The sequence below is a fragment of the Cibotium barometz genome, chromosome 41 (assembly GCF_041138505.1).
Source record: "Cibotium barometz isolate CiBa-2024 chromosome 41, ASM4113850v1, whole genome shotgun sequence".
NCBI lineage: Eukaryota > Viridiplantae > Streptophyta > Polypodiopsida > Cyatheales > Cibotiaceae > Cibotium > Cibotium barometz.
This window is the reverse complement of record NC_141086.1, coordinates 13,806,727-13,878,815: the sequence shown is the minus strand read 5'-3', so window position 1 is coordinate 13,878,815 and position 72,089 is coordinate 13,806,727. Positions and strand designations below refer to the sequence as shown.

Sequence of the window (72,089 nt, the reverse complement as noted above, 5' to 3'; positions counted from 1 at the left end):
ACGTTGTCGTGAAGTGTGCGGAGTAGCCAGGAAAGTACGAAACTTCTAGCTGTGAGAGTTGGTGTCGAACTTAACAAGGAAACTCACATACAAGATTTCCCAAAGAGTATTGAACACCGCTATTTCCAAAGACAAATACATGTGTCAACTTGCCTCAATACATCCTTGAAATCATCCAGAAGATTGCACAGAATTGCATGAAATCCTTTGAACCATTCACTTGTGAGCATAGCAAGGCTTTCTAATTTTTCCAATATACATGTGGCCAGTTACATCCATTACATCCAGTGCCCTCAAAACCATTATTTCGAGATGTACTTTATCACCTGAAAACCTGCCTTATTGTCCTAACATCTCACAAGCAGAATATAGCATTTGGCATAGCTTTGACATACTCATAATTTCCAAAATCCATATGAGAAGAAAGTAAGGCAAATTACCCTCAACTTCAAAGTACTTTTCATAATTTATCCAAGCTCCAAACTCCTTAGCTTTTTTCCCAAAATTCTATCATGTTCACAAGCTTTTTCTCATATATTCCAATTTTTTTTTTAAAGGGCTTATATGTCATGCCCTTTTTCTAAGGTAATAAAGTAGCTTTAAGATTAAACTTATCTGAATGGTTCAGCGTGTGAGCGCTTCGATTCATTTAATTTTGGAAATCCATATGAGTCGCTTCAGCGCCGGTAACAAGATAATGAAAGAAATGGCGAAACAGTCGCCTCTGCGCCTACTGAAAATTCTGATTTTTCAAAAAGCACATCATTGTGAAGCCCTTGAATTTCTCTTCATTTCTAGCACCTAAAAGCTACGCACAGAAGGTAGAGTATTCCCATGAAATCCTCTGGTCGCCACGACGTTGTTCCTTTCACTCTGCATATATTTTTCTCTCACCGCTGCATTGACGTTTCTTTCCGGTCCTTTTCTCCCTTTTCCCGCGACCATCTCGGTAGCCCCCCCCATCGCATTCTGCCAGCTGTGCATGCCATAAGGAAAGGCTGCGCATTTTCATTTCCACGCTTTCTAGAAAATTCACCAAAGGCTTTGTTAACCTTAACACTAAGGTTACAAAGCATAACCTTAGCATTAAGGTTAAAGCCTTCAATGCACCTATTGTTTCCTTTTCTTCCATTGTTATGGAGTGTTGACCCTATATATATATATATATATATATATATAATCAACTCTTTTCCACCTTTATACCATAACCTTCCTAAAGGTTTTTCTCATGCTTTAGCTCCATTCAGCATCCTTATTGTGCATATGATTTTGCTATTTAAAGCATACGATCAAGATCCCGACTAATATGCACCATTAAGCTCTCTGCCTCAGTGCTAATGTCACAAGCAAAAGCCAGTCCTATCAAGGCACAATATATCTGCTAGCTCCAAAATTCTCCATAAGCATAAAAAAAAATCCTCCACAATTCACACCACACTGTCAAAGGCTCCAAAACCTGGCTCAGCCTCAGCTCATCTTATTGAACCTTATCTACAGTATGAACATATATACTCAAGCATCATATAATGATTCGTCATGGCACTTATCCCCATACATCTGGATGTGTATTTGACGGCCTCACATGCACGGTTTCACATCATAGACGTGCCATGGCACGACATCCACCCCCTCTAAACCTGCACATCCTCTGGTATGTGCCAAATCATCATCAAGGTCCACATATAACTGGATGTCATTTTCATCTTCTGCATTGTCAGGAAAATCATCCTCTTCCTCTTCAACCATATCCATACTACCACTGTCAAGCCTCTCATCCTGAATTTCTTGTGAATCAAAAGGATCACCATCATGCCTTCTTTTAAATATCTTGATTCTTTTGCCAGCCACATGATTCTTTACTTCTGTTCCATCAAGCTCACACAGAGTATATGTGGCATTTCCATGCACATGCCTGACAATGTAAGGGCCAAACCATCTTTTTGCAAATTTTCTTTGAACAGTGAATTGGTTGTCAAGGCTACTATCATACATTAGAACCCAATCACCTTCTTCAATAGGTTTTGGCCGGAGTCTGTGTCTACTATCAAATCTTTCTTTATTTTTCAGCCTTGCATCTTTCAGGCGAGCTTTAGCAAGCTCTACATCTTCAGGTCTCCTCTCCAACTGTCTTATTCTCAATGCAAGGAGGTCATCTCTGCTCAATCCTTCCATCCAGGGCAATACATTCCAAGTTAGAATTACTTCTTCAACTGGCATCACTGGCTTCTGACCATACATTAATTCAGCAGGCATGTATCCTGTCACTGAGCTATGAGTTGTACGGTCAGCCCACAAGGCATATGGTAGCAGCTTTGGCCACACTCTCATCCTTTCTCTGCATGCCTTAGCCAAAGCTTTAATGATTGGAGGATGTCCTCGCTCACTTTTTCCATTGCCCTCAGGATTGTAAGCACATGTTAGAGACAGTTTGATACCAATTCTAGAGAAGAATTCCCTTGCTTCTTCAACATCTAGCTCTCCCCTATCAGCTGTTATTTTCCCAACACAACCATATCGGCAGATCACATCTTCCAAGAGAAATTTGCATACTGTTTCCGTACTCTTTGTTCTAAGGGCACGCCCTTCTACCTGATTTGTTAAATCTTCTCTTGCAAGTGCTATATACCGCATCTGCCAAATTCCCAAAGGCATTGTAACTAGATCCACTACCCATTTGTAGTGCATGGCAGGTGGGTAGGTTGGTTGCAAGCCATCACGATGCCTCACATTTGAGTACATTTGGCATACTATGCATGTTTCCACATATTGGGAAATATCCTTGTACATTCCTCTCCACCAATATTTTTCCTTTATTTTGGTAAAAGTGGCCCACACACTTCTATGCCCAGCCCAGAGACTCTCATGGAATTCTTTCACAAGCTTCCCTTGAGTCTCTTTATCACATACGACTCTCTGTGGCATAGCATTCCTCTGTTTAGGATGTTTCCAGAGATACCCATCCTTTAGAAAGTAACCATATGCTTTTCTGCGGATCCTCTTAAATTCTGAGTCAGACCAATTCTCTTGCCTTGTCAGAGTGCTCAAATATTGACCAATAAGCAACCAATCTCCTTCATATATTTCCTCAATAAAAGACTCAAGTGCATTTGATAAGCAAATATGATCCCCCTTAGCATATGCTGTGGTATAGAACTTTGTACCCACATCATCAATATCACTAACCATCTCTTCCTCATCTTCATACCTGGCTCTTGATAGCATATCTGCAACTGGATTATCTTTTCCCGCAATATGCTCAAACTCAGGATTTAGTGACTTGATATAAGCAATCCACCTAAGCATAGCAATATCTGGAGTGGTACAACTTGCTATCATCCCAAGAAGTGGCAAGCAATCAGTCTCCACAAGTACAGATGCCCCAATAAGATATTCTTTTTCACATTTTAGAGCAGTGACTATCCCCCATAATTCTCTCTTGATCTGTGGATACTTTCGCTGTCGAAAGCTTAATACCTTTGCTCCAAATCTAATTACATACCTATGATCATCCTCATCATCTTGCCCTACTGCCCATCCAATCCCAGTAGGACTAGTATCAACTGTAACAATCACAGGCCTGCCACACTCATAATCTGCCTTTCTCAAAATGGGTGATGATTGGAGCAAATATTTCAGCTTCCGCATAGCTTTAATATGTACTGCACTCCACAAAAATTTTTGATTTTTCCTCAAAAGCTGATAAAGAGGATCTGCTACATGTGCATAGTGTGGAATCCAAATAACATAAAAGACGCATGCTCCAAGAAATCTCCTCAGCTCTGTAACATTAATGCATATTTCCTTCATTCTTTGTATTGCGTCTATCTTGGCTGGACAAGGACGGCGTCCACTAGTACTACAAAGATGTCCCACTATTAGCACTTCACCAACCCCAAACACTGATTTCTGCCCAGATAAAGTAAGATTCACTTCTTCAAGCCTGGATAGAATCATGTCACAATCCTTTATATGATCTGCTACAAACTTGCGGCACCCTTTTGAATCCAAATTCCCATCTTTGTCTTTCTCCTCACAGCCCTTTATTGGCACATCATCCAAAAATGGCATAGTTTTTTGTGGTATAAAGTCCCGTAAGACTTTATTCATTCCATTCATCATATGTGCCACTGAGTTAGTGGCTCCCTGTGGTAAGGTACACATCCTTACTAACCCCAAAGGAGTTCTCATTGTGGTCAAGTCCCTGCTTTGCATATCCAGCTGGAACTGATCATATCCCGAATACAGATCACCCATAGAGTATATAGCTTTCCCTGCAAATGCTTCTGCAAACTCATCCACAATTGGACCTGCTCCCACATTCCTGATTGTGACTTTGTTTACAGGTTGCATGTCTTGAATAAAGCGCAATGTCCCATTTTTCTTTGGTACAGTAAACCATCTGTTGGAATATGGGGCACATGAAGGCTCCAAGATTCCCATCCTGATCTTTTCCTTTAGCAATTCCATCAACTTTGGCAAGAGAGCCTTTGGTACTGGAATTGGCCGCAGGTTCCAGGGCACATGTGGAACAGTAAAGATCACCATTGGTGCTGCTACACTTGGATCAACACAACCAATCTCATGCGGCTGAAAGGCAAAAGCTTTCCCATGTTTTACAAGCATCTCCTCAAAGCATTCCCTTTCAACTGGCAACAGAAAATCCCTCTCACCAATCTTCAGCTCTTTCAGAGTTTCTTGAGTAAATTTATGCCCAATTTTCTTCGGATCTCTAAGATTTGGCTGCATAGAAGCTTCATCTATCTTCTCCTTGCTTCCTGGTGGCAAGGGCAAGGCAACTGGCTTCACCTTTTTTGCAACCGTTTTGTATTTTGTATCAACATGAGCATCCATCTCACAATTCATGTTTTTACATTCCACCCCCTCAAATTCCTGGATTATATCATACATCTCCACAGATGACACCTTTATCACTTCATTTCCACCCTGTAAGCATGCTCTTCTCATATCAAAAAGTACATCCATAGTATCTATAAATGACACCTCATCAAGCACCCCTGAAATAAACTCATTCTTCTCCAAAAAACCACACTGCTCAAAACTTTTTTGTTCATTTTGTATATGTTTTTGCATGCCACGCTTTAAATCCTTGCTTTTTACAAAAACCAGTGACCCATAGCTGGAGAATCCCTGAAAATTTGCTGAAAAACTATTTACATTGATTGAGTCCTGCGAGAACTCATTTCCCCTTGTACCATTGGAATCCCGCTTTACAATGGCACCTGGCCAAAATCCCTCATCTCCCTGTAATTCATAAACTCTCTGTTTATCTTTGGGAGTGACTGTGCCCTAAGAGATTCACGATTCCTTTCATGATTAATGCAAACTGTTAAAAACTGAACAGCTTTTTTGCCATCTTTACTCCTTATTCTTGCATAGGCTGAACCATCATCCAAAACCTTTGTTTCCATCCTTACAGCTGTAATGTAGGGTTGCCCAAGAATGAGGGGATACGATGACATCTCCTGAACAAAGAAATTCTGATCATCCTTCACATCCCCTATAGTTACCCTTACATTTGGACATGCTGCATAAAGCTCTCCAGATGAATTATTAGCTGCTTTAATCATCCACCCATGATCCACATCCATTGGCCACTTACATTTGTTGTAGAGATTTTTAGCCATAAGATTTATTTCAGACCCATGATCAATTAGAGCGACATATGGCTCTTCCAAATCACCTATCTTGACAAGGGTTTCAGTGGTGGCTCTTGCCCAATGGCTCCTGGAGTAATGACTCTTTGTAAGAACTTCTTTTTCATCATCCTCTTCCACAAAACGCACTTGTCGTGCCCCATCAGCAGAGTGATTACATTCCACCACATTTTCTCTCTCTTCCTTTTTCTGTACCTGTACACCATGAGTCTTGGAAGTGCTTGCTTCCCCTTGTGATGGAATAGATTCAATTATGGACTGCCTTTTTCTTCGTATAATATCAATTATCTCATCATGAAATTCTTTCTTTGCAATCCCCAAGACTTCCCCTAGTGTGAATTCCACCCTGCTGTTTAGAATTCTCTCTTCAAGCACCTTTTTGAGATCTGTTGCAACTTCAATATCAGATTGAAGCTTGTAGAGTGGACTTTTCCCTTTACCCTTCTCCTTCATTTTTGCTGGCACTTCTTCCATTGAAACATCATGTAGAGGTCTGCTTTGCTGTGGAGGCATATGTGATGGTCCAGGATCCTTCTTTTCACTTCCACGTGTAACTCTTTTTGATGGCCCTCCTTCCTCATTTTCCCTTTTACGTTTCTCCTCTACCTGTGCCTCATTATTTTGACATTTGGCAATATAGGCATGAATGGATAAAGAATCCACAGGCTCCTCCCAGCCAGTCTCAAGGCGTATACAATCACCTGCCTCATGCAAAGCTTGCTTTGACACTTTCTTTGATGCAATTAATTCCATTGTTGACGGCCAAAAATTCTCATTCTCATAATCCTCATCATTCTCAAATCCCTGCTTTTGTTGACCAACCTTTAATCCATAGGTTGCTGCCTCAACCATAGAAATGGCATGACTAGCAGCCATATCTTCTACCAGCTTTTTCATCCCTCCTTTCCCAAAGTTTGTACTCAATGGAAGTCCAGTTTCTGTAAGATGGATTTTCCCATCTTTGAAGAACACAAGTTGATTTTTAAGAGCTTCTTTATAGCTGGTACAATCCTTCTTTGCATGCTCTGGGTCGTCACACCATATGCATCTATATGTAAACCCTTCTCTGATTTGAGGCCTTTGCATAGAAGCCTGCCCCAATGGTAGACCTTTTTCTTCGATCCTGGACATCTTCAATTTTAAATCACGCATACCCTTGATAAGCTCATCCATCGGCCCATCTATCTTAGGAATTGTGGCAGCTGGCTTGGATAAACTCTCAGGGGTAACAGCAGCTATGGGGGTTGCAGAGCCCATCACCATTTTATCCCTCCTCCGCTGCCTCTTTGCTAACATAGTGACTGCATCCTCAACATCATTCCAGTCACTCTTTAATCCTTGCTCTGTATTTTTATCCTCAAGGAGGATTTCCAATGTCTCCTGGAGATCTTTCCCAGCTGCCTGCAAGAAGAGCTCTGTCTTTTCTCTGTCCAAAGTTGCACGCTCTATTCTTGACAACTGGGCATAACGCTTCTCAAACTCCCTTAACAATTCCGTGGCAGAAATTCCCATTTTAGGTTTTGTGACCCATTCCAAAAAAGTTCGTTTAGTCACTCGCTCAGAATCCTCCATGAAGTATTCATCTTTTAAGGCAAGCTTGAATTCTTCCCAATTTCTGCCACCCTGTGCTGTCTGCAATCCTTTTATGCGCTCTCTTATTTCAGGAATGCATACCAACTCGAAACTTCGAACCATATCCTCCTCGGTCACCCTATTTAGCTCCATCTCCTTTATATAATTGCGCAGATACTTTGTAATGTCCTTCCCATCAAATTGATCTACCTTTTTCACAATTGATTGTAAGGCTTTGGTCATAGAAATCTGTCCCCTCTCAGCAGCTTGTTGCTGTTGCATGTACATGGAAAACATTTGGAACATCTGCATAACTCCGGGGTCAAAATGAACCCCCTGGCCCTCAGAATTCTCAGCCATAGCTTCCCTGTATATTCCACCACACTCTCACCCCAGCAGTTTCACGTCGGGTTCACCAAAGATGTCGTGAAGTGTGCGGAGTAGCCAGGAAAGTACGAAACTTCTAGCTGTGAGAGTTGGTGTCGAACTTAACAAGGAAACTCACATACAAGATTTCCCAAAGAGTATTGAACACCGCTATTTCCAAAGACAAATACATGTGTCAACTTGCCTCAATACATCCTTGAAATCATCCAGAAGATTGCACAGAATTGCATGAAATCCTTTGAACCATTCACTTGTGAGCATAGCAAGGCTTTCTAATTTTTCCAATATACATGTGGCCAGTTACATCCATTACATCCAGTGCCCTCAAAACCATTATTTCGAGATGTACTTTATCACCTGAAAACCTGCCTTATTGTCCTAACATCTCACAAGCAGAATATAGCATTTGGCATAGCTTTGACATACTCATAATTTCCAAAATCCATATGAGAAGAAAGTAAGGCAAATTACCCTCAACTTCAAAGTACTTTTCATAATTTATCCAAGCTCCAAACTCCTTAGCTTTTTTCCCAAAATTCTATCATGTTCACAAGCTTTTTCTCATATATTCCAATTTTTTTTTTAAAGGGCTTATATGTCATGCCCTTTTTCTAAGGTAATAAAGTAGCTTTAAGATTAAACTTATCTGAATGGTTCAGCGTGTGAGCGCTTCGATTCATTTAATTTTGGAAATCCATATGAGTCGCTTCAGCGCCGGTAACAAGATAATGAAAGAAATGGCGAAACAGTCGCCTCTGCGCCTACTGAAAATTCTGATTTTTCAAAAAGCACATCATTGTGAAGCCCTTGAATTTCTCTTCATTTCTAGCACCTAAAAGCTACGCACAGAAGGTAGAGTATTCCCATGAAATCCTCTGGTCGCCACGACGCTGTTCCTTTCACTCTGCATATATTTTTCTCTCACCGCTGCATTGACGTTTCTTTCCGGTCCTTTTCTCCCTTTTCCCGCGACCATCTCGGTAGCCCCCCCCATCGCATTCTGCCAGCTGTGCATGCCATAAGGAAAGGCTGCGCATTTTCATTTCCACGCTTTCTAGAAAATTCACCAAAGGCTTTGTTAACCTTAACACTAAGGTTACAAAGCATAACCTTAGCATTAAGGTTAAAGCCTTCAATGCACCTATTGTTTCCTTTTCTTCCATTGTTATGGAGTGTTGACCCTATATATATATATATATATATATATATAATCAACTCTTTTCCACCTTTATACCATAACCTTCCTAAAGGTTTTTCTCATGCTTTAGCTCCATTCAGCATCCTTATTGTGCATATGATTTTGCTATTTAAAGCATACGATCAAGATCCCGACTAATATGCACCATTAAGCTCTCTGCCTCAGTGCTAATGTCACAAGCAAAAGCCAGTCCTATCAAGGCACAATATATCTGCTAGCTCCAAAATTCTCCATAAGCATAAAAAAAAATCCTCCACAATTCACACCACACTGTCAAAGGCTCCAAAACCTGGCTCAGCCTCAGCTCATCTTATTGAACCTTATCTACAGTATGAACATATATACTCAAGCATCATATAATGATTCGTCATGGCACTTATCCCCATACATCTGGATGTGTATTTGACGGCCTCACATGCACGGTTTCACATCATAGACGTGCCATGGCACGACAACGTTGACCATTACCTATCTATTCTTTTTGACCTATATTTAGAGGGCAGTGTCTTTAATACGTTGACCACCACCTATCTATTCTTGGTAGTCGTCTTACCTATTTTAGTACACTTTTTGAATGTTTTTTAAAAAACTTATTTAAAAATTCAAATTCATAATGTACTCCTCTCTTCCATAGACATAGCGTGAGTTTTTCTCCCTCCCCGCCATCTCTTACTTTCTCTTTGAATCTATATCATTTTTTGTTTAATAGTTCTTTCTTTTCTCTTGTTGCTACTATGGTGACTCAGGAGGTGGATCCTACCTCAAAGAAAAGGCACCATATAAACTTAGTGCTTGACAAAGACTATTGCACAAAGAAAAGTATTCATCAAATAAAGCTCTACGTGATGAGACTGAAGCTCAAAGACTACATGCAGAAGGGAAAAAGCATGTGGATTTGTGGCTTCAAGGAGTTCTATACTCTCTTGATCCATCAAATGGTAAGCCTCCATCATTTAACACTTTACATGATCTTGTTCAATTCATTGGGGATGGTAGAGAAGACTTATCTGGGTATTGCTCAAGATTGAACAATCAAGCTATCATTTCCTATTATTAACACAAATCCATGGCTGAAAGTATGCTCGGTGTATACAAACAATCTGTTAACGGGCTCGAAAACATTATGCTCTCACAAAATCAGCATGTAAATAAGTTAGAAAGACTACTTCAATCATCTTAAGTAGAGATGGCAGAGCTTAGACAAACTAACAAAAAATTGGAGGAACGTGCACTCCAAAAAACCCAACTAAAAAGCGTTCCTCTTGGGTTAAGGCAAGGTCTAGACAGTTTAAGAGTGTAACATGCATAGCAACACATGGGCGTGCTAAGAAGAAATTGATGAAGCTTGCTCAAAGTTACATGAATAGTGTCAGAGGATTTTACATGGATAACCTATGGACAGAACTATTTTCATCAAAAGTTTGCTATCAGAAACAATGAATTAATTTGAAATGCTCAAGCTTCTAGAGTGTGCATGGCTTCGAAGGATGGTAGTCAAGGAAGTTTCCAATCAGGTGGTAGAGACATGTGACAAGGTTTTAATAAGCAACCATATCAAAGCTATGGTACCTACTAGGGACAGTTACAGTGCCAATGGAGAGTCACGATACGCTCAAGTGGTTGTTTTATCACACAAAAATTTCAAGCATCATTAATACTCAAAATAAAGGTGAGAAGCAATCAGGTGCCACTAGTGATGTTGTGGTGGTAGATGAGTTAATGGCAGGAGCCTAATGGTAAATCTTTGCATGAGTGTTTGAAAAGAGCTAGACAATTTTATAAAAGTGCTATGTAAACAAACGGTTGACGGAGATTACGCAAATCAATTTAAAATAGCAATCGACACTCTTGTAAAAACAATACTGTCCGAGAGCAGAATCTTTTCCAAAACAAACCTACATATGCCTCCTCCTTGGCTAAGAAATCCATCATTATCTGCTATTTTCAGCTTGAAGAAAGGAAGCATACATAGATAACTTAATTAAACTCTTAACTCAAAGGATATCAATAGCATTCTTATGTGTACTTCTAAAAAATACCTTTTTGTTCTCATTTGCAATAAGTTGTTTGTCCTCCCATAGGTTTATTGATCCTTGTAAATTAATTTCTTCTGCTGCTGCCTCAATAACCTTTGGCATTGGATCCCTTCCCATATTAGTAATTCCCATGTCTCTTGAACAGCTCCAAATTCTTCTTCTGTGGGAAGAGTGCTCTCCTATTCTTCAGCTTTTTTAAGACACATTTCTAATGCCCTTGGTGCTTCAATGAAATTATTACTTGCTTCTAAATCAAGGAACTGAAGATATTCATTAATCTCATCTGGATGAATGAAGTCCAAAGCAGCTTCATAAGCATCTGCTATCAACCCAAGGCAATAGTCTTCTACTTTCTGCACTGCTTTGATTGTAAAAAGTCAAAAAGTCTTTCTTCATTTGTTTGTTCCAGGACTAGAATCTCTTCATCATCCATCATGTATACACTTATACAAAAAAATAGACATTAAAAATGTAAGACATCTTAAGAGTTTATATAAATATACCACATGGAAAGATGACACGATATGTGCAACATGTTATAATTGGATTCTTCATATCACGCCATCCTTCCATATAGTATATTTTGACATTAAAAAGGTAAAAATATAGGAGCATTTCCATAATGTACCACATGGAAAGACAACGTGATATGTGTAAAATGTTTAATATGGATTCTTCATATAATGCCATCCTTCTATGGCATACTAAAATATTTAAAACTGGAGAACTTTGTGTTGTTGAAATTGATTGGGAGAACTAGTGATATTGATTTTTGGGAGAAATGGCTTTTGTTGGGTTTTTGATCTTACTTGCATGATGTAAAGAACTTTGAAAAATATTGGGTTACCCTTTTTTATACTACTCTTGGCAAACGTACGAGTTTCACGTGGTAGTATGACTAGCGGATAGTGGACACATGGTAGTACCTCGACATGTGTAAGTCAGTACGTAAACACGTGGTAGTATAATTGACAAATGTAAGTTAGTACGTAGACACGTGGCAGTATAATTGACATATGTAAGTTAGTACGTATACACGTGGCAGCACGTTTACAGACCACACGTGAAAATTTCGACTATACATATGTTGAATAAGGCTCATATATTTTTGTGTACACCAAGCTCAAATATTTTCACACACATTAATGCCTACTTTACGTGATTACATCAATCTGGCATTGGTAATTTTCAATCACGTAGAGTAGTCTGCACTCGCAATTATCAAGCGTGTACAGCAGTTTGCACTTGCAATTATCAAGCGCCATGTAGCACACATCCAATCATGATCCGTAGGTAAAGTAATTACTAAATCAAACATCTTTATGGTACGATGCATGAGTTCTGTATTGATTCTTTGATTATTTTAACCTATGATCTAAAAACTATATTAGGTTAAGGTTTAAATGTCTTTGCACAAAAGGACTCGACATGATTCAGAGAAGAACTCTCCATCACCATGGCCACATCACCGTGTTCGATTTCCATCCTTCACGCAAACATCGAATTTGAGTTGGAATTTGCGTTGAATTCATCACATGTCGGAAAGCCCAAAATTGTAGTTGGACTCACAGTTGAAACTTCTTGTTGTGAATCATTGGAATCCTCCAACTTGGGAATTGTCCAAAAACATCTTGGCTCAGAGTCTTCTAGAGCTTCCACTGTTGAACACTCCGAATCTATATCAGACGTTAAAAATAGAAGATCCTTATTGAACACTGTCAAAACTAGAATAACCTAGTCGGACAACTGCATAGCATCGTTAGATACGTCAGACCATGTCCGACCATCATATTTTTGGAATGGATCCTCGAAATAGATGTCGACCCTCTGAATCATCAGACAGCACCACACGAGCATCAAGTACACTGCTAATGTCCATGGGAACTTGTTTACCCCCATTACTTCATCTTACTAGAACCCTTCATATGTTCATCAGAAATCACACCCTCATCATTCCAAGAATCTTAACCATCCTCCTTAAGAGCATAAGGTGCATCAATCTATTTGATCATGTGCATCATAAAAGTATATATGTCTAGATCATACCTAAAGCAATCATTAAAGAACTACCATGATATATCACATAAGAAAACACCACGAAATTGGCATTTAAATCATAAGTATGAGCATAATAAATCTCATCCGCCACCAGTGAAACATCGTGCCAAGCTAGATAATCAACAATTTCCAAAACATCCATTGAATCCTACTCATAAGCATATATATCAAACTACTAGAGCATGGTCATCACCACGAGCATATCATGTGAAATCTGAACATCATCATGGACAATCTGGTGTCGTTTGACAACCATACATCTCTCTTGCATATGCCTTATTGTTGGAGAAGCAAGTTCTAAACTACTTTTAGAGATTGCCAATTCAGATGTGGACACAACGTCAGCCTTCTAAAAGCTCTAAGTCTCTAGATAGAGTATGCTAGCTTCCATGTTTTCTATCTCATGACTTGAAACATGTTAGGAGGGCTTAACATCATGTGTTTGTGCAAGGGTACCTGCAACATTCAGAGCCTCATCACATAATTGACTGGACATCTTCCCCCCAATGTGGGAACATGTGACATAGCATCCTCGTAAAACAACCAGCAGCAACATCAGTGGCATTAAGCAATCATGGCCTCAACATGAAACCTTAAGGCATTACCATCCACATCATCAAGAATAGCATGCCCACCATACATCGATTTCCAGCCTTCCCACATATCATCGAGTCACCACCATAAGAACCCATATAAATAAAATCACGTCGTTGATGTGTTGGGGGAGTCTGCCTCTATAGCTCGTCCGGGACACCACCATAGGGAGGGCTCTATAAAATTACACCACAACACGAGCATAGCACAAATCCAGAGTACCAATCCACTCAGTTGATACCCTCAGTGCTTTAGCTGATGCAGTCGGACACATGAACTCTAAACTCCTCAAACTGATTCAGCTGACTCCACCAGCTATCCTTCCAAGTTAGTCCTGACCTCCCACAACTCTGATCTTTACTTCTAACACCTCAGTTGACCTTAGTTGACACCTAGCTAACCAAATTCCTAGCTGACTCTTGTTGATCAACTTCCAATTGTAAATTGAATCAGATAGCTGTTGTGCTAACCCCAGTCAAAAATATGTTCGCCAAGCTCCCAAATTGTCCTCCAGTATTAGTAAACTTCAAATACTTGCCTCAAAACTTCACTGATCATATCATCTCTCCCCTGCTGACTTCCAGTTGATGACTACCACCCGAAAATAGCCTCAAAATAGCTCACCCAACTAATTTAGTACTGAATTAGATCTCAACACTCCAGGGTCCACTGACACCTCCAATCCCTCAAATACCTCAGTTCCTACCAAGACTCAACTCCACAAACTTAAGGAGGCTGACAACAGCTGACTCTGGAAAACTTTCCTCTTCAATCCTACAAATCTGACTGCTGCTGCTAACTGACTAAAAATCTAATAGCCAGACAAAAACCCTATATCACTTCCTTTCAACCCAAAAAGACCAGATCTAACCTCGTATACCCTCAATTGACTTCTATTGATACTCAACTGACCCTAGTTGTGCTGACACCTTACTGACTTGAATCAGCCCTAATGTAAGGTTCCTCCCTCTAAAAATGGGAGAAACACTTAAGATAGTCCGCTAAGTCTTATCTTGGGAAAAAATTTCCTATTCATCGACACCTTGACCCTGTAGAGATTCAAGGATACGATTCATAGGTATGACCTAGCTCTATCCCACAGGGGAAGCGTGATTTTCTAAACATCAAATCACCCATAGGGCAATTGATCAAAAATTGGGCAACTACTAGACTTGATTTCTAGAGACAACGCTTTTTTCCTCATCTTATGGAGATCTTATGCAAGGCACAGCCGCTGACCTAGTCTTCTAGAATAGAGTTGCCCAAGAACCTAACTATCTAACGTAGGGCTTTCACTTAATCTGTTGGAAAGCTACCCGACTAATCGGGTCCACCCGTCCGTAGGATGGTGCCGTCAGGGCATTCCATCCTCCCACTTTCCACCCTACTCACGCATCAATTTGTTTTCTAATTAATACTACCACACTGTTTGACATAAATAAACATATTCCTTAATTAGGGCCCTTCTTCACAAGGTTCGTTAAAATAGCCTTCTTACACAATACAATCATACCAAAGACAAGATGCAATTATATAAAAAGTTTATACATGAATCCATTTCCATACAAGCCAATCCGGCTCTCTTATTCTTATTCTTATTCTTATTCTGCCGATGATCTAGAATTCGGCCTTCCAGCCTCTACATGCTGGGCAAAACCCTACGGGACCATACACCTCATCGTCGGCCGCTGGCGAGGACTCAAGCCGGCCTGTCGCCCTCTCAGGCTCCATCGCTCGATCCTCCCGCCCCTCAGAGGGATGTCTGCACACTAGGGTGGGCTTATTTACCGCACTAGCCTGGGCCCTCAGAACTAGGCAGCCTCATAATCTCTCGCCTCAATCGGCGATCCTTATTCTCCCAAAGGTATGAGGGATACCTTGGGCCATTCCCGGGCTTTGCTAATGACGCCGCCCGGCTACACAAGCACGGAACGGAGTTAGCGTTGAAGCCAAAAAAAATCTTGAATTCCAAAGATAACAACTTCAATGCAATTTTCTAAGTATAGCATTCACAATTCATGAAGATAGCAATTTCAACGCAATTTATCGAAAACAACATCACATAATTCGTAATTTCATATAATTTTTATGTCCTCATTTAAAAAAAAAAAGACACCATTCATTAATACTAATTTAAGGAAAAATCTCTTCTTTTGAAAATTAACCAAGCTAACTTGGCCACCGTTTCCTTGAGGGGCTTGAAAAGGGAGGACTGGAGCCGCATTGGGCGCATCTCCCTCCATCTCGTTGTTACGTGTCCCTCTTGAGGCGATATTTTGTCGTCTCCGAGATGAGGCCACCTTAGGCGTTGCCTTGTAGAGCTCGCTGCTGCGATCGAAACGCTTCAGTCGGATCTGAATTCCGAGCTCGTTTACTCACCGTATGAGCAAAAGAATATGGCGCACGAACCCTCGCTTGAGTCAAAAAACCCTTACTAAAGTCTACGCAAATGGGGGGGGATTGTGAGATGTCCTTAAGGCCAAAGGCAAAAACGTGGAGAGGGTTGGGAGGGGTGGCTGCAAGCCTCTCTGTAAGTCTATTCACACGGGAGGGGGGGGGGGAGAAGAGTTAAGGACACTGGCCTCTAGCAAGAAGGGGATGGAGGAAAATTGGCTTATCTGAAAAGAGCCAAATGAGGGGGTGTGAGAGGCGTTGCTGCAAGGGCGGCTGTACTTGCAGCAAGTACGCTACACAGGGACGGACAGCGGTACGGACGGCGGCACAACAGGGCATACGCTACACAGAAATGCGTGCCGACTGAGGAGCACCCCGAGGGTTTATATAGCTGAGGGGTGAGGGTGCGGGCGCTGCGCAAAGCAAGGACGAAAGGACGGTGTACCTTCAAAGGCTATGGATCAGTGGCCTGCATGGGTCTACGGGAAAGGTACGGTGTCGGTTGTCTGGGAAAGGAGTGGTACGCATGTACCTTATCTGGTCTGGGTGTCCACCTAAGGGTGCGCGTGGACCATACAGTGGGCGGCCGTCCTTTGGTTCTTGGGCGGCCATTGTACGGGCGTCCTAGTAAGTGTGTACGGACCAAATTTTGGGGCGGGGTACCCAAATTTGGGACGCCCGCCTCGATTTGCGTGCCGGACCGCCTCGGCGGGGGCGAATTTTTTTTTTGTCCGAGAGGTTCTCCTGGTCGCAGGGGTTCAGACCGTTCGTCAATCGGACGTGCGGTCGTGCATTTATTAAGGTTTAAAGGTCGCCGTTTTTTAACTAAAATGATTAAAATTAGCGTATAGGCTTGATCCGGTGTCCGTTTTGGATGCTGTAAAATCCTATATTAGGGTAAAATCGCGCGCAGATTCCAAATTTGGGCTAAAAATTTGAAGATTCTAAGTAGAAATGACTCAAATAATAAAATCATTGATATTTATACTATAAAAACTCATAATTACATGGACATTTCTTTATTAGTGAAGATGGGTACGTTACATCCTTCCCCCCCTTAAAGAAATCGAGATGTCCTCATCTCGTCATGAATTGGGGATAATCCTTTAAGAGTGTAGCTTCATCTTTCCAAGTTGCATCCTCTTCAGGGTAATCTTTCCACTGAACTAGATGTTCTACAAGAGTTCTATTTCGGAGTTGCCTTTCCCTAGAATCTATGATGCTTTTGGGCTGTAATTCAAGGACTCCTTGAGTAGGGATTACAACTTGTTCATCATCAAGAATATGATCGAGACTGGGGACATATGGTAATACATTATGGACTTTGATATGGGCTGGGAGTTGGAGTTTATAGCACTTTTACCTAGACACTTGGACCACAATACCTAGGGCTGAGCTTCTTATATTTCCCAAGTGATAGAGAACTTCATTTGGGTCGCACCCGTAGAAGAACTTTGTCTCCTTCCTTGAAGATCCTTTCAGACCTCTTGTTGTCAGCATAATGCTTTTGTCGATCTTGGGCAGCTTTAATATCCCTTTGGTGGATAGCTTTGGTTTGTTCCTCCATCTCTTCGAGCATTTTCCTGGATGCCTCAACTCTTATGGTTGGATCAGAGAAATTTAGAGGAGACAAGCATTCTTGCCCATAGAGTGCTTTGAATGGTGACATTCCTATGCTTTGATGATAAGATGCATTGTAGGCGAATTCTACCAGAGGAAGGTATTGAATCCACCTTCTGGGTTCTCGTCCACAGTATGCTCTGAGAATGTCTTCAATTACTTGATTGACTCTTTCAGTCTGGCCATTGATCTCTGGATGATAAGCTGTGCTAAAGCAAAGTTGAGTCCCCAGAGCTTGAAATAGAGACTGCCAGAATTTTGAGGTGAAGTCAGAAAAATCGATCACTTACTATCCTTTTTGGGAGACCATGAAGTTTGAGGACTTCCTTGATGAATATTCGAGCAACATCAGAAGCTTTGAAGGTCTTTTTTGCTGGTATAAGGTGAGCTACTTTGGTAAGTAAGTCCACTACTACTAGAATGGAGTCATATCCTCCTTGAACAGTGGGGAGACTTGTGACAAAATCCATACTAATGCACTCCCACTTCATTTGGGGAATATCTAAGGGTTGAAGCTTTCCAGGCATCTTGACCCTTTCAGCCTTGATCCTTTGGCATGAGAGACATTGTTTCAAGTACCGAAGCACATCATTTTTCAAGCCTGCCCAATGAAAGCTCCTTCTTACCACATTTAATGTTTTTGCATAACCTGGGTGTCCTGCAGCAGGGCTATCATGAGCTTCATGGAGGATTAGTTTCTTTAAAGCAGGATCCTTTGGGATACATAGCCTGTGATTGAAGTAGAGGCTTCCTTCATGAGTGGAGTATCCCTTGATTAGATTCTTCTCTTTCTCTGAATGTCCCCCTTCTTCTACTAACTTTATCATCCTTTCATAATGTGGGTCATGAGATGAGACTTCTTCCACCTTGACCAGTATGGGATTATTTGGCATTGAAATTGCATTCAAGAAAGATTTGCGGCTAAGTGCATCAGCTACCACATTATCTTTCCCAGGGCGGAATTTGATGTCGAAATCATATTCTTGTAGAATTTCAATCCATCTCCTTTGCCGCATGTTGAGGTTAGGCTGGGTGAAGATCCACTTTAGACTTTTGTGGTCAGTTACAAGCTGGAATTTGCCTCCCAAGAGATAATGTCTCCATAATTTGAGGCAATGAACAACTGCTAAGAGTTCCAAATCATAGGTGGCATAGTTTGCTTCATATTGCTTCAGCTTGTGGGAAGTATAAGCGACTGGTCTTCCTTCTTGGCCTAAGACACCACCAAGTGCTAGACTACTAACATCGGTAACCACTTCAAATTCCTTGGAGAAATCAGGAAGCTTTAAGACTGGGGCAGAAGTAATAATGACTTTCAGCTGATCAAAGTTGTTTTGATGGATTGGCAGCCACACTATTTTGCAATCCTTCTTAAGAAGATCTGTCAAGGGTGCAGCTACCAAGGCATAATCTTTGATAAAAATCCTATACCAACCCGTGATTCCCAAGAATCCACGAACTTCACGAACTGATTTAGGGGGTGGCCATTCTAGAATATCCTTGACCTTGGCGGGGTCTACTGAGATGCCATCCTTGGAGACGATGAATCCAAGATACTCAATTTGATGAGTAAAGAAGGTACATTTGCTCTTCTTGGCATAGAGTTTGTGTCTGCGCAGCAATTGCAGAACTCTACGCACATGCTCCTCATGCTCTTCCATTGATTTGGAGTAGATTAGGATGTCATCAAAGAAAACAAGCACAAACTCATCCAAGTACGGGCGGAATATATCTTGCATTAGGCGGTTGAAGGTTGCAGGAGCATTGGTTAACCCGAATGACATTACAGTAAACTCATAGTGGCCATAACGGGTATTGAAGGCTGTTTTGGGTATATCTGCTTCCTTGACTTTGATCTGATAGTAACCAGACCTCAAATCTATTTTTGAGAAGACTTTGGCCCCATGAAGCCTGTCAAGAAGTTCATCGATGCGAGGGATAGGATACTTATTCTTGACAGTGACTTGATTTAGCCCTCGATGCAGAGGCGGAGAGTCCCGTCCTTCTTTTTTTGGAAAAGAACAGGTGCTCCCCACGGAGAGCTACTGGGGCGTACAAATCCTTGTTCAATGAGTTGGGAAAGTTGCTCCTTAAGTTCAATGGCTTCAGGAAGGGACATTTTATAGGGAGTTTTTGAGACGGGTTGAGCTCCAGGGATCACCTCGATTTCATGATCGACTTCTCGAGGAGGCGGTAACCCTGTAAGCTCGTCAGGGAAGATGTCAGAGAATTCTTGGAGCCAAGAGGGTTCTGTCTCCATACTAGGTTCAATGACTTTGTTGAGTTTGACTAAGAAAACTTGCTGACCCTTACGTGTCCCCTTGAAAAGATGTTTTGCCTTGACTACCCTAGACTTAGGTTTTCCTGTGATTCCCTGAACAGATATTACTTGGCCATGCTCATTTTTAAAAGTGATACTCCCCTGGTTACAATGAATGCTAGCTTTGTTTGCAATTAACCAATCCATCCCAAGGATTCCATCATAAATTCCTAGTGGCAAGACTCTAAAGTGACCATGAGTTTGCTCATTACCCAGCTCAAAATCAAGGTTTCCTATAGAGTGGCGAGATACTACTTCTTTCCCACTGGCTAACTCTACAATCATTTTTCTAGCTGTTTTTTGACTCAAGTTTAATTTTTGCAAGCACCTAGGAGAAAGGAATGAATGGGTACTGCCACAATCAATCAAAAGCTGAAATGGCTTACCGTGATGAGTGGCAGGGGCTTGGATTACACCAAATTGTTTATTCGCACCTTGGTGTTCTACCGTCGCATGGACGGTGGCGCGCTCTTCTTCAGCCGTTTCCAAGGTCGGTTCTTCACTTATAACACAGGCAGTTCTAGCAACTGTTCCTCCGCGGCCTCTGCGCCACGGCCACTGCCTCTTGCACCTTGGTGGGTAGGGGTTCCACGGCCTTGATTTCCTCTGTTACCTTGGGGGAATGATGTTGCCATCTTGGGACAGTTGGCTCTAAAGTGTCCCGGCTCATTGCATTCAAAACACAGAGAGCCTTCTCTGGAAGAAGCAGCATACGAGCGGGGGGCAAAAGAGTTGCCTTGTCGCCCTCTGTTGTAGTAGGAAAAATTCTGTTGAGGTTTCTTGTAGGGTTGATCTCTAAGGTTTGCCTCAGGGTAAGATCTCTTTTGATTCTTCGGTTTGTTAGCCTTCATTTCTTTCACAAGGGGCTTAGCTCGTATGAGAGCATCCTGTAATGTGCTTGGCCTCATTGCTTCAAGGCGAGAATCTAGGGGTTCATTTAGCCCTTGGCAGAAACGAGCCACTTGCTGTGGGAAGTAGTCATAGCTGGGGCATACTTCCGAAGGGTAATGAATTTGGAATAGTGGTCCTCAAGAGTTAAGCTGCACTGTCTAAGACTAAAAAACTCATTCATCTTTATGGATTCATGGGATGGAGGAAGATATCTTTCCTTCACTGCCTGCTTGATGTCTTCCCACGTTTGAGAATGCTCGGTGACTTCCTTCACGGCACCACTGTTTCCACCAGAGTTTAGCATCTCCAGTGAGGCGAAACCGTGTGAGCATAGACTGATTTGCTACTCCAGTACCGGCAGCAGAGAAATAATCGTCCATCGCCTCAATCCAGACTTCAGCATCCTTCTCAACCTTTGAACCTTCTCCTTTAAAGGAGGGAGGTTGCATTTGCTTGAGCAGGAGCTTCTTCTCCTGGGTATCGGTATAAAGCGCATTGGGAAGTGGAGGGTGGTCGTCCTGGCCATCATCGTAAAAATAATTTTTAAGATTACAAGATTCATATTTGCACAACGCTTAATTTTTGGAGAGTAAAACCATTGAAATTATTTTATTTCCAAATATTTACAAGGACAAGTTTTATTACAAAGTTCTGAGACTATAATCAGTCTTATTTGCTATGAAGGGAAATTCCTAGGCTTGACTATGACATAAGGGTAGAGCGGTCCACATAGGTGAAATATGGGGGTTCCGCTGTAGTTTCTAAGACTCTAAAAACTGATGGTAAGGGTGGTAAACTCTGGATTGGGGTAGGTCCCATCACTGCTACTCTATCAGCAGGTAAAACCTGCATCACTTTGTCATACACCCAACGATCCTGAGGTATGCGAACCCCATCTATAGTCACCGAGGTGTCGGCCCTGGGGGTACCGACGAACCAAAATAAGCGGATCATCTTCAGCTTCTCATCCGCTTAAGGTCGGTGGTGAGGTTCCCAATCTGATCTGCTCGGATGATGAAGTATCTCGGCCCACGACTCCAGAAATCTCTACCCCATCCTCTCTGAATACGAGAGAAGTGAGGGAGGGATATCTTCTCTAATATCTGCACCATGGTGTCGCGAAACTCGAAATTCGAGGAGTGACTAGCAGTCTCGAAGATGCATTGGAAAACTAGAAATTTGGAGTAGGCATCTTCCTCTTCCTACAATCATTCAAACATCAATTTAACTTATTTGTTTAAGTAGGATATCTTTACTAATTAGCATTACGTTAGGTAAAACATTTATTACAAAACAGTCCTTAAACTGCAATTCCTAGGAGCCAAACTTACTATGATACCAATTGTAAGGTTCCTCCCTCTAAAAATGGGAGAAACACTTAAGATAGTCCGCTAAGTCTTATCTTGGGAAAAAATTTCCTATTCATCGACACCTTGACCCTGTAGAGACTCAAAGATACGATTCATAGGTATGACCTAGCTCTATCCCACAGGGGAAGCGTGATTTTCTAAACATCAAATCACCCATAGGGCAATTGATCAAAAATTGGGCAACTACTAGACTTGATTTCTAGAGACAACGCTTTTTTTCTCATCTTATGCAAGGCATAGCCGTTGACCTAGTCTTCCAGAATAGAGTTGCCCAAGAACCTAACTATCTAACGTAGGGCTTTCACTTAATCTGTTGGAAAGCTACCCGACTAATCGGGTCCACCCGTCCGTAGGATGGTGCCGTCAGGGCATTCCATCCTCCCACTTTCCACCCTACTCACGCATCAATTTGTTTTCTAATTAATACTACCACACTGTTTGACATAAATAAACATATTCCTTAATTAGGGCCCTTCTTCACAAGGTTCGTTAAAATAGCCTTCTTACACAATACAATCATACTAAAGACAAGATGCAATTATATAAAAAGTTTATACATGAATCCATTTCCATACAAGCCAATCCGGCTCTCTTATTCTTATTCTTATTCTTATTCTTATTCTTATCCATTTCCATACAAGCCAATCCGGCTCTCTTATTCTTATTCTTATTCTTATTCTGTCGATGATCTAGAATTCGGCCTTCCAGCCTCTACATGCTAGGCAAAACCCTACGGGACCATACACCTCATCGTCGGCCGCTGGCGAGGACTCAAGCCGGCCTGTCGCCCTCTCAGGCTCCATCGCTCGATCCTCCCGTCCCTCAGAGGGATGTCTGCACACTAGGGTGGGCTTATTATTTACCGCACTAGCCTGGGCCCTCAGAACTAGGCAGCCTCATAATCTCTCGCCTCAATCGGCGATCCTTATTCTCCCAAAGGTATGAGGGATACCTTGGGCCATTCCCGGGCTTTGCTAATGACGCCGCCCGGCTACACAAGCACGGAACGGAGTTAGCGTTGAAGCCAAAAAAAATCTTGAATTCCAAAGATAACAACTTCAATGCAATTTTCTAAGTATAGCATTCACAATTCATGAAGATAGCAATTTCAATGGAATTTATCGAAAACAACATCACATAATTCGTAATTTCATATAATTTTTATGTCCTCATTTTAAAAGAAAAAGACACCATTCTTTAACACTAATTTAGGGAAAAATCTCTTCTTTTGAAAATTAACCAAGCTAACCTGGACACCGTTTCCTTGAGGGGCTTGAAAAGGGAGGACTGGAGCCGCATTGGGCGCATCTCCCTCCATCTCGTTGTTACGTGCCCCTCTTGAGGTGATATTTTGTCGTCTCCGAGATGAGGCCACCTTAGGCGTCGCCTTGTAGAGCTCGCTGCTGCGATCGAAACGCTTCAGTCGGATCTGAATTCCGAGCTCGTTTACTCACCGTATGAGCAAAAGAATATGGCGCACGAACCCTCGCTTGAGTCAAAAAACCCTTACTAAAGTCTACGCAAATGGGGGGGGGGATTGTGAGATGTCCTTAAGGCCAAAGGCAAAAACGTGGAGAGGGCTGGGAGGGGTGGCTGCAAGACTCTCTGTAAGTCTATTCACACGGGGGGGGGAGAAGAGTTAAGGACACTGGCCTCTAGCAAGAAAGGGATGGAGGAAAATTGGCTTATCTGAAAAGAGCCAAATGAGGGGGTGTGAGAGGGGTGGCTGCAAGGGCGGCTGTACTTGCAGCAAGTACGCTACACAGGGACGGACAGCAGTACGGACGGCGGCACAACAGGGCATACGCTACACAGAAATGCGTGCCGACTGAGGAGCACCCCGGGGGTTTATATAGCTGAGGGGTGAGGGTACGGGCGCTGCGCAAAGCAAGGATGAAAGGACGGTGTACCTTCAAAGGCTATGGATCAGTGGCCTGCATGGGTCTACGGGAAAGGTACGGTGTCGGTTGTCTGGGAAAGGAGTGGTACGCATGTACCTTATCTGGTCTGGGTGTCCACCTAAGGGTGCGCGTGGACCATACAATGGGCGGCCGTCCTTTGGTTCTTGGGCGGCCATTGTACGGGTGTCCTAGTAAGTGTGTACGGACCAAATTTTGGGGCGCGGTACCCAAATTTGGGACGCCCGCCTCGATTTGCCTGCCGAACCGCCTCGGGGGGCAAAAATTTTTTTTGTCCGGGAGGTTCTCCTGGTCGCAGGGGTTCAGACCGTTCGTCAATCGGACGTGCGGTCGTGCATTTATTAAGGTTTAAAGGTCGTCGTTTTTAACTAAAATGATTAAAATTAGCGTATAGGCTTGATCCGGTGTCCGTTTTGGATGCTGTAAAATCCTATATTAGGGTAAAATCGCGCGCAGATTCCAAATTTGGGCTCAGAATTTGAAGATTCTAAGTAGAAATGACTCAAATAATAAAATCATTGATATTTATACTATAAAAACTCATAATTACATGGACATTTCTTTATTAGTGAAGATGGGTACGTTACATCCTTCCCCCCCTTAAAGAAATCGAGATGTCCTCATCTCGTCATGAATTGGGGATAATCCTTTAAGAGTGTAGCTTCATCTTCCCAAGTTGCATCCTCTTCAGGGTAATCTTTCCACTGAACTAGATGTTCTACAAGAGTTCTATTTCGGAGTTGCCTTTCCCTAGAATCTATGATGCTACTGGGCTGTAATTCAAGGACTCCTTGAGTAGGGATTACAACTTGTTCATCATCAAGAATATGATCGAGATTGGGGACATATGGTAATACATTATGGACTTTGATATGGGCTGGGAGTTGGAGTTTATAGCACTTTTACCTAGACACTTGGACCACAATACCTAGGGCTGAGCTTCTTATATTTCCCAAGTGATAGAGAACTTCATTTGGGTCGCACCCGTAGAAGAACTTTGTCTCCTTCCTTGAAGATCCTTTCAGACCTCTTGTTGTCAGCATAATGCTTTTGTTGATCTTGGGCAGCTTTAATATCCCTTTGGTGGATAGCTTTGGTTTGTTCCTCCATCTCTTCGAGCATTTTCCTGGATGCCTCAACTCTTATGGTTGGATCAGAGAAATTTAGAGGAGACAAGCATTCTTGCCCATAGAGTGCTTTGAATGGTGACATTCCTATGCTTTGATGATAAGACGCATTGTAGGCGAATTCTACCAGAGGAAGGTATTGAATCCACCTTCTGGGTTCCCGTCCACAGTATGCTCTGAGAATGTCTTCAATTACTTGATTGACTCTTTCAGTCTGGCCATCGGTCTCTGGATGATAAGCTGTGCTAAAGCAAAGTTGAGTCCCCAGAGCTTGAAATAGAGACTGCCAGAATTTTGAGGTGAAGTCAGAAAAATCGATCACTTACTATCCTTTTTGGGAGACCATGAAGTTTGAGGACTTCCTTGATGAATATTCGAGCAACATCAGAAGCTTTGAAGGTCTTTTTTGCTGGTATAAGGTGAGCTACTTTGGTAAGTAAGTCCACTACTACTAGAATGGAGTCATATCCTCCTTGAACAGTGGGGAGACTTGTGACAAAATCCATACTAATGCACTCCCACTTCATTTGGGGAATATCTAAGGGTTGAAGCTTTCCAGGCATCTTGACTCTTTCAGCCTTGATCCTTTGGCATGAGAGACATTGTTTCAAGTACCGAAGCACATCATTTTTCAAGCCTGCCCAATGAAAGCTCCTTCTTACCGCATTTAATGTTTTTGCATAACCTGGGTGTCCTGCAGCAGGGCTATCATGAGCTTCATGGAGGATTAGTTTCTTTAAAGCAGGATCCTTTGGGATACATAGCCTGTGATTGAAGTAGAGGCTTCCTTCATGAGTGGAGTATCCCTTGATTAGATTCTTCTCTTTCTCTGAATGTCCCCCTTCTTCTACTAACTTTATCATCCTTTGATAATCTGGGTCATGAGATGAGACTTCTTCCACCTTGACCAGTATGGGATTATTTGGCATTGAAATTGCATTCAAGAAAGATTTGCGGCTAAGTGCATCAGCTACCACATTATCTTTCCCAGGGCGGAATTTGATGTCGAAATCATATTCTTGTAGAATTTCAATCCATCTCCTTTGCCGCATGTTGAGGTGAAGATCCACTTTAGACTTTTGTGGTCAGTTGCAAGCTGGAATTTGCCTCCCAAGAGATAATGTCTCCATAATTTGAGGCAATGAACAACTGCTAAGAGTTCCAAATCATGGGTGGCATAGTTTGCTTCATATTGCTTCAGCTTGCGGGAAGTATAAGCGACTGGTCTTCCTTCTTGGCCTAAGACACCACCAAGTGCTAGACTACTAGCATCGGTAACCACTTCAAATTCCTTGGAGAAATCAGGAAGCTTTAAGACTGGGGCAGAAGTAATAATGACTTTCAGCTGATCAAAGCTGTTTTGATGGATTGGCAGCCACACTATTTTGCAATCCTTCTTAAGAAGATCTGTCAAGGGTGCAGCTACCAAGGCATAATCTTTGATAAAAATCCTATACCAACCCGTGATTCCCAAGAATCCACGAACTTCACGAACTGATTTAGGGGTGGCCATTCTAGAATATCCTTGACCTTGGCGGGGTCTACTGAGATGCCATCCTTGGAGATGATGAATCCAAGATACTCAATTTGATGAGTAAAGAAGGTACATTTGCTCTTCTTGGCATAGAGTTTGTGTCTGCGCAGCAATTGCAGAACTCTACGCACATGCTCCTCATGCTCTTCCATTGATTTGGAGTAGATTAGGATGTCATCAAAGAAAACAAGCACAAACTCATCCAAGTACGGGCGGAATATATCTTGCATTAGGCGGTTGAAGGTTGCAGGAGCATTGGTTAACCCGAATGACATTACAGTAAACTCATAGTGGCCATAACGGGTATTGAAGGCTGTTTTGGGTATATCTGCTTCCTTGACTTTGATCTGATAGTAACCAGACCTCAAATCTATTTTTGAGAAGACTTTGGCCCCATGAAGCCTGTCAAGAAGTTCATCGATGCGAGGGATAGGATACTTATTCTTGACAGTGACTTGATTTAGCCCTCGATGCAGAGGCGGAGAGTCCCGTCCTTCTTTTTTTGGAAAAGAACAGGTGCTCCCCACGGAGAGCTACTGGGGCGTACAAATCCTTGTTCAATGAGTTGGGAAAGTTGCTCCTTAAGTTCAATGGCTTCAGGAAGGGACATTTTATAGGGAGTTTTTGAGACGGGTTGAGCTCCAGGGATCACCTCGATTTCATGATCGACTTCTCGAGGAGGCGGTAAACCTGTAAGCTCGTCAGGGAAGATGTCAGAGAATTCTTGGAGCCAAGAGGGTTCTGTCTCCATACTAGGTCCAATGACTTTGTTGAGTTTGACTAAGAAAACTTGCTGACCCTTACGTGTCCCCTTGAAAAGATGTTTTGCCTTGACTACCCTAGACTTAGGTTTTCCTGTGATTCCCTGAACAGATATTACTTGGCCATGCTCATTTTAAAAGTGATACTCCCCTGGTTACAATGAATGCTAGCTTTGTTTGCAATTAACCAATCCATCCCAAGGATTCCATCATAAATTCCTAGTGGCAAGACTCTAAAGTGACCATGAGTTTGCTCATTACCCAGCTCAAAATCAAGGTTTCCTATAGAGTGGCGAGATACTACTTCTTTCCCACTGGCTAACTCTACAATCATTTTTCTAGCTGTTTTTTGACTCAAGTTTAATTTTTGCAAGCACCTAGGAGAAAGGAATGAATGGGTACTGCTACAATCAATCAAAAGCTGAAATGGCTTACCGTGATGAGTGGCAGGGGCTTGGATTACACCAAATTGTTTATTCGCATCTTGGTGTTCTACCGTCGCATGGACGGTGGCGCGCTCTTCTTCAGCCGTTTCCAAGGTCGGTTCTTCACTTATAACACAGGCAGTTCTAGCAACTGTTCCTCCGTGGCCTCTGCCCCCACGGCCACTGCCTCTTGCACCTTGGTGGGTAGGGGTTCCACGGCCTTGATTTCCTCTGTTACCTTGGGGGAATGATGTTGCCATCTTGGGACACTTGGCTCTAAAGTGTCCCGGCTCATTGCATTCAAAACACAGAGGGCCTTCTCTGGAAGAAGCAGCATACGAGCGGGGGGCAAAAGAGTTGCCTTGTCGCCCTCTGTTGTAGTAGGGAAAATTCTGTTGAGATTTCTTGTAGGGTTGATCTCTAAGGTTTGCCTCAGGGTAAGATCTCTTTTGATTCTTCGGTTTGTTAGCCTTCATTTCTTTCACAAGGGGCTTAGCTCGTATGAGAGCATCCTGTAATGTGCTTGGCCTCATTGCTTCAAGGCGGGAATCTAGGGGTTCATTTAGCCCTTGGCAGAAACGAGCCACTTGCTGGGAAGTAGTCATAGCTGGGGCATACTTCCGAAGGGTAATGAATTTGGAATAGTAGTCCTCAGAGTTAAGCTGCACTGTCTAAGACTAAACAACTCATTCATCTTTATGGATTCATGGGATGGAGGAAGATATCTTTCCTTCACTACCTGCTTGATGTCTTCCCACGTTTGAGAATGCTCGGTGACTTCCTTGTCACGGCACCACTGTTTCCACCAGAGTTTAGCATCTCCAGTGAGGCGAAACCGTGCGAGCATAGACTGATTTGCTACTCCAGCACCGGCAGCAGAGAAATAATCGTCCATCGCCTCAATCCAGACTTCAGCATCCTTCTCAACCTTTGAACCTTCTCCTTTAAAGGAGGGAGGTTGCATTTGCTTGAGCAGGAGCTTCTTCTCTTGGGTATCGGTATAAAGCGCATTGGGAAGTGGAGGGTGGTCGTCCTGGCCATCATCGTAAAAACAATTTTTAAGATTACAAGATTCATATTTGCACAACGCTTAATTTTTGGAGAGTAAAACCATTGAAATTATTTTATTTCCAAATATTTACAAGGACAACTTTTATTACAAAGTTCTGAGACTATAATCAGTCTTATTTGCTATGAAGGGAAATTCCTAGGCTTGACTATGACATAAGGGTAGAGCGGTCCACATAGGTGAAATATGGGGGTTCCGCTGTAGTTTCTAAGACTCTAAAAACTGATGGTAAGGGTGGTAAACTCTGGATTGGGGTAGGTCCCAACACTGCTACTCTATCAGCAGGTAAGACCTGCATCACTTTGTCATACACCCAACGATCCTGAGGTATGCGAACCCCATCTATAGTCACCGAGGTGTCGGCCCTGGGGGTACCGACGAACCAAAATAAGCGGATCATCTTCAGCTTCTCAATCCAACGAATCCGCTTAAGGTCGGTGGTGAGGTTCCCAATCTGATCTGCTCGGATGATGAAGTATCTCGGCCCACGACTCCAGAAATCTCTACCCCATCCTCTCTGAATACGAGAGAAGTGAGGGAGGGATATCTTCTCTAATATCTGCACCATGGTGTCGCGAAACTCGAAATTCGAGGAGTGACTAGCAGTCTCGAAGATGCATTGGAAAACTAGAAATTTGGAGTAGGCATCTTCCTCTTCCTACAATCATTCAAACATCAATTTAACTTATTTGTTTAAGTAGGATATCTTTACTAATTAGCATTACGTTAGGTAAAACATTTATTACAAAACAGTCCTTAAACTGCAATTCCTAGGAGCCAAACTTGCTCTGATACCAATTGTAAGGTTCCTCTCTCTAAAAATGGGAGAAACACTTAAGATAGTCCGCTAAGTCTTATCTTGGGAAAAAATTTCCTATTCATTGACATCTTGACCCTGTAGAGATTCAAGGATACGATTCATAGGTATGACCTAGCTCTATCCCACAGGGGAAGCGTGATTTTCTAAACATCAAATCACCCATAGGGCAATTGATCAAAAATTGGGCAACTACTAGACTTGATTTCTAGAGACAACGCTTTTTTCCTCATCTTATGCAAGGCACAGCCGCTGACCTAGTCTTCTAGAATAGAGTTGTCCAAGAACCTAACTATCTAACGTAGGGCTTTCACTTAATCTGTTGGAAAGCTACCCGACTAATCGGGTCCACCCGTCCGTAGGATGGTGCCGTCAGGGCATTCCATCCTCCCACTTTCCACCCTACTCACGCATCAATTTGTTTTCTAATTAATACTACCACACTGTTTGACATAAATAAACATATTCCTTAATTAGGGCCCTTCTTCACAAGGTTCGTTAAAATAGCCTTCTTACACAATAAAATCATACCAAAGACAAGATGCAATTATATAAAAAGTTTATACATGAATCCATTTCCATACAAGCCAATCCGGCTCTCTTATTCTTATTCTTATTCTTATTCTGCCGATGATCTAGAATTCGGCCTTCCAGTCTCTACATGCTGGGCAAAACCCTACGGGACCATACACCTCATCGTCGGCCGCTGGCGAGGACTCAAGCCGGCCTGTCGCCCTCTCAGGCTCCATCGCTCGATCCTCCCGCCCCTCAGAGGGATGTCTGCACACTAGGGTGGGCTTATTATTTACCGCACTAGCCTGGGCCCTCAGAACTAGGCAGCCTCATAATCTCTCGCCTCAATCGGCGATCCTTATTCTCCCAAAGGTATGAGGGATACCTTGGGCCATTCCCGAGCTTTGCTAATGACGCCGCCCGGCTACACAAGCACGGAACGGAGTTAGCGTTGAAGCCAAAAAAAATCTTGAATTCCAAAGATAACAACTTCAATGCAATTTTCTAAGTATAGCATTCACAATTCATGAAGATAGCAATTTCAACGCAATTTATCAAAAACAACATCACATAATTCGTAATTTCATATAATTTTTATGTCCTCCTTTTAAAAGAAAAAGACACCATTCATTAATACTAATTTAAGGAAAAATCTCTTCTTTTGAAAATTAACCAAGCTAACCTGGCCACCGTTTCCTTGAGGGGCTTGAAAAGGGAGGACTGGAGCCGCATTGGGCGCATCTCCCTCCATCTCGTTGTTACGTGCCCCTCTTGAGACGATATTTTGTCGTCTCCGAGATGAGGCCACCTTAGGCGTCGCCTTGTAGAGCTCGCTGCTGCGATCAAAACGCTTCAGTCGGATCTGAATTCCAAGCTCGTTTACTCACCGTATGAGCAAAAGAATATGGCGTACGAACCCTCGCTTGAGTCAAAAAACCCTTACTAAAGTCTACGCAAATGGGGAGGGGGGGGATTGTGAGATGTCCTTAAGGCCAAAGGCAAAAACGTGGAGAGGGCTGGGAGGGGTGGCTGCAAGCCTCTTTGTAAGTCTATTCACACGGGGGGGGGGGGGGGGGCGGGGGGGGGGGGGGGAGAAGAGTTAAGGACACTGGCCTCTAGCAAGAAGGGGATGGAGGAAAATTGGCTTATCTGAAAAGAGCCAAATGAGGGGGTGTGAGAGGGGTGGCTACAAGGGCGGCTGTACGTGCAGCAAGTACGCTACACAGGGACGGACAGCGGTACGGACGGCGGCACAACAGGGCATACGCTACACAGAAATGCGTGCCGACTGAGGAGCACCCTGGGGGGTTTATATAGCTGAGGGGTGAGGGTACGGGCGCTGCGCAAAGCGAGGATGAAAGGACGGTGTACCTTCAAAGGCTATGGATCAGTGGCCTGCATGGGTCTACGGGAAAGGTACGGTGTCGATTGTCTGGGAAAGGAGTGGTACGCGTGTCCACCTAAGGGTGCGCGTGGACCATACAGTGGGCGGCCGTCCTTTGGTTCTTGGGCGGCCATTGTACGAGCGCCCTAGTAAGTGTGTACGGACCAAATTTTGGGGCGGGGTACCCAAATTTAGGGCGCCCGCCTCGATTTGCGTGCCGGACCGCCCCGGGGGGCGAAAATTTTTTTTGTCCGGGAGGTTCTCCTGGTCGCAGGGGTTCAGACCGTTCGTCAATCGGACGTGCGGTCGTGCATTTATTAAGGTTTAAAGGTCGCCGTTTTTTAACTAAAATGATTAAAATTAGCGTATAGGCTTGATCCGGTGTCCGTTTTGGATGCTGTAAAATCTTACATTTGGGTAAAATCGCGCGCAGATTCCAAATTTGGGCTCAGAATTTGAAGATTCTAAGTAGAAATGACTCAAATAATAAAATCATTGATATTTATACCATAAAAACTCATAATTACATGGACATTTCTTTATTAGTGAAGATGGGTACGTTACACCTAAGCTGACCTAGACCACTATCCAGCCCACAACCTATTCGTTTGACTTTCGATAATTCTTTGATTGTCAGAACAGACTTTAGAGGCTTCCAACAAGACAAAATCTGTACTTCTATAGCATCACCTAACCAATCCAAATACACATCTGACTCTGTCAGACCCTGCTGAGTCAAAATTAGAGCTTTCTAACTTAGACTTGATTCAGCAAACTTCAAGTCTTCATTCACACAAGTATTCTCTTAATAATCTCAGAACAAACAACATATACCAGAGCATAAACAACTCATCAATCAAAACACATAGGGTGCAGCACTCACTAAGGTGGAGTTGTTTTCGGCCCTTATTGGTAGAAGATGCAATGTGCCTGCATGAGGGACAGATGTTTTTGGTGTCACTTTTTAATGGCTGAAACATAGCACCTCGACCTATTGTGGAAATTTTTGTTGTGGGCTTCAAATTTTGTACTGAAAAGATTATATACAAAGACTTGTTTCAAATTTTTTTGTAGTTTACATCTTCATGTTATACAGACACATATATATGGTGGTGGGTCAAAGAAAAGTTAATCAAACTAATTCTGGCGAATCGTGTAGACCTTCCCCCTGATCCAGATTCACCACACACCCACTACCACCACAGAAGAAGACAAAAAAGATATTGAAAAAGAAGGGTTTGCCCACAATGTCTCCATTGAAATTTGGGACATCCACAAAGAAGAAAACATCAAAAAGTGCCAAAGAAGAAAGGAAAGGCTCAAGTGAAGCCTGTTAAAGAGGAGTCCACGTCAGCTAAAGAATCCACAAAGACCAACGAGTCACAGCCAGAGCCTAAGAAGTAGAAAAATATTGAGAATCAGAGATTTTCTTCTCACTCTTTATATCTAGTTAGCTTTGTATAGATACCCTTGATATATACATACATATATATATATATATATATATATATATATATATATATATATATATATATATATATATATATATATATCAGATTACTGTATATTGAGTTTTGTTTTTTGTTTAACATTCATCATGTTTTCTTATATCTTAAATATAAGGTGGAATAACTGTTGAGTTCAGTTTCTTGTCTAACATTGATCACCTTGTCTTGTATCTTAAATATAACAATATTAAATCTTGAAGACAAGAGTATCTGAAATTGTCTTGTATTAAGAACTAAACTTCAAGTTTACTGGACAAACAAACATTTCATATAACTGAAAGTATTTTCAGATCTTCTTCCCAATGTAATACCATCTACCTTAAATTTGAAGCTTGATGGTATGCTATCTAATAGAAATTCCAAGGATATTTATATATGTGCATGTGTACACACACATACACATGTGTTTATATATATGTATCCATGTACACACACACACGTATGTATGTATTTATCTATATATCTATCTATGTGCATGGGATTATGTGCGAAATCCATTTTGATTCTCGGAATGAAATTCCTTCTGACATAGTTTCAGAGTGGTCTAAAACGTTTAGTGTATTCAATTTGTGTGTGTGTGTTTTTATATCTATATCTATATATGACATGCATACATATATACATGTATATATGTATGTATGTATACACACACACACACACATATAGACATAGATATATATACATATGTATATACATACATATATATATATATCTATGTCTATGTATACCTAGGGGTTACCTTCTCTGCACAGCAGCCACGCGCTTCACCATGGGTTCAGCAGCCAGAGCTAGATTGACATGGGGATATGCAGCATTGGCTATGCTACAGAGACAGTGCCACCAGGCGCATTTTTAGGAGCCTCGAACGAAGGGTTGACACATTAGTCACACCAGCACTGATGTATGGAGCAGCGGTATGGGCGCCAGGCCTTGCTACCCATTGGTGGACACAGGCCCTCATGATGGCATGCATGATACGCAGCAAACCGTCAGTACCTCATGACATTATCCGAGCACAGTTTGTTGTGCCTCCTATGATGGTAGAGGCCATACCTGCTAGATAGATTCAGAGAGATGCCACAGGACAAATTGTCATACAGAGCTTTTGAGGCATCTAGACAACTGGCTGAGGCAAGAGAGAGGATCATGGTATGCACAGGTCACACACTGCATGGCCTAGACATGGATCATCTACCACCATTCTAGTATGACAGGGATGCACCACATATCCATCTCTCTGATAGTGAGAGGAACATAGTATTGAGACAGGACTTATGGCAACTCTATACACGAGAGACGTGGATATCGCCTACATAGCCTCTTCCACCGAAGATGCTATACTACAGAGATCACTTCATGAGTATCACTGATGATGGATTTATAGAGAGTCCTAGATACATGGAGGGCTTTTTACCATACAGCTCCCAAGTAGCTATTGGTCAGCTTAGAGTCTCATCACATCGATTGGAGATCGAGACTAGCAGAGTAGCACGGATCCCCCGAGAGGAGAGGGTATGCAGATTGTGCAGAGAGGAGGTGGAGAGTGAGGAGCATTATGTATGCAGATGCAGAGCATATACAGTCATCAGAGAGAGATATCCCATTTTATTCAGAGAGCCACATTCCCTACGCCATATCTTTGAGGTAGCAGACCAGCACATACTGGGGAGATTCATTCTAGACATACAGTGTCACAGAGAGACATCATTACAGTGTCACAGAGAGACATCATTACACGCTCAGACAGCTCCAGAGGGGGGACGACAGACACAGATTACTACATTTTTTCAGAGATCCACCCACTCCCAGCCCCTACACAGCAGGGAATTACTCTCCAGAGAGCAGAGACACTCAGAGCCCGCAAGAGAGACAAAGGACACCTGGATTTCGGACATCACGCCTATACCAGAGAGAGATGACAGAGATCAGAGCTCAGTTTCACAGAGAGGGTGCGGAGTGACTGGCTCGCTTTAGAGCAGACCTAGGCATGTTCTTCAGGGAGCTTGTATACCATTTTATACCCCCAGTATGGTACAGGATGGAGCTAGCTAGGTTGCATATCATAATTGTATACTCCATGCATATAGCTTTGCATTCTCCTAGTAGTAGAGCTCCATCCCCTCCCCCACTCATTGTACTTATTGCTGCACACCCAGATTCAGCTTTTTAGTTCAGTACTTTTTCATTTTGTTGGGATGACAGAGAATACCCCACACAGGTACACTGATTTGTCTCATAGGCCGAGTTCGGTCTTTTGGAAGACGTTAATAAAATCTTTCTTTCTTTCTTTCTTTCTATACACGCACACGCACACGCACACGCACACACACACACACACAAACACATATAGATATACATATATCTACATATATATATATATATGTATACACACACATACATCTCTCTCTCTCTCTCTCTCTCTCTCTCTCTCACACACACACACACACACACACACACACACACACACAAACTCTTGAAGTTAACAAGAAATGTATATTTACACTCGGCTTGTGTATACAACTAAAATTTGTACAAGGGTGCACGTCCACCGTAGTCAACGAGAATTGAGACCAGAACCTCTGTGATAACACTCATCCTCTTCTACCAATCAAACTACCATTGTGGTTACAATACACACACACACACACATACACATACATGTGTGTGTGTGTGTGTGTAGAACCCAAGACCTATGAGACAACACTCTACCTCTTCTACCAACAACTGACCTACTATTGTGATTGTAAAATACACACACACACACACACACACACACATGTATATGTATATCTATCTATCTATCTAGTATATATGTGTGTGTATATATATACACACATACATGATAGTCACACATCTTGGATATCCCTGCTAGCCTAAGATGCATGGTGGACTTAATATTCTCAATATCCATTATCATGTTCTCGCGAGGAACATGATGATTCTACCTGATTTTGTGGCGCACACAAAGCCATGGGCTCGCATGTTGAGCAACATGCATACAGAAGCATATGGACTTTGGGTCACCCGTTATGATGATATAGTTTTTGGACACTTTAATGGCAAAATCACATGTTCACCCTATGCTACTGCTCTCATTCAAGACTGGGCCGCTTTTTACAGGACCTACATTGGTTGCGCCAGCCCCCAAACCAAGAGATAGTAAGCAATCTTGTGTGCATGCATGTGTGTTGCCCCATATCATCTTGGAGGGTTATCCAAATCCTGCAGGTGCCTCTTAAGTGTGTGTGTGTGAGTGAGAGAGAGAGAGAGATATATATATATATATATATATATATATATATATATATTAAGCATCTACTAAAGACCCAATGGGCCTATGAGACCAAAGTGGTACAATAATGTCCATGGCATATCTGATCATGGAATGGAAAATAAAATAGAATGAAAACATAAATATAGCTATCTCACTGGGGTGATACAAAACTGTCCATGGAAACTCGTTCATGGAATACTAAGAACATAAAAACATCAGCTTCCAGTAGATGGTATACCACTCTCCAAAATGTCAAGCATGGGGTTGACGAGTATGGCCAAGAGATCTCCCTCAGCTATGTCACGTGGAAAGGTAGCTCGATGGCAGTGGAGCATGTCCTAGATCTGGAGCTGATGAGGTGATCGTGGCCAACGGGGAGGTCGAGGGCGTCGGGCATGCTGGAGTGCAGAGGCTTGGTCCAAGGTAACTCCTCTCACACGAGGCAGGTCCACAGCAGCTCGTGGAGGGTCCACAAGATCCACTATGTCGGTGTCCTCCACCTCCTGGGTCCGGAAGAAACTAGTGATGGCTGGCTGCCGAGGGAGGGGGCGGGGTGGCTGGGGCTTGTGTCTCAAGAAGGTGTCCCTGTGTCTACGAAGCTCAAGTAGGAAGAGGCCCAGGCAACGTTGGTCCTGGAAATCAATGATCCTGGAGAGTGGACCTAATCCCTCACGAAATAGATAGTGAAACCTCCCGTGGATCTCATAGTATACTGGGCAGTGGCATATGTAATGCTCCTCCATCTCAACCTTTGTGTGGCATAGTTGGCAGATCCTCTCCTCTCTGGGTGTCCGTACAAGCTTCCCGGCTCTATAGATGCGCTCAGCTCTACCTGTCTCCACTCTGGGGGGTGGGAAGAAACCCGTATCTGGCCAATCGCAATTGCAACACTCAAGTAGCCCGGCTACTGGATGAATCCATCCTCAGTGAGTGTGAGGAGGTGGTCTCTGTAAAAGTGCATCTTTGTGGGGAGCTCCGGGGGTGTGATCCATGTGCAATCTGTGTAGAGGCTAAGAAGATCTGACTCGATAACTCGGTTGTATCCGCGTGAGACAGCCTAAAAAAAGGGGAGTCCAAACTGTACTGAATTGCGATAGGCAGTCCATGCAAAGCCCATATACTGAGAACCAAGTGGAAACTAGTGCATACCATACTCCAGAGTGCCCCTCAAGTGCTAGCTGTCTGGAGGACTTCAGGGAAAGCCTCGGGTACCTGTGGGGATCCATGTGACTGATGTGATGAAGGTATGTGACTGTCTGGAAGAGTGCCTCCACTACCATCGGGGTTGCAACAAACTCTGCCTCGATAATTTGGTGTCGGACTGGTGGTTTGCTGCGGATCATACAAGAGAACATCATGACTTGGGGCCTACCTGGAGCCTCTCAACTCATTGCCAATCCTCATCGGGTAAATCTGGCCCCCAGAAAGCTACTCCATACATCAAGGCTAGTGTGACGAGGGTGTCAAAAAGCTAGCCCTTTGTCCTAGGCTCCTAGAAATATGCTTGGAAGCACTGCCGCTCAAGTAAGCTCAAGGCTACATATCCCCGCGTCACTCTGGCATGTGCTGTGGGAAGCATGGTAAAGCGTCGGCCACTAAAAGTGACACCAAGGTAGACATAGGATGAGACAATCTCCACAAGATCTCCTCTATATGTGAAGCTCAATCTAGATGTGACAGGGCGAGAGGTATTGAAGACCATTACCTTGGTTTTACCAAGCTTAACAGAGAGGTCCCGCTAAGTGCAAAAGTCATGTAAGGCATCCAACTGTCTCTGAAGCCCTTCGGCTAAGTCTGAGAGGAGGACGATGTCATCTGCATAAAGTAGTATGGGATCAATATGCCTGCCAGTGTGGGACCAGGCTCGCCTAATCCATCAATGAAGCTCGAGATCTCATCAATGTAGAGGCCGAGAAGAGTGGGTGATAGAGGGCAGCCCTGTTTCACCCTAATGGTGCTGGAAATCTCCTGTGATGTCCTCCTGGGGCTCTCACTCGTCCGATGACGGACTCATAGAGGGCAATGATGCTCCAAACCATGTCAGTTGGGACTCCGATCTCCTATAGACGGTGTAAGAGGTGGGCTCGGGGTACAGTATCAAAAGCTGTGCGAAAATCCACAAAGCAACAGTAAATCCTCTGGTGTCGTGCTCTACCCTCCTCGATGATGGCATGAAGGGTGAAGATGTGGTCAAGGGTAGAGTAGCTCCTCCAAAAGCCAGCCTGTCCTGAGGCTCTTCATCCCTGGCTCTTTGCAAATGAACTGAGCTCTACCTCTAGCACTGATCCATAGAGTTTGGCCAATGTGTGGCCAATCATGATCATCCTGTAGTTATTAGGATCAAGTGGATCTCCAGCTTTGAGGATGGGGGTGATGGTGTTGGTGGACCAAGAGGGTGGAAATCCTTCACAAAGGGCTCTATTGAACATGTAGGCTAGTAGGGGCGCTAGGGTATCATGGACATGCATGAGATGTACTCGGCTGTGAGTCCCTCATGATCTTGGGCTCGCCCATTGCGTAGTCTACAAATGGCCTTGAGGACCATGCCCTTTGTGAAGAAGGTGGTGGTGGGGCGGGGGTAGGGGTAGGGGTGGCTGATGGGGGATATGATAGAGGGAGCGTGCATAGGAGTGCCATGTGTCTGGGTAGGTGATAGGTGTGGGAGGGCGATGTTCTCGGAGTTTCCTCCATGCCTCTGCAGTTTGGCCCTAAGATAAGTCAGTATAACTCATCCTCTTTCCGAGCATAAAACTCTTGTTTCTTGCGTTGGGTGAGCCGTTGATAAATCCGTTGCGCTTAGCGCTTCATGATTTGCCCAATCTGTACCTCATGCTTAGGACGGGAGCGTGTGGCCCAACATTCGTCATCATACCATCAGTTATGGGGCATGGCACCGCAAGGTGGCTTGGGAGTAGACCGCCGCGTGTAGATGAAAGAAGCTATGGTAGATGTGTGGAGTATGGTGGTGAGTTGTGTTGTGACGGTGGATAGGGGGACAGTAGGTTCCACATCTTGGAGTTGGCGGTAGATGTGGTTGGAGTAAACAAGGTCAAGCTCATGATCAAAGAGGACCTAAGTGTAATGTGAGATGGGGGGGGGGTGGAGGGACAGGTGGTGTGCAAGTAAGAGTGAAAGAGAGGTAGGCATGGTCAGCTTCAAAAGGGAGTGGCGGAATGGAGAAGTTAGGGATAAGGTGTGTGAAAGCCAGAGATCTCATAAGGTAGTCCACAGTGCTAGTACCTCTTGAGTGAGGGAAGGAGGTGAGGGCGCCGTAGGAGGGCCATTCGGACATCCCATTTTATAGATAACGAGACCATGTGCAGCTCTCACCTCTAAGAAATATCTCTCGGACACTGTGACCTCCTCACGGTCCTGTGATGATCACTGCAGCCCTGTGTCAGTGATGTCCAGCTCCTGTAGTCTGATAGGGTCATCTAGTTTGAGTAGTGGGACTTGCTGACTTCCCGTCGTGGCATTGAAATCCCCGAGTAGGAGGACTTCCCCCAACTATGAGAACTCCATGATATCCTCATATAATGGTAAGTACGGTGACTGGCCATGTTGTGTGGCGTAAGGGGAGTGGCGTGGTGCAAAATAACACACAGCAATGTGGATGACTCTGTCACACTGCTAAGCTATAGCCGCACCCAAAGATATCATGCATCCTCGTCCTTCCGGACGATGATGCGGAGATGGGATCTAAAAAGGACAGATACCCCCCCAGAGCCACGAACTCCTCTTGATGTGCGGGTCTCGCCTCGAAAAGCTGACTCCCACTCATACCCGGCTATGTATGGTAAGCCCCTCTTAGGGCTCTGATGAGTCTCTGTATAAAAAATGACATCCCTGCCTGTGAGAATCTTGCTCAAGCCTCTTGGATTCGACCACAGCATGCCATTGCAGTTCCATACTGCCAACCCCAAGTGTTTGGTCTCATAGACCCCACATCCCTATTTGGGACGGCACTCAGTGGTAATGACTCTACCATCTCTGTAGATAGCCCACTTGCTTGCTCTGCGGGCCTCATGAACAGTCACCATCACTTCACACCGATGTGCCACCTGTGCTGGAGAGTGAGATCATCTCCCATGTACACCTATGTGCTCTTGAGGGTAGCCCGCTTGTCTAAGAAGGCTTGTCTGCTGGTGGCATCAAGGAATCTAATGATGAGGGGTTGCACTCGTGTCATATCCTTTCCTGCCCTCCATGTGTGCGAAGGGGGGGCGATCCCGTCCACTCCTAGCATCTAGCAAAGTGTCATGGAATCCTCCTTTGGGGAAGCTCCCGCCTATAGCCCCCTTACTCGCACATGGAGGGCCCTATCCTTCCTGCGTTTCTTCTCCTCGAGAGTCTCATGTATGATACTCTGTGGGGGTTTGTGCTTCTTCACCACCTCCACCCAATCTTTCTTAGTGGTCTGCAGTTCTTCCCGCAGCTTACCACTCGCAGCTCTCAACTGCTCCAAGTCGGTCCTTAAACTCTCCTGAATATTCAGTTCCCCTTCCTCCACTGTATGGTCCTTGACCGTAGCCTTTGGGGTCTGCCCAGAGTTCCCCTATCATTGGGGCAGCTTCTAGCATTCGTGTTTGTTTTGCAGCTGGGTCTCTTTCAACATCTGAATCTCCTCTTCCTGGTGGTTCACTTGGGCTATCAGTTCTTCAATCTTGTTGTTCTTTCCCTATATCTCCTTATGGAGGCCTTCCAACTGTTTTTCATGTTGGTTCAGAACCCTGTCCAGCACCTTCTTTTGTTCGCCCAGTAATTTCTTGGTGTTGTCCTCCACAATCTTGATGTATGCCTCCAGCTCCTGTAGGTTCATTGTGCTATTTCCCCCTAGTTTCTACCTTGGGGGCCTGAGCAAGGGCGGGTGGGAAAAGGGAAGGTGAAAACGCAGTGTACGAACAGGCGTAGCCTTACGAGCACAAAGCAGTGGAGGCAGAGGGGAAGCGTACCTGTGTACAGCATGGAAGCAAGGGCGCAAGGCGGACACGTAGTGTACGAACAGGCGTGCAGAGCAAGGGAGGCAAAGGGGAAGCACTCTTGTGTATAGTACAAAAGCAAAGGGCACCTGTGCACTGGAAACTGGGAGGCGGAAGCAGGGCGAGAAAGGCGCAGTGTAGCAAAAAGCAGCAACCAGGGCCACCAGTGCACAACGCGAATAGAGGAGGGCGGGGGCCTGCGCAGCTTCACGCCATGAGAGAGAGAGAGAGAGAGAGAGAGAGAGAGAGAGAGAGAGAGAGAGATGAAATGATATATTAACGTTCTCAAAAGGCCAAAATGACCTATGAGACCAAAAAGGTTACAACAATTGGTGGATCTGATACAATGTCTATGTAAGAAAAGCTAAAACAACTAAACAACTAACTGAAACTGAAACAACAACTATGAGGAAAAGTAAGGTACTAGGAGCTCCTAATGGATAACATCTGGGAAGGAAAACTCCAGCAACAAAGGTAAGCATCCTATACATTACTATCCAAATATGTCTCTCATCGGTCGATGGCGGATATCCTCAATGTCCTCCATGGTGAGTACTCTGACTGCACGTCTCCCATGCCATGCCAGTATGGTCATGATCCTCTGTTGTAGTCTTCGAAGGTGTCGAGATGGGCCTCTTATCTTGGGGTGCCTGGACCGCCCCAGCTCTATAGCCCGATCAATCATCAGTGTACCTCTGGTGCGGCTATACTCTGGGGCGGCTAGCTGCAATGCTTGCTGGCCTGGCTGCTCAATCTCTGGTCAAAAGAAGTTTGTAATCTGCCTCTGTAGAGGTGTCTCTTCCTCTCTGATCCCCTCCCTCTCATCAAGAGACCCTCTCTATGTCTACGCAGCTCCAGCAAGTATAATCCGAGGCATCTCTGATCCTGGTATCTCATGACTTTGGAAAGTGGTCTGAAACCCTCTCTGAACAGGCAGTGAAAACAGCCTCGTATCTCATAATATACTGGATAGTGACATATGTAATGTAACTTTGTCTCTAGCTGCATCTAGCACAACTCACAAATCCTGGCCTCAGCTAGTACTCCTTTGAATCTGCCAGTCTCAATCTCTAGCTGGTGTGAGGATGTGCACATCTAACCAATAGCACACCGTACCCCATGAGAAAGATGAGTATCCATGTAGCTAGGTCTAATCACAAACCCATCCTTCATGAGCTAGAGAAGATGATCTCTATAGAAAGCCATCATCATACCAAGCTCGTGTGTCGGCTATATCCATGTCCTCCTAGTGTCCAGCTAAGTCAAGTCCTGCCTGATAAGTCTGGTAATCTCTGCTCGTGTGAGAGAGAGGGAGGGTGCATCCAGGAAGTACTGAAATGGAGGTAGCGTGTCCATACTAAAGCCATGCAGTTGGAACCAAGCTGTCATCTCTGCATACCAACATGATCCGTCTCCCTGTGATGCCAACTGTCATGAAGACTCTAGGGCTAAGCGAGCATATCTATCTCTAGGGAGAGCCCAAGTGCTATGTATAAAGGAGACTGATCGAGTGAGTGCCTCTACTACCAATGGGGGGGCAGCCATCTCTGCACGGATAACATCATGTGGTACGGAGGCCTTAGCCCTAATCATCCGGGAAATCATAGAAACCAAGGGCCTCTCCATACATCTCCATCCATCAGTGCTACTAGCTCGGCTGTGGTGATCCACTGAGGGTCCCCATATCTCCACTCCATACAACATGGTGGTTGAAGTGACCAAAGTGTCAAAGAGCCAGAGCTTTGTTCGAGGTTCCCAGAACTGAACCTGCGAACACATCCTCTCTAGTCTCCCCAATGCTGCATAAGCTCTAGTCAATCTGGTCTCCGCTGCTCTCCTCAAGGAAAATAGTGGGCTACTAAAAACCACACCAAGGTAAGTATATGCATCTGTATACTCCACTGTCTCCTGACCATATGTAAAGGTGGATAGTGACCTCCTAACTCATTGTGCTATGGTGTTAAACACCATCACCTTGGTTTTACCAAGGTTAATAGACAATCCACTGTCCTGTGCAAACGTGTGCAATGCATCCAAATGACGCTGCATCCCCTCTCGAGAATCTAAGATCAACACAATATCATCAGCATACAATAACAGCGGAATCCATGTCCCTGCTAGCTGTGCTCCTCTGTCACCCTCCCGCTCTACATAGTCCGAAACCTCATCCACATACATCCCAAATAAGGTGGGAGAAAGGGGGCAGCCCTGTTTCACCCCAATAGTGGAGTGAACCATCTCAGATATACCGTGAGTAGTACGTACCTGCCCCACAACTGTCCTATATAAAGCCATGATTCCCCAAATCAGCTGTGTGGGCACTCCCATCTCCTGTAATCTGCGCATCAGTTTGGCTCTCGGTACTGTGTCAAAAGCTTTGCGGAAATCCACAAAGCAACAATAAATCCTCCTGCCATATAATCTGCCCTCCTCAATAATAACTCTGAGTGTCAAGATATGGTCAAGAGTGGAAAAACCTCTCCTAAACCTTGCCTGCCCTGATGCACGTATGCCCTCTCTCTCTGCCCATCTACTCAACTCTTGCTCAAGAATAGATGCATATAATCTAGCCAATGTGTGACCAATCATGATGGTACGATAATTCCCAGGAAGCATGGGATCCCTTGACTTGAAGATAGGCACAATCGTGGACATATTCCAAGTCTCAGGAAAATCCTCACACATGGCTCGGTTAAACATCATAGCAATAAGCTCTACAAGCATATCTCTGAATAAAGTGCTCTGCTACCAAACCATCATGATCATAAGCTCTCCCAGTCCTTATCTTGTCAATAGCTTTCCTTACCATCTCAGCAGTAAAGAAAGCACATGTCTCTGGGCATGATGGGTTTGGCAAGGGCGGCTGTCTTGGTGCTATGTACAGGGATGCTGCATACTCACCCCAAATCTCTGTGGAGGTAATGGCTGGTGATGGTGAATGCTCATGGAATATTCTCCATGCCTCGTCTGAGTCCTGACTCATAATTAATTGATACGAATCCCTCTCTAACTGAGCAAGATAAGCCCTCTTCTTCCATCGCACTAGGCACCGGAAGGTAATCCGTGACTGTCTGTGAGTGGTAACACCCATGAGCACCTCTCTCTGTAATTTGATCCTCATCTCTCTGCACTCCTCATCGTACCAGCTGTTTTGGGGCATGTTCCCAGATCGTCTCCATGTAGGCTGACTATGGGGATATGCCTCTGATGCTGCACCATGAAGCGTCTCTATCAATATCTGAGTGAGCTCATCTAATGGCCGTCCCGGTTCCTCGGCATATAAGCGTCTGTATATCTCATCCGTGTACACGGTGTCAGTCTCCCTCGTAAAGGTATAACGAGTGTGTGTGGAGACCTGTCCCAATGGAGCTGTGTTGAACTGAAATGTGAGAGTGAAGGACAAGATAGCATGATCCACTGCTACTCCAACCGGCCTAGTGCTTACCATAAAATCCTGAAAAGAGGGAATGAGATTGGGCTGAACCATAACATAGTCCACTGTACTAGCACCATGCCGATGTGGAAAGCTAGCGAAACCGCCCGCTCTCGGGAATCTCTGTAGGCCATTCAGGATGGCCAACAATCCATGTGCAGTCCCCATGTCTATCAAATACCGCCCATACACAGTATGTTCCTCATCCTGTGAGAGTTTAGATAGACCCATATCCCTAACATCAAGCTCCCTCAACATCTCCTATGAGGTATCATAAAATCCTGTCTGGTTATGGGCGGTCCTGGCATTGAAGTCCCCCAAAAGAATGATGTCACCATCCCTGGAGAACTCCCAAATGTCATCATCCAAAATAGAAAAGGGAGACTGCCAGCTAGGTGATGCATACACTGATATACTAGGAGCAAAATAGCATATAGCAATGTAGAGATATCTGCCCGTCTCTGCCCTCAATCTAACCCACATGTACCTAGTCTACTCATCTCTGCAGACTATATGTATCAGTGGCTGCAGCTCCTCTCTAAACAATATTGCCACTCCTCTTGAGCCCCGTCCTCTATGCTCTGAACGAGTCTCCTGTCTACAAGTTGTCTCCCATCGGTATCCACTAACATGTGGCATGGACTGTCCAAGAGCCTGATGCATCTCACAGTAGAAGATGATGTCCCTCCGAATGAAACTATCCTCAAAAGCCCCTGCATCAAGGCGTAGAGATCCATTACAATTACAAGTAGCAACTTTGAGTGTAGTCCCATAGGGCTCGCGCCGTCATGAAGAGCGCCTCTCCATAATCACCACTCTACCATCTCTATAGAAGGCCACTTTCCCTTTCTCTTGGGCTGCCCTTATCTCGGGCATAACTTCTTTCATGTGGGCAAGTTGCGAGAGTGTGAGGTCATCTCCAAGAAATATTCCCGTCTTCTTGAGTGTAGGACGTCTCTTCAAGAAGTCCTTCTTGGCTTCCATGGAGGGGAAACGAATGATAAGTGCTCTCTCCTTAGAAGATTCACCACTACCTTCTCTCTTCTTTCCCACTCTCCATGCCTTTGTGTGCGTGGCTTCAATGCCCATCATAGAGAAGAGCTCCTTGGTTTCCCCTTCCGCATCATCACGGTCTTTTAGGCCGGACACTCATACATGTAAGGCCTGGGTCTTCCTCCTTTACTCCTCTTCAAGGGTCATGTTGATGATGGTGGGAGTGGGGATGGGTGGCGATTCTTTACCTTTCCCTTTCTTGGTGACCTCGATCCATTTCTCTTCCTCGTCCATCTTCTTTTGTGTCTGTGTGATCACCTCCACCCATGAAGATGTCTTCTCTTTATGTTGCTCCTCCTCCTCTCAAATGATCCTCATTTGTTCCTTGATGGTATTCAGCTCTTCAATAAAGGAGGGCTGAAATTTTCCATCCTCAAGCTTGCCTTGTGAAGTGGCTTCTAACTCCTTTTTGAGGGCTGAGATTTCAGCCGCTTGACTTTTAGCATGCAATTTGGCCTCCACTAGTTCCTCCTTGAAGGCTGAAATCTCAGCCTCTTGCCTGGATGTTCTCTCTTCGAGCTCTTGGATTTTGTCAAATCCCTTCTCGAGTTTAGAGAAGCGGTTTATGATTGCGGTAACGGAAGAGTCGACCATATTCTTGTTTTCTTTGATAATTGTGCTGAGAGAGAGATGTGACAAAGCCCAAGAGAGAGAGGATTAACAGCTAACGTCTTGAACCAGTCCCTAAGCAATTATTACACACCACGAAGGCCTACCTTTTTACAAAGGAGTACATGACTAGGATAATCAAGTGAATTGTGAACCCAATAGAGATGCCTCTCTCTCCACCTTGTGCCTCTCTCACATAGTCAGTGGACACAACACAAGCTCAATCACATACTTGCCACACTGTGAGAAGATAGCTTAACCTGTCTTTTGCGTGTCCTCTTACGGGTGGTTTGTGGATTCCCATTTTATTTACTATCTATCTTACCTTGATTGTTGTAAGAGGCTCAAACACGAGAATGTTGGCAATTGTGGAAATCAAAGAGAACGCCAACAAGCACACGATCTGAGTCTTCTCTGTGTGATTGAAGATGATTTCCATGGATGCAGCATGCCAAAACCCAACAAACGAATTAGGGCGAGACAATACTGAAGTAGGCTGGGAACATTTTTGACTGCAGGTTACCAAACTGATGGCGGGGAAGATGTCTGTCGTCCAAATTCACAACACAGATTATAAGCCCAGTCACTTCATAGGAGACGCCAAACATTAAAATAAATCTGACTGCACTAGCTTGCTTTATAAAACCTGCAAAGACTCTTCCTCATTGAATCAAGCATCCCAAGATGACACCGCATACTTCCCTACGCATATAGAACCTCTACGATTGTTTTCCTTAAGAATATTCACAAATTTAAAGCAATCAAATACCACCTTTTGGTAAAGGTAGGCTTTCCTTTAATAGCTCCGTTTTAATCTTGGGATTTGAACCCTCACCAATAGATTTGCACTCTTTACCACTAATTTATGTTAGCTTGTGATTGACTCTTGCATAATATAACTACACAACCTTTGTCTGTGTTTTGTTTTTAATCAAGCGCGGCTTAAATAGCATAGACAGCTTTTTAATAAAACACCACAACATTGCATTGCATTACCTAACATTCTTGATTATTACTTTTGGAATACACGAATAAAATCGTTAAAGAGGGCATTATCATCTAGAGAAATTTCTTTGAGCCTTCTCTCTACTCTATTTATTAACCTCAAGGTGCCATATTTCTTACATAGGCCTATCTGTCACATTTAACAGAATGGGAGACTTACGCACAGATACTTCTAGTACTGCATTCTATGACTATTATGAGCAACGCTCTATTTAACAAGCATACCAGTCTCGATCAAGGCTGAAATGAATTACGAGCTTGCCACTCTATCCAGGACAATCCTCGTCACACCTAGAGCTACCGACTTAAGGTGGAACCCTCAGTAAAGAGGAAGAGGAAATCTTGCTGCTTATTTGGGCTTCATTAAGGCACCTCTAACTGCAATAGCAGGTTTGGGTGTTGTGGGCTCCAAACACAAGAATGAAGAAGTCTGGGGGATGCAGGATGGCAGCCCATTGTATAGGCAACAATGGCCCCTAAGCTGGCTGACCAGCCCAACCAGGTCATAAGCTGGATATTGAACCCCTAGATCCATGGGACTGATTTATTTCACAAAGAGCTCATGGAGTGACATCCTGACCCATGTCTATATTTATTATCGAGGTTTGCATGGCAACCATGGGTATGAGTGACCATACAGATGACAGTTGATGTGCATCGTACATGAATTGACATTCATGCGTGACCCTGTTTTCTGGTGTGGACATTGCCTAGTTTTATTGCCTCGGAATTTCCACCAGACCAGCTGATGAAGATGCAACCATGGATTTGCACCCTCACCAATAGATTTGATACTCATAAGTGAACCTGTTTTCTGTTATGAGCAACACTCTATTTACAAGGATACCAATCTGAATCAAGGTTGAATTAGGAGCCTGCCACTCTATCCAGGACAATCCTCGTCACACCAAGCGCTGCCAACTTAAGGTGGAACCCTGAATGAAGAGGAAGAGGAAATCTTGCTGCTTATTTGGGCTTCATTAAGGCACCTCTAGCACGTCATAAACGGCAATAGCAGGTTTGGATGTTGTGGGCTCTAAACATAAGAATGAAGAAGGCTAGGGGATGCACGATGGCAGCCCATTGTATAGGCAACAATGGCCCCTAAGCTAGCTGACCAGCCCAACCAGGTCACCAACTGGATATTATACCCCTAGATCCATGATTTATTTCACAGAGAGCTCATGGAGTGATATCCTAACCCATGTCTATATTTATTATCATGGTTTGCATGGCAACCATGGGTATGGATGACCATATAGATGCCATGGTGTGAACATTTGGTGAACAGACTCCTGCGAAGGAACAAAGAGGTTTCATACTAGTGCCTTGATCCATGATGTTCTGGTGTACAAGTTTGAACAACAGTCCATAGTGCATTGTGCATAAATTGACATTCATACGTGAACCTGTTTTCTGGTGTGGACATTGCCTAGTTTTATTGCCTCTGAATTTCCACCAAACCAGGAACAACTGGGAACCCCCGTGGACCCGTGGACGGGCAACCATGGCCTTGCGCTTCATGCTTCTAATTGTGTGAAAATATGCCCAAAAATGGTATTCATCCAGCCCAAAAACGGGTTTTATTTGGTATTTTTTGTCTTGCTTCTGGCCGACAGCCCTCTCTGGGCTGACCAGCAGCCCAACCCCATATATAAGCATCCCTTCATAAAATCAGCAAAAACACACAACATATAAACAACATTCACCAACTGCTGCTGCCAGACTACCTCTGCAATAGCCTGGATCGACATCATTTATCTGCATCTGCCGTCGGCTCCTTCCTCTATACGCAGCAGCACTAGCTCGCGTCTTCTGCCCATAGCTATCTATTGTCGGCTCTACCCCCCCGCAGCAGCCGCCCGGCAAACCTTATACGTTGTACCTGCTGTCTGCAGCTACTGTACGTGTAGCCGCAGCACACCTCAGGACAGCAGCCCATTCTCTGCTCATTTGACATCAACTTGGGACAGCAGCCCTCTCTGCTCATCACCACCTACCTTGTGACAGCAGCACATCATCTGCCTGGGACAACAGCCCTCTCTCTCAAGCTCTCTCTCTCTCTCAAGGCTCTATCTATCTCCCAAGCTCTCTCTCTCTCTCTCAAGCTCTCTCAAGCTCAAGCTCTCTCTCTCTCTCTCTCTCTCTCTCTCTCTCTCTCTCTCTCCACTAGCCCTTCCGCCTCGCTACCCTACTGACTGTTCGCCGCTTCTCGCTTCGCTGCCGCCCACTAGCCCTTTCGCCTCGCTGCCCTGCCTGACTGTTCGCCGATTACGCCTCGCTGATTCGTTCGCCACCTGCCGCCTGCTATGCTGGCCCGCCTTCCTCTCCGGTAGGCCCTGTGATTCCGCCTCGCTGATTCGTTTCACTGTTCACCGCCGCTCACTATGCTGGCCCGCCTCCCTCTCCGCTAGGCCCGGTGGGCCTCTTTCCCCACCCAGCGTTGCTCAGGCCCCCAAGGCAGCAACATAACTCTCTCTCTCTCTCTCCTCCCTGCCTGTGGGAAGGACTGTAGAGTAATCTGGAGGAATGGCCCGGAGTCTCCAAGAGAAACTTGAGGCCCTCGAGACGGAAATGAAGGCACTAATCAAGGAGAACAAGAAGACATCCGATTCCAACCTCAATGAGGTGGAGAACAAACTACACCGGCACATCATGACCCTCGAAGCATGGGTCACGGACCTTGAACAAGAGAACACAGTACTCAAGGACAGTACTCAAGGAGGAGGTGAGTGCATTGAAAGTGGAACTGGTAGCCGTCAAGAACACCGAGAAGGAAGAAGGGGAGATCAATGACAACACTCTCATGGCCATCAAAGAAGAGATCTCCAAGGAGATCACAAAGGACATGGAGGGAAAACTCGAAGCCAAGCAGTTAGGATGGGTTGAGATGGTGAAGAAGAACATCCGTAAAGAAGTGAGGGAGGAGACTCAAAGGGAAGAAGATCAAATCATTCACACCACCATTGAGGAGGAGAAGATGAGGCATTCCCGCCGCCTCAACATTCGAGTCACAAGTATAGCCGAGACACCCAATTCCACTCCCGAGAAAGATGGACAGCTTGTATGCATGAAGCTAGGCTACACCCTCTCCCCTTTACCAAAGCATGGAGAGTTGGGAAAGACTCAACATGCAAGCGAGCCCTCATCCTACAGTTTGCAAGAGAGATGGAGAGGGTCACCTTCATGAGGAAGAGGGTCATACTACGAGGCTTAGAGGGAGCTCCTATTTTCTTGGATGATGATCTCATGAGGATGCAGCTTGAGCATAGGAGAGCTTGCATGCCACGAGTCTTACACGCGAGGAGAGAAGGCAAGAAGGCCTTCTATCGAGATGGTCGGGTCATCATTGATGGCCGACCCATGGATTAGCGGTTTGGGGCCTATGGGACACAGACCAGGCCACTCACAGAGATACACATGGCAGTATGGAACTGTAATGGTTCACTATGGGTGCAGCCTGGACGACTGGAGCATGTTATGGTAGGGAGAGACATCATACTTCTGACAAAGACACATCAGAGCCCAAAGAGAGGGCTACCTGGAGTAGAGGGATTCCAGTGGGAGTCAGCATACAGAAGGACCACACGCCAGGGTACCTCGAGAGGGTCGGGGGGAGTAGCAGTTCTATTCAGACGCAACAGGGGAGACTGAGAGTAGTAGCACAGGATTCAGAGGCCAGATACATGTGGATCAGCTTGGATTAGCTTACAGCTCTCATAGGACAGGGTTATATACATAGCCCTATGTTACTTTCCTCCATCAGGATCCTCCTATGTCATTACAGAGGACATGCCACAGGAGGAGGAGATAGGAGCCTCACCATACACTTGTTTGTCAAAGGAGATTATGCATTATTCTACACTAGGGGAAGTACTTCTTACGAGCGACTTCAATGCCCACACACAGAGCAGACAGTGTGAGGTGTATGACTATGATGACATGGAGATCCTCCACCCTGTGGATCTAGAGGGAGAGATAGGGGTAAGTCGGGCATCAGAGGACACTGGACCAGACAGAGGACATTATGGGGACCACTTACTAGAGTTGGGAGCGAGGCATCGTCTCGTTATTTATAACGGGATGCTACAGTGGCCGAGATCAGGAGGGCTGACATGCTTCCCACATGGGGGTCATACATGGACCAGAGGCACGGTGGTAGACTACATTATGGGGTATTTGGAGGCATCACAGCTTGTCACCTCATTCTCCATTCCACATCGTCCTATGGGGCAGATCATACATACTTGGCATTTTCACTAGCCGGATCACCAGTATCACTGGTCCCCCACATAACGATGCCACACACTACCATCTACTTCACACATGACATGGCAGACATATACACTGGCAGCAGAGTAGAGATGGGCTCCTACTCATGGACCCCCTAGCACCTATGGATACCATTACAGCCCAGCTGGCATCACTCCTACACACGGCTGCATTACAGAGCTTCCCACATCGTGTAAACTCAGGAGAGCCTGCGAGATTTGGGACTATGCCCCAGAGAACAGATGGTATGATGAGGAGTGCAGAGACCTATACTCACGGCTCCGCATACAAAGAGCCTTGGGAGCCATCACACAGCAGGAGTCGAGGAGAGAGATGAGGAGACTTACTCGGCAAAAGGGCTTCACAGAGATACAAGAGCTAGAGATCTTTCATTTCTTCATGAGTAGAGATAGCCCTATCTCATGGCGGCACTTCAGAGAGCCCCGGACACCGACACCTATTGCAGACCCACAAACATGGCACACATATGCAGAGGGCCTATACCACGACCCACAATAGCCACCTATACCTCAGCCACACAGGAGCCTCGACCTACCACAACTAGCTTCTTTACCCACTCGATGGTAAAGGAAGCTATCCGCCGCCTACAGCATGGACGGGCCGCCGACCATATGGGCCTGCAGGGTGAGCATCTCATATATGCAGTAGATTCTTTGGCTCCTTTTCTTGCACACCTGTTTAACAGGGCACTAGCAGAGGGTTTGCCTGTGGAGTGGACGATGCACACCATTGTGCCGATTCACAAAACAGGGGATATGCTCGATCTGAGCAACTACATGACGGTTATGGTTGGCCACGTGTTGGCCAAACTCTATGGTGCAGTGTTGGAGCAAGAGCTTAGCTTATATGCTGAGCGAGCAGGTTTACACTCATCAAAGGTAGGCAGGCTTCAGGAGAGCTTTCTCTACCACTGACCATGTATTCACTTTGAGATGTATGATTGATCAGGCCAGAGTGAGGAAGAGAAAGCTCTATTGTTGCTTTGTGGATTTCTGCAAGGCATTTGACATAGTACCACAAGAGAGGCTCTTTCAGCGCGCCTCCAGTCTCTTGACATACCAGCAGATATGACATGGGGCATCTATGCATTATATGAGCAGGTTTTTGGGCGAGTCAGATGCCCAGGAGGTATGTCCGAGCTTATTGCTAGCACCATTGGTGTGAAGCAAGGATACCCACTTTCCCCCACGCTATTTGGGTTATACATTGATGAGGTGGCTGACTTCATTACACGGGGAGGCGGAGATGGAGTTGATTTAGCAGGTACCTCAGTACATATTATGCTTTATGCTGATGATATTGTATTAGTGTCTGAGTCTCCAGGAGGTCTACAGGAGCATCTACATGCACTCGATCATTTCTGCACAGAGGGATCTTACTGTGAACCTTGGGAAAACCAAGGTTATGGTCTTTCATACATCGAGACAGGGCAGGAGTCAGCTGACATTCACTCTCGCAGGATTCCAGGTAGAGGTGGTGACATCATACGTGTACCTAGGGGTTACCTTCTCTGCAGCAGCCACACGCTTCACCATGGGTTCAGCAGCCAGAGCTAGATTGGCACGGGGATATGCAGCATTGGCTATGCTAGAGAGACAGTGCCACCAGGCGCATTTTTAGGAGCCCCGGACGAAGGGGTGGCTATTTGACACATTAGTCACACCGGCACTAATGTATGGAGCAGCGCTATGGGCACCAGGCCTTGCTACCCATTGGTGGACACAGATAGAGACACCTCAGTCCCTCATGATGGCACGCATGATACGCAGCAAACCGTCAGTACCTCATGACATTATCCGAGCAGAGTTTGCTGCGCCTCCTATGATGGTAGAGACCATATTCTAGACTATATGCTTGCTAGACATATTCAGAGGGATGCCACAAGACAGATTGTCATACAGAACTTTTGAGGCATCTAGACAGCTGGCTGAGGCAAGAGACAAAGGATCATGGTATGCACAGGTCACAGCATGGCCTAGACATGGATCATCTACCACCACCATTCCAGTATGACAGGGATGCACCACATATCCGTCTCTCTCGTATCACTAATGATGGATTTATAGAGAGGCCTAGATACATGGAGGGCTTTTTAACACACGGGTCCCGAGTGGCTATTTAGAGTTTCATCACATCGATCGGAGATCGAGACTGGCAGAGCAGCACGGATCCCCCGAGAGGAGAGGGTATGCAGATTGTGCAGAGAGGAGGTGGAGAGTGAGGAGCATTATGTATGCAGATGTAGAGCATATACAGCCATCAGAGAGAGATATCCCATTTTATTCAGAGAGCCACATTCCCTACACCAGATCTTTGAGGCAGCAGACCAGCGCATACTGGAGAGATTCATTCTAGACATACAGCGTCACAGAGAGACATCATTACAGGCTCAGACAGCTCTAAAGGGGGGGACGATAGACAGATTACTACATTTTTTCAGAGATCCATCCCACTCCCAGTCCCTACACAGCAAGGAATTACTCTCCAGAGAGCACGGACACTCAGAGCCCGCAAGAGACAAAGGACACCTGGCTTTCGGACACCACGCCTATACCAGAGAGAGATGACAGAGATCAGAGCTCAGTTTCACAGAGAGGGTGCGGAGCGACTGGCTAGCTTCAGAGCAGACCCAAGCATGTTCTTCACGGAGCTGTGGACACCCCCTTCATTGATGTATACCATTTTATACCCCCAGTATGGTCCAGGATGGAGCTAGCTAGGTTGCATATCATGATTGTATACTCCATGCATATAGCTTTGCATTCTCCTAGTAGTAGAGCTCCATCCCCTCCCCCACTCATTGTACTTATTGCACACCCAGATTCAGCTTTTTAGTTCAGTACTTTTTCATTTTGTTGGGATGACAGAGGATACCCCATACAGGTACACTGATTTGTCTCATAGGCCGAGTTTGGTCTTTTGGAAGACGTTAATAAAATCTTTCTTTCTTTCTTTCTTTCTTTCTTTCTCTGCTCCTCAGATTTGCGTTTCTCCTGCACTCCACTCATCTGCAGATTTGTGTTTGTCTACACTCAGGTATAGTAGCATCCTTGTCACAAAAGCCTACACCACTACATTTTCGCTGCCCACTACACACATCTACCACCTCACAGAGTGCCACTGCTATTCTCTCAATGCGAGCCTTCGTCACCGACCGTGCTTCATCTCCGACCTTATCTTTGCTTCTTCGCTGGTCTACTACTCAGAGTCACCTCACAGCAGAGGGCCTCTTGTACAAGATTGCATTCATCATTGTACATACACTGATTCATCCATTTCATGCTGTGTTGATTTGCTTTGATCTCTCGCACATATGGTCCTTTTGTCCTTTTGCCCTCACACTGACTACATTTAAATGCTTCACTCGGTGCCCTTGCATTTGGCTGAAAGCCTATCAATGCCGAGAACACCACTTCATCATTCCAAAGGGTGACGACAGTGTGCAGGACTTGCACCACATCCATGTGCGAAACATGCACACTTGACCATGACCATGTACGGGACTTGTACACCTACCCATGGACTGGTACAGTGGATCCTTGGCTACCTCGTCCCCAACTAGGACTCACAAGGGGCTATTTAGCACTCAAGGTCCTGCACCTGCTGTATAGATATGTCAACGTGGCATCCAAGTGCGGGATGCACGTGACATTCTGTGTAGTAGACCTTTAAAAGGCCCATGAATCTTCATACTCAGCAATGTTTGCATCTTCTTTGTAGATTTCTCCATCCTCTGTGACATTGGCCTTTGCTTCTTCTCATTGTGGTTGTTTTTCCCACAATGTTTGCAAGGCTTCTTTGAATAGCAGTCCTTATTTGCATGATGTTCCTACCACAAAGGAAACACTCTATACCTTTGAAGTTCTTCTTTGTGAAGGAGGAGTTGTCCCCCTTTGCTTTATTCTTAATCTTCCTTTTTTCTTCCTTGAAGGAGGCTATGACCCCTTCCAAGGTAAGATTTGACAAATACTTCATTGTGGTGATGAGGTTCCTGTAAAGCTCTTTCAGCATGGACTTTATGAGTACTACGAGGGCCACATCATCTTCATCTTGTACCTTTAGACCTGCAAGCTTGTTCATTAAGGACTTCATCTTGCTCACATGCGCATCAAAGCTCTCATGTGGTTGCATCATAAGACCATAGAACTCTATTTGCAAAGAAACTTTGGAGTTCTTTACCTAAGCCCCAAAACTATTGTCCAACTTCTCATAGGCTTCTTTGGAGGTCAGGAAATCTACAACATGGTGTATAAAACTATCAGAGAGTCCAAGGGCTATGAGGCCAAAGGCTCTTTGATCTCTTAACTTCCATGCTTTCTAGGTTGCATCTTCATTCTCACGCATCTTCTCTTCCTCTTCAGTGAAAGGCCAAAGTGATAAAGTTACACAATGTAGAAGCAAAACATAGGAGAGAGACTGAGTTTATATAGGGAGATCATGAAGCTGGTCGACTAGCAACATGAAGCTGCCCGACAGCAGCCCACGACCCATAAATTCCACAAACTAGGCAAAAACATGAGAAAAATATATGTGTCCGATAAAAGGCTAGAGCCCACACTCAATATGAGATGCACAAATTCTAACTCAAAGGCCCTCCCTCATGAGACTAAACTTCAGCTTAGTCTGCCAGGTGTGGAAACTTTCCTCATTGAACTTTGCAATGAACATGTGGGTAGCCATGATATGCTATGCATCTAGGAAGGTCTTAACAGAGGAAAGTTTCCAATGTCAATGTCTAATCCCTTAGAGATAATGCCCCCTAAAATTAGGATTTCCAAACAAGGCGGTTTTGATTCAATGATGTTTTAGCATGCTATAGCAATACTTCAATGCTAAATTTACACCCTCAAGTTTGAAAAAATCATAAAGTTATTAGAGTTAATTACTTTGATTAAGAAGGATTTGCAAAAAATGAAAAAAAGGCCCAAATTGATTTTTTTATGACTTTCTTGATTGATTTCTTCAACCCATTTGAGTCGTGCAGCTGATGTTGACTTGCTGAGGAAATGAGAGCAGACTCCACCGTGTTGCTGGTTATGTGTGCTCTTGATTCTTGCTTTGCTAGGTCTCTAGAAGAGAGCCGCACTTAGGCAAGACTTCTTGGAGTGTACAATAGCTCAACATTCGTTGTGCAATCACTATCGAATCTAGCTCTTGCAGGTTGTCTGTTTCTGCAGGTGCTAGACTATGTGTGCTAACGGGCAACAGCTACGTATGCACTCGGCAACAGGCGCAAGCTGGGGCGGTTGTGCATAAGGCAAAGCAAGCAGGTTTAGTTGAGATGAGTGAGCAACAATGAAGCGGATGGGTTATGCTATTGGGTAGCATGCAGATGTACAGGCGATGCATGGCTCTGATACCAATTAATGGAGGCATGAAGAGACATGTTCACACACACACACACACACATGTAGACCTTTTAGAGGCTGTTCACACACTTTTATTCTTTTGTACTTTGATAAGGCTTGTTCTCCAACACTTCACACTCATCCTCCAGATCTGAAGAAGCCACCTCCTCAAACTGCTCCATTGGTTATGAAGAAGCTGCCTCCTCGGATTCCTCCTCCAAGGTTCTCAAACAATCCTTCGTGATGTGCTCAATGAAGTAACAATAAAAGCACTCTCCAACAACTACCTTGGCACGATGCTCTTTAGGAGTGAGGCAAGTCATCGAGGCTCCCCCACTTGCCTTTTGCTTACCATCCTTGGCCTTGGATTGGCTACCCTTGTCTTTGCTTTTCTATTGTCTATGTTGTTGAGTCCCATGACAAAGTGCCAAACAATGAAAGAGAAGAGAAGTTCACAAATACAGGATGCACAAGAGCTAAAGGAACATTATTTACACCAAAAGGTGGTTACAAAGCTGGAGTAGGCAGCACGAGGCACACCGTCGGTGCAACCAAGATCCCAGAATATGCGAAAAATGAGATGATACAACTAAGGGGGCAAGGCCCATGCTTATATAGCACCTAGAGAGCCCAGTCGGCCACCATAAAGCAACCCAACAAGAGCATAAATAGAACATGCCAGCAAAAGGTGCCAAAAATGTGGGAAAAATCCAGAAAAAGGAGGTCCTCTAGAGGTGCAAAAACAGTGGGGAAGCACCCAAAACAACGGAGATGACCCCTCCAACACCTCCACTGAACAGGACCGATACCGGTGCGTGGAAGTAAGTGTGATCCAAAGTTGGTTTGGAAAGTGCCTTGGTGAAGATATCCGCCACATTGTCCCTAGTAGGACAGTACTCTAGTGTTAAGGTCCCGAGCACCAAGTAGTCACGAACCATATGATAATGAACAGCAATGTGCTTGGACTTTGTGTGGAAGACCGGGTTCCGCGCAAGAGCCATGGCACTTTGACTGTCGGAGTAGACAACAGCAGGCATTGGAGGAAGGACATGAAGATGATCAAGCAATTGATGAAGCCACAAAGCTCTTTGATTGTTTCAAAGAAGTATGATACTCTGCTTTTGTTGAAGAACCGGCAACTATAGGCTGCTTCTTTGTTTGCCAGGAAATGAGTCCGGTACCAAGTAAGTAACAATAGCCCATAGTGGACCTCCGAGTATCTGGATCACCAAACCCAATCAAAATCTGAATATCCAAATCAAGACTAGAGCCATACGAAATCCCATGTGTCAAGGTGTCCTATATATATCTGAGAACACGAACGGCAGCCTGCCAATGAGAAGTATGTGGTGCTAAAAGAAATTGACTTAGGATACTAATGTTGTAAGCAAGCTTAGGCCTAGTAATGGTGAGATGAATAAGTGAGCCAACAAGCTCCCTATATTGAGTAGGATCATGATAGGGTGGAGAGTCATCATTTTAACTCAACTTCTGATTTGGGTCCATAGGGCAAGATAAAGAGCGACAGTCCTTCATACCAAACCTATCCAAAATCTGAGAGGTGTACTTTTGTTGAGAGAGAAATATCCCATGTGGGCATTGCCAGACCTCCATGCCAAGAAAGTAGTGAAGTAGACCAAGATTAGTCATCTCCAAGGTATGACTCAGAAGATCCATAATCATAGCAAATGAACCATCGCAAGAAACTCCACTTTATAACTCCATTTGACGCCAATAACCTTCCCATGAGAAGGGCGAGGAACAAGTTCCCATGTGTGATTTCTGTTAATAATATCCATTTCCGCCTCTATCGCAAGCTGCTACTCAAGAATATGTAAGGCCTCTTCTGGTGTAGAAGGCTCCGCATGATGCATCAAGGAAGTCATCAATGCAAAATTAATTGTAAGCATGCCAGCACTCTGAGGTTGTAATCTGGCAGATCTCTTCAATCTGGATGGAGCAATCCCATACTGATAAATTGTCAGAGAAGGGACTTGAGAATTTCACAATGTAGAGTGAAGCCACCGTGGAGGGGGAGAGGTACTCGGCGAAGGCGGAGGAGAGGTAAGAACCAATGGTGAAAGTGGAACCAAGGAAGGTGTTGATGAAGCTCCAGGTGATTCCGGGGATCTGGAAGTCTTCATGGTTTCATCAAAGCACACGTCCCAAGATAATATAACTTTCTCTTTGTTGGGATCCCAAAGCCGGAAGGTTTTGGAGTGTTTGCTATAGCCGACGAAGATCATTTTGGTGGATTTGGGGTCAAATTTCGTCCCATGAGAACTGGAAACATGAACATAAGCATCACATCCAGAGACATGGAAATGAGAAACTGATGGCTTTTTCCCAGAATATGCCTCCTCTCTGGAGTCTTCCCATCAACCGTCTTTGTGGGGGAACGGTTGATGATGTACACAACAATGTTAACTGCTTCAGCCCAAAACTTTTGAGGAAACTGAGAATGAGAAAGAAGAGATCGAGCCGTCTCAACCACGGTCCTATTCTTCCATTATACTACCCCATTTTGCTGAGTGTGGGGAGTAGAAAACTATCTCTGTATGTTGTGGGAAGTATAGAAGTCAATGAATGGTCGAGAAGTAAACTCACCACCATTGTTAGAGCATACTTTGATGACTTTGAGGCTAGTGTCGGCCTCTACCATAGCAACCTTGTCTTTGAACTTTGTAAATTTCTGAGATTTCTGGGACACGAAAAAGACCAAACCTTCCTAGAAAAATCACCCACCAATAAGAAAAAAATACCTGGCTCCTCCAGGTGTGACCGTAGTCATAGGTCCGCTCAAATCCATATGGACAAGCTGAAGAGCGGTGGAAGCCCTAAAAGAGGCCTCCTCAGGAAACGAATCCTGATGTTGCTTGCCTTGTAGACAAGCTAAGCAGATGCCAAACATCCGAGGTAGTCAAGGCAAGCCTTCCACCATATGGCGGGAGACAAGAAGCTCCGTTGAAGAGAAGGGAAGACGCCGGTAGCGGGTATCCTCCTCTGTAAGAAGAGCCTAATGAGAGGCTAGAAGTTGGAACAGATGAGAGTGATCAAGATTGGGTTCCTCGTAAAAACGAGTGATCTACCCTCTTGTATGTCCCGAGTGAGAATCCTGTGAGAACCTCTGTTAATGATCTCCAAAACCTGATCATCAAAGTATAAGCCGTAGCCTTTCTGGGCTATCTTGGAGAAAAAAAGTAAGTTTTTGGTCATAAAGAACATTCTCAAGTATTGGGGCCTCCCTGAGGGAGTGACTAGAGGAATATTACCCATAATCAGTGTATCAACAGCTTGATTGTTCGCAAGTCAGGCCTGTATAGAGACAGAGTGATAGTCCTCAATATCCTTGTTGTAAGTCATACGAGAAGTAGCCCCAAAATCTATAATCTAGTCCTCAAGAGAGGTAGTAGTCCGCGCCTCAGTGGATGAGGTGCACTAGAACAAAGGCCACATCTTTATCTTTGGATTTGGACTATTTGTTGTCGGAGTCCTTTTGTTTTGACTTTTTCTCCTCATCTCTCTTCTTCTTTAAGCAATCGGGCCGAAGATGACCAGCCTTGTCACAGTAGTGGCATTTCCTCTCCGTAGATTTTTCCTTTTCTTTTCCTTTATCTTTATCCTTGGAGCCTAAAGCAAACGACACCTTGGATTTGCCACCGTTTTTATTACCTCCTTAGGATTGCCACTTGGGCTTCCCTTTGGCTCAAAAAGTTGACTCAGGAGATCTTCATGAGATCTAGCCTGTCCTGAAGCATGCCAATCACCGCATACACTGAGGGAAGAACAGGGTGAAAGGCAATGATATCCTTGAAGGATTGATAAGATGGAGGAAGTTTTCCCAGTAACTCAATGACAAAGTCATCATCGGGAATTTGGACTCCCAAGATGGCTTGTTGTTAACGGATCTTCTTGAGCTCTTGTGCGTTGGGCATGACATCATCTATCTCCGTACTCTTCAGCTCATTGAGTTGAGCTTTTAAATGAAGCTTGCGGCTGTAAGTGTTCCTCTGAAAACGGGCTGCAAGTGCATCCCACATTAGGGAAAATTTGGACTCAAAAAGGGGCCTTGTAAGAGATCCCTTTGGATGGTGATGTGGACAAAGCAAGCCAATAAACCCACATATAATATTGGAGGATACGTGCGTCATTTTTGAGTTCTTTATTCCATTAACTGACATGTAGGGTGTTTTTTAATTCAAAACAATGCCTCTTAAGTATAGTTTTTTATTCCCACTATGGTGCCTTATTTTATTGAAAAAAGACACCACTCTCTTTCTTCATTACACTTTTGAATGTAACCAAGCCAACTTTGCTTACCAAACTTGAACCGAACTTCGTCCCTGCAACCCATCATCTTGCATTGTCTTCCCGACTCCACAACCACAACCACTCCAAATCCAAATTGTTTTGAGCGGGAGGTTTTTGATTTTCTCTTCTTCTCAAGGCGGCAAGTTTTGAAAAAGGATGGAAAAGTATTTGTTCTTCATGCGCCATACCTGCTTGTGCATGAATAACAATCCCATTTCTTACCTTTTTCAAGTGAGGGTTGTGGTTACAAGTATTCTGTACATTTTGGTTCATCCAGGATACCAACAAGTTTGTTTGATGGACAAGGAGGTATTATTTAGTAATGTTGTCTTTTGGTTTTAATGAAGCAATCTTCTTCACGGGAGATAAGTGTAATATCTTTGGTTTCTTTTGGTTAAAGTATGTGTTCATGATGCTTTTTGGTGTTGTTACAGCACAGAACAATGCAATGGAACCTGTGAAACAAAAGAAGAAAAAGGTGGACATCCACTTCCAAGTAGAAGCCGATTATGCTCCCTGCTGTAAGAGAAATTGGTCTAGGCCAGCATGTGAAGCCCACATTACTGAGCTTCCAAATGAAGGAAAGAAAAATATGGACCTATGGTTGGATGGTAGTATTTACCCACCAGATCCAACCTCCTCTCAATCTCCATCATTCTTTGGGTTGACAAGTTTCTTCAAGTTTCTGTGTGAGGGTGAAAATGGATTGCTTGGATATTGCAAAAGATTGTTCAAAGTATCTTTGAAAGACATTTGAGTGATAGAGATGCCAGAATAAAAATGCTTGAAGGTGCGAATTTTTACTTGGCATCGATCACAACAGCTTTGCAAGCTTCAAATGAGGACAAAGCAAAAGTTTGTGCTGGGTTACAAAAAGAGTTTGATCATTTGCAGCAGCAGACTATTCGTAAGATGCAGGACACTATTAAAGAGAAGAATGAAATTTTGGCAGTTCGAGAAATCAATAATTTCACATTGGAGAGTGAGAATGCACACCTTCGAAAACAACTTGAAAAGTTCAACAAAAAATTACAATATTTAAAAGACACGCCATTGGGTGCTTGATTACGCAAGAGATAGATCAAACCATTGGAAGAACTCAATGTTGGAGGTGGCCAATGGAAGCGTCGTGTAAAAGCTTGCAGGTATTGGGATCTATAATTTCTTTGAGCTTAAATTTCTTTGAGCACTCACTTTTCATTTTCATCTTTAGTTCCTTTTTTGGAGATGGGGGATTGGGTGTGGGGGTGGTATAGTTAGATGAATGATGGACTGAAATAGCTATCGTTGTTGCTTCAGGATGGTCACACAGATGTTGTGGGTCCAAAAGAGCAAGGTTCTGATATATTTGGCAAAGTTCTGACAAAAGACATCGTGGAGTCAGCAATACATCATCCTAAGTTTGCAAGACTTCGATCAGACATAGCAAAGCAATCCTTGCAGGAGGTGAGTGAAGCATTCACTCCTGCAGATGCACAAGGTATATGTGACATGGCTGGTATAAGCACAAAGTCTTACAGGATGTTGTTTAATAAAGTTAAAGAAGGTTTCAATTCTAAGCTTGGAAAAAAAACAGTAATTCCCATTCCAAAACCATTTCACGTGAACAAAGCTCGAAATATTCTCAACTTGGGAATGGTCGAACTTGTTGGAGAGCCTTGTCACATGTCTAGTACATTGACAGTGACTAAAAAGAGCGGGGAACAGAAAATTATAGAGCTTACAGAGTTCAACAATTTCATTATGGATGTTCGGAAATTACAAATGGCTATGGTGAAATTTTATGACATCAGTGTACATGAGTGCAATGGAAGGCTGAAATTTGTTTTAAAACTTGATGAGAGTGAGGTGATCAAAGGACAGAAGCTGGAAAGGGTTAGCATGACTTTAATGAATAGAGCTTTGGATGCAAGTATCAGTAATGCTGATGAGAAGCACTTTAGTGTACAATCCGAAAATGAGATTTGGTGGCTGGCTGCATTTGAGGTGACGTGCTATCCATTTTTTAAAAAAGTATATTATGTTGCTATCCTCTTGTTATGATGTTGTAGACAATTTAACTGGCCTCTTGTTAACAGGTTCCAACAGAGACCCATGAAATTCTAAAGTGGTACTTTAACTAGACTGAGCTTCCTTCCACTATCCAGCAGCAGTCGAATGGCGAAAAGCTTTATGTAGAAGGATATGGTGAATATGAGGTTGAATGGCACCTGGCTGCAGATCTTAAAACCTTGAAATGCATGTTTGGTATTTCCCAAGGAGCAATGGCCAAGTATCCTTGCCTGTATTGCATGACCGAACGAGGTGTCTCCAAAGGAGGAAAAGAGAGAGAATGGAAATGCCTAAATGCAATCAGTAATAGGCGTGAAGCCCAAATCGTGATGCTCCAGGAGTGGATCCTAATTGGGATCCAATTCTTCCTATCCCTTTGATCAAAGTTCATATTTGTGTTTTGCATGCGCTGGTTAGAATAATTGAGAAACTAGTCTACATGTACATCGAATTTTCATGGAATATGAAACCAGCATTAGAGAGTGAAAGAACTATTAAAAAAATAGAGCAAGTGCTTTCAGATGCAGGTTTACATTGTGGTCAAGTGAAGATTGAGAAGGACTTGAGAAGATCAGGGAAGACCAGAAATGTTCCTAGCAAACCATGTTTTGGAGGTGCAAAAGCCAGAAAGTTCTTATCTAATCATACCCAGAGAGGTCATCTAGGTATAGATTTTGAGGTGTGGAGGAAGCTTCATGCAGCTGTACCTGATCGAGGCTCTTCAGGACAAGCAAGGGTGGCAAAGGCCAAGGCACTTGATCGCCTAGCACCTTTGTTGCAAAAAGCAAGGTTTGAAGATGGGGATGTTGAGAAATTTGAGGCAGTTGTGACAGAGTTCTACACTAGCTAATGAAAAGGCATGGGGTGCGACAAACTTGACACAATACATGGTTATTACTTGAATACCTACAGCTTTGAGTTTTTTTTGTTGTTCAAAATATATTGTACGATACTAAATGTCTTGTTGTTGTTGAGCATTTGTAGCACATTTTGCATGCACATGGAACCTTTTTTGCTGCGGAAGAGTTTGGAAGCCTTGGAATTTGGTCTACCCAAGGCATGGAAAGATCTCATTGGCAAGCACGTTGTGCCTATCAAAGGGCCACTCAACATGGAGGAGGAGTGAAGAAAAGTAATCCCATGAAGCAACTATGTCAGTGGTGGTATAGGCGGATTCAAGTGAGGGCTCGTGTGAATCAGCTGTGTCATGTGTAATAAGAAAGATGCAGGCTGAACGGAGACGATCAATATATGTCTCCTCACAGGGAAGGCAGAATCATGCTGAATGGCTAAGACAACGACAAAGACAGGGCAGAGTGTGGAAGAAAATTGATCATTGAAATACATATTATAAAACAATGATGTAACTGTAAAAGATTTTAAAAGAACAAGAGCTTTCATCTATGTCTCATATAAATGTTTTCAATATATATACATTTCATAGTTTTTAATGGTAAGCAAGAAGAGTATTGAGAAATATGAAGAAACTTCTTAGCAACTGCAACAATCTAAATCTGTTAATCTGGAGCAGAGACTTCCCCCAGTCGAGCCCTTTTTGATGAAGTTTCTACATCATCTTCTTCATCCTCTATCAATGGCACAACAGGGACCTTTAGCCTTGCTGTTCTAAGAAGATGCTTCTTCCCGCAATCACTCAACAGATTAGGATCTGTGATTCCACGTGCCAAGCCGTAAGCAGCATATGTTAAATAATATTTACATCTCAACGAATATACTCCAGGTCCCTCTCCAAAAATTCTGTAAGATTCCTCCCCAGCCTCTCAAAATGTCCAGCATATTTACATCTCAACGAATATACTCCAGGTCCCTCTCCAAAAATTCTGTAAGATTCCTCCCCAGCCTCTCAAAATGTCCAGCTTATTCCCCTGTAATCAATTCCCTCTTCAGAAATATAAGAGATCTCGTCTTTGCCTATTTTGACATAGAGAGAGAAAATATTCTAGAGAGAGAATATTCAAATTATGAATATTTTTGGATAGAAAAATAACTCATCTTATTAAAATAAGTTCCCCTGAAACAGAAATTCAAAAAGAACTTTACAAATTAGAATTAATTGAAAATGGATATGAAGGACCTTAGCCTAAGGGTCTAGATTTTCAGAAATTTTTGGATTATGGTCCAATTAAGGTTCCTGTAGGCCAATAGGATCAATCCATGTGTGGGGAGGAGATAAATCCAATTTGTAAAAGAAAATATCCAAAAATAAGTAAATGTTCACATAAGATAAAGAGTTGACTATGTACAAGGTATATTAGTAAGAAACTATGAGTAATATAAAAAATATGAGACATTTTGGGTATAATGATTTCATTTTGACACATATGTAAGGAAGGGGAGTCCCTTAAAGGAGGTGCATACTTCACATGCTTGAATGAGTTTTAAACTAAAAAATAATGTGATATTTTTATCTCTCCTCTCTCTTGAACCAAACCAAATCAAAATGGAACCAAACCGAATCAAAAAGTAACCAAACTAGGTCTAAATCTAGTCCAAATTCAACCAAACTGAATATGGAAAATTCTAGAATTCAGTTAGCTTTGGTTAGATCTTCCCTCTTTTATAAATAGAACATGAGTCCTTTGAAAAAAAGAGGAGAGTTTTACTATACTAAAGTTATGCTGAAATAATGCTAATTTCTACTATTCTCTAAAATTCTCTCCAAATTGGGGAAATTGGAGCTTCCCTCTTTCTTCAATCCCCATTGGTGGCTCCATCAACATACTAAACCAATTGATTGGTTGGGGGCCTCTACCGTGAATAAAGAATCAAGCAATTTGTAAGGTAATTGGTGAATTTTGATCTTTTCTATAATTTCTCAATGTTTCTCTCTTCTCAACCCCTCTCAAGCTTGAGAAGCTTAATTGGAATGGTTTTTGAATGCTATTGAAGTTAATTGATGAATGGTAGTGAAGAATCACATAATTTGATGAATGCTATTGAAGTTAATTGATTAATGATAGTAAAGAATTACATAAATTTCTATTTATGCTTAATTCTAATGGTTTTTATGTAATTTCTCTCTCTCACTCAAAAAATGGTCATATTCATGACCCATTCTCAATCCAAATGAAGCTTTTCATAAAGCTTTTCCTTAATCTAAGAGTAATCTATGCTTGAGGTCAAATTAATGGCTTTTTTCTATGCTTTTAGTTTATGTATTTCATGAATATTGATGATTCAATCCATTATTGTGTTAATGATCCAATTAGGGATCATTCTAATCATTCCCTTAATGATAAGCTAAATCCTTCAAAATAAATTGAGATTTATCAGTCATAGTAGCGGAGCTATGGTAAAATTTTTATAAAAATTACACATAAAATAATTTCATTCAAAGCATGAAAAGAGAACTTCCTACCATATTCTAGGAATTATCATCCTAGATTAATTGAAAGAATTTTATTGTAATCATGGAGAAATTAATTTTATGTTATGCATAATTATCGATTATTTTATTATAAAAGTGTTACTTTTATCATATTTGAATTTCATGCATAGAGGTATGCATAAAAGTTGATTATTTTATTATAAAAGTGTTACTTTTATCATATTTAGATTTCATGCATAGAGGTATGCATAAAAGAATTATTGTTTTAATGTAAAAGTGTTACTTTTGTCATATTTGGATTTCATGCATAGAGGTATGCATAAAAGTTGATTATTTTATTATAAAAGTGTTACTTTTATCATATTTGGATTTCATGCATAGAGGTATGCATAAAAATTGATTATTTTATTATAAAAGTGTGACTTTTATCATATTTGGATTTCATGCATAGAGGTATGCATAAAAGTTGATTATTTTATTATAAAAGTGCGACTTTTATCATATTTGGATTTCATGCATAGAGGTATGCATAAAAGTTGATTATTTTATTGTAAAAGTGCGACTTTTATCATATTTGAATTTCATGCATAGAGGTATGCATAAAAGTTGATTATTTTATTGTAAAAGTGTGACTTTTATCATATTTGAATTTCATGCATAAAGGTATGCATAAAAGTTGATTATTTTATTGTAAAAGTGTTACTTTTATCATATTGGATTTCATGTATAGAGGTATGCATAAAAGATATTCTTTTTATACTAAAAGTGTGATTTTCATCATAAATGGATTTTATGCATAACTTAGATGCATAAGAGAAATTCTTTTATTCTAAAAGTGTAATTCCTACCAAATTGAATTTATGCATAAGAAGATGCATAAAAGATTGATTTTTAAATTCAAAGTGTCATTCTCATCTAAATTGAATTTATGCATAGGGAGATGCATAAAAGAATGGAATTTCAATTCAAAAGTGTTATTCTCATCTAAATTGAATTTATGCATAGGAAGATGCATAAAAGATGGATTTTTAATTCAAGTGTCAATTCTCATCTAAATTGAGTTTATGCATAGGAAGATGCATAAGAGATGGAATTTTAATTTAAAAGTGTCATTTTCATTTAAAATGAATTTATGCATAGGAAGATGTATAAAAGATTGATTTTTATTTCGAAAATGTTAGTCTCCTTAAATGGAATTTATGCATAAATAAATGTGTAGAGAAATCTTATATCAAATATAAGAATTCTCTTGTATTCTATAAAAAGATATGAAATGTGATAAGATGTGATAAGAGGTGTATGAGATGTGATAAGATGTGATAAGATGCGTGTGGGAAGTGATAGGATATGATAAGAGGTGTATGAGATGTGAAAAGATGTGTATGAGATGTGATAGGATATGATAAGAGGTATATGAGATGTGATAGAATGTGTTAAGATGAGTTAGGATGTGTTAAGATGTGTATGGGATGAGGTAGAGAGTGTATCTGATGGGATAAGATGTATATGGGATGTGTTAGGGCGAGAATGGATGTAATATGGATGTATGAATGTAGATATGGATGTATGAATGTGAATATGGATGTGTGGATGTGGAAATGGAAGTGTGGATGTATGAATGTGGATGTGGATGTATGCATGTAGATGTGTATGTATGAATGTGAATGTGGATGTGGATGTGGATGTATGGATGTAGATACGGATGTGTATGTATGTATGTGGATGTGGATGTATGAATGAGGATGTGAAAATGGATGTATGTATATAGACGTGGATGTATGGATGTGAATGTGAATGAAGATGTAGATGTGGATGTATGGATGTAGATACGGATGTGGATGTATGTATGTGAATGTGGATGTATGAATGAGGATGTGAAAATGGATGTATGTATGTGAATGTGGATGTATGAATGTGAATGTGGATGTGTGAAAGTGGAAATGGAAGTATGGATGTATGAATGTGGATGTGGATATATGCATGTAGATGCGTATGTATGAATGTTAAATTGGAAGTATGATGTGGACGTACGAACATGGATATGTATATAGAATAATGAATGTGAAGGTGTATGTGAAATAATGTGTAGTCTATATGAGTGAATGGATGAGAATGAGTACACATTGAATGGAATGTGGAATAAGTAATGTGGTCCGAGAGTGGAAAGATGAGAGTTCGTTATAGAAACTGTATTTTGTGACTGTTTGTAAATGACTGTTTTATGTCAAGAATGCTGGGGAAGCATTTTGACCATCTTGAGGATTAAGGTCATGAAGACCGAACTGATAAAGTTGCAACTGCTGACGGAGAGTCAATGGAGGACGTCTCGCGTAGCAAGGTCGATCGAGGTCTTGACCAGCCTCGGCTCGATTTAAATGGTGAGCTTCTGGTATGGTGGATGAGGGACCAAGGAATCGGCCTATGAGTGAAGCACTAGGTTACCTGCGAAGGATCCTAGAGGGTGTTGACCATACGGTGCTCGGGCTCTGGGTTGCCGAAGATACCCACACGTGCGTCGTGGAAGATATTGGAACAAGGAGTAAGAGTTGTTTTCTGAAACTTGGCATGGATCTGGTTGATTGACCTTGCTGGTCCTCAACGGATGAGTCCATCTCTCTTTTATATGGATCTGTGGGTTGATCTTGCTGATCTTCCACGGAGATTCCATTCTGTTATATGAATATATTGCCGATTACTATAAGCTAGGACCTATGGAAAAGGCCCCTGAGTGAACAGGTGGTGAGCGTTCTGGTTGCCAATGATGCCATAAGTACACCGATGAATGAATGACGGGAAATAAGGATTCAACCAGAGACTTTGAGGATTGTCATCAATGACATAATGGTTTCATTAAAGGATTGTTTGAAAGTTAGTTGATGCTGAGAAAAAGGTAATTTCATATTAGGTGTGTAAGTGGTGTGACTAGTTTTATGTTTGCATGAACTTCTGGCTAGGGGGCCTAAGAACTCTTTTCCCTGGTACCCGGGACAAAACCTAACCAAATTCCTAATTGGATCCCATCACTACAGTGGTTGGGAGGTTGGCTAACCCATGGGAATGGATGGGGTTAGGCTGGACTGATGGATCCGTAAATTGAGATTTAATTTCTATTATTACGATAGATGAAGTAAATCCCGGATAGTAATTGTTCTATGGATAGGAATCAACGGCTGTGCCTCTTGATGGGGAAAAAAGCGTTGATCCCAATGATCTAAGTGCAAGTTTCTTCCTTGATCTGTCCAAGTACTGTTAGAGGTGCAGTCGGATCAGTTTGATCAGTAATGATCTTGACTACGTTAGAGTAAAGAGTTATCCTGGTGGAATCGCCCCTGCTTTTCGGGTAAAGGAAGTTTTTTCGGTTTCGGTTTTGGATAAACCGACGGATTAGTCTCTTGTCTGGATATCCGTGGGTGAGGCCCCGAGTGTGGGACCCCTGCCCCGCGCACGATGTGCTATTTCCGCTGCTAGTACCCCGAATCCGTTGCTCGGTGGGAACAGGGATCCGTTGCTCGGTGGGAACAGGGATCTCACAGTTAAGTGTGGGACCCCTGCCCCGCGCACGATGTGCTATTTCTGTTGCTAGTACCCCGAATCCGTTGCTCGGTGGGAATAGGGATCTCACAGTTAACTGTGAGATCTGTGAGATCCCTGTTCCCACTGAGCAACGGATCTCACAGATCTCACAGTTAACTGTGAGATCCTTGTTCCCACCGAGCAACGGATTCGGGGTACTAGCAGCAGAAATAGCACATCGTGCGCGGGGCAGGGGTCCCACACTCGGGGCCTCACCCAACCACGGATATCCGGACAAGAGACTAATCCGTCGGTTTATCCAAAACCGATACCGGAAAAACTTCCTTTACCCGGAAAGCATGGGCGATTCCACCAGGATAACTCTTTACTCTAACGTAGTCAAGATCATTACTGATCAAACTGATCCGACTGCACCTCTAACAGTACTTGGACAGATCAAGGAAGAAACTTGCACTTAGATCATTGGGATCAATGCTTTTTTCCCCATCAAGAGACACAGCCATTGATTCCTATCCATAGAACAATTACTATCCGGGATTTACTTCATCTATCGTAATAATAGAAATTAAATCTCAATTTACGGATCCATCAGTCCAGCCTAACCCCATCCATTCCCATGCGTTAGCCAACCTCCCAACCACTGTAGTGATGGGATCCAATTAGGAATTTGGTTAGGTTTTGTCCCGGGTACCAGGGAAAAGAGTTCCTAGGCCCCCTAGCCGGAAGTTCATGCAAACATAAAACTAGTCACACCACTTACACACCCAATATGAAATTACCTTTTTCTCAGCATCAACTAACTTTCAAACAATCCTTTAATGAAACCATTATGTCATTGATGACAATCCTCAAAGTCTCTGGTTGAATCCTTATTTCCCGTCATTCATTCATCGGTGTACTTATGGCATCATTGGCAACCAGAACGCTCACCACCTGTTCACTCAGGGGCCTTTTCCATAGTTCCTAGCTCATAGTAACCGGCAATATATTCATATAACAGAATGGCATCTCCGTGGAAGATTAGCAAGATAAACCCACAGATCCATATAAAAGAGCCATGGACTCATCCGTTGAGGACCAGCAAGGTCAATCAACCAGAGCCATGCCCGGTTTCAGAAAACAACTCTTACTCCTTGTTCCAATATCTTCCACGACGCACGTGTGGGTATCTTCGGCGACCCAGAGCCCGAGCACCGTATGTCAACACCCTCTAGGATCCTTCGCAGGTAACCTAGCGCTTCACTCATAGGCCGCTTCCTTGGTCCCTCATCCACCGTACCGGAAGCTCACCATTTAAATCGAACCGAGGCTGGTCAAGACCTCGATCGACCTTGCTACACGAGACGTCCTCCATTGACTCTCCGTCAGCAGTTGCAACTTTATCAGTTCAGTCTTCATGACCTTAATCCTCAAGACGGTCAAAATGCTTCCCCAGCATTCTTGACATAAAATAGTCATTTACAAACAGTCACAAGATACAGTTTCTATAACGAACTCTCGTCTTTCCACTCTCGGACCACATTACTTATTCCACATTCCATTCAATGTGTACTCATTCTCATCCATTCACTCATATAGACTACACATTATTTCACATACACCTTCGCATTCATTATTCTACATACATATCCATGTTCGTACGTCCACATCATACTTCCAATTTCACATTCATACATA

The 72,089-nt window shown here is 43.4% G+C and overlaps 1 long non-coding RNA gene across 2 annotated transcripts; it reads right to left on the bottom strand.

Moving 5' to 3' along the window:
- Positions 1-12,699: 12,699 nt before the first annotated feature.
- Positions 12,700-47,253, bottom strand: LOC147614697 (uncharacterized). Of its 2 annotated transcripts, none has more exons than XR_015262877.1 (3): positions 47,167-47,253; positions 46,846-47,066; positions 12,700-13,382 (listed from the first exon to the last, which is right to left on the bottom strand). It is a non-coding gene; the product is annotated as an uncharacterized LOC147614697 (long non-coding RNA). The 2 variants fall into 2 exon arrangements; XR_015262878.1 differs by having other exon boundaries at positions 12,700-12,868.
- Positions 47,254-72,089: the final 24,836 nt, after the last annotated feature.